Consider the following 72,089-nt stretch of genomic DNA (forward strand, 5'->3'; position numbering starts at 1 on the left):
CTTATCGTATAGAGCTCCGTCATCACCATTACTGCACATTGCTCCGTAACATGACTTTCTGAATTTTGCATACATGTCGTAAAGGACAGAGTATCTATTTTTATTAAAGTCAAGATTCAAATTGTCATACGGATACGAATCCGAATTTAAATACAATCGAAAATTGGTGAGTTTGCAGTCATCAAATTTGGTGATATGTCTATTGAGCCTATTTTTTTTATCCGTTTGTAATGCAAATATTACATATCGTGGTTTTTCTAATTGCGCACCTGCTTTAATCCTCCATGTATGTTTAGTGGTTGCTTGTAACATTGGATACTCGTATAAGTTCCAGGAACGGTAACTCGTAATTATCGTTTGACCGTTTTCAAGGATGCGCAACAATGAAAGTTTGTGCCTTTCTTTGAGCGTGACATGTGGCATCCTCCACTGTACTTTGTATAGTTGCAGCGTGTATTTTCACCATCTGTTCCAAAAATAGCGTTTTTGTCGTCTCGCGACCGAATCAGAATCAATTCATGATGCGCATTAATCACTATTCGTTTGTAATCTTCGCAGAAACCGAGCAGCATATTTAGAGGAACACAAAAGTCAAAGTAGCCTCCTGCATTGGATATGTCTATCCAACCAGCGTTTTCAAGCATTTTCGATCTTGTCGTTGTCAACGATACTCCATTTTTTATCATAGTTGTTATTCCAACGTTTTTACAACGATCAATCTCCACGCCGTTTAATTCATATCGAATTTCATCAAACATAAATGCGGCGCAATTCATTTCTAGTCCAACTGAAGTTCCTGCAACATTGTCATCGTTGAGAATGAGTTTTCCTTCGACGTAAAGGTAACTCTCACTAGGAAACGTGTACAAATCTTGTTGTTGAATGGGAATTCGTATTTCATCATTGTTTCCGAACGTTGTGTTGGCGTATGGGCTGTAACTATGGAATTCGATCTTTGTAATTCGATCATCAGAAATCGGTAAACTGGCAATGATCAATGGATCCATCATTTTCGTTTCTTAATCACAAAACCCAACGATTGCAGAAATTGCGCGTTTTTGCCGCTCAAATCTTGCAATGTGTTCAGTTTGGAGATATTGTCCTTACTAAATGATTGTAAAGAGTCATCACCGTTTAATACATGATTATCATTCCTGCAACCGTGGCAATTGCTGCAGCAAGTACAGTTTGTGCGTTTGTGATTGAAGTTCTGGTTCCATCCATTTTCTAACGATTCTTTTAGCAACTCGTTCAACGGGGCGCCCAATAATGCATTCGGCGGATTGTTGATCGGTTGAGTTTTAGCATCTGTGTACAACAGCATTATTTCTAGTAATGTTTGGCATAAGTGCTGCTTGTTCTCTTGAAAGGCTATTAAATGAATGGATATTTAACGTATATTAAACGGCCGCGTCGTCGGAGCGTTCAACGATGTGCTCTTGCGATGTGTCCGATTTGGATATATTTCCTCTACTGAATGATTGTATAATTGTCATCGTTTTTACATCATTATCCTTACTGCGGCTGTCGTAAAATGTTCAGCATGCCATTCGAGCCGTTCGAGCCGTTCAGCGGGCCGTTCGAGCCGTTCGAGCCGTTCGAGCCGTTCAACAGGCCATCGATTATGTTTATATTCATGTTATTTTTTACACCGCCTAATGTGAAGCCTCATTGTCACTTCTTCTCCACGGAAATTTATCAGATTATTGTTTTGATCGGTAATGCGTATACTAAGGTGATCAATGGCTCTCACGATAACTGGAAGATAAATGACGTTCGTAGGACTTTCCGAAATTTTATATCCTGGCGGCACGCGCAGTGAAAACTCATGAATGGTATGAACACATTGACCGTTGCTATACGCACCAGTTGTAATATTACATTCGATCCTCAGCACATTTACTTTCATAATATTTACCGGTATATCCGACTCGTGCCATTGCCCCGGCGGTAATATGCGATATGTAGAAAACCCGAGAAGCGATCCAATATTATTTGGTTTGATAAAATCGATTGTATAATCACTATATATTTCACTTTTCAAAGTGCTGTTATTTGTACGAAATAAAATGATTTTTGTCTTGTCCATTATTTTCTCTTGCATGTATTTATTTAGCGCTTCGAGTTCGTACGAACCATCCGGTATCGTGATCTCACCATCGGCATCAAAGTAAAATTTATTGTTTATAAAGTCAACGTTCGGTATTGTGTTAAGAGCTTGAAAATCAACGAGTCCGAGTTCGTAATTATCATCCTTCAAGTCTATAGGTGGAAAGTAATCAGTGCTAAGCACAGAATTTTTTCCGCTTAACGTAAACGTCAACGACATCTTTGCAACTGTGAAGACTATGTGCATCGAAACTATTTTATACATTTCCGGCTAAAAAATGCAAGCAGAGTTGTCCGCATACACTCGTATTGAATTTTTGATACTGCGCGTGATTGTATAAAATCGTTACATGGTTTCCGAAGTAGTTTATTAACTCTGTCGGTGGCCTCAGATTTCCAAAACAGTCGAAATATTTAACACAATTACCTCGCTTTACGTAAGCTACTCAGTGTGTACCAGGACCTTCCGATTTATCTAAATTCACGATACCGCATTCGTTTCAGAACGATTTAGAGGGCAAATTTGTACGCATGAAAACGCCTCGAAAATATGGAAAGTTCAACTTTCGTGCAAAGTTATATAATTGTACATTTGTCATTGCGTCCTATGGAAGCGTTACAGTTTGCCGAAGCGCTTCTTTTTTTTTTTATTCTTTAATTCCTTTTCCCCGTTTATATGGTGCAAGGTAAAGTCCATGTCCTTCCATAACACGATGGTGCCGTTTCACTTCCTCCAGTGTTTTCCGTGCTGCAGATGCATCGTTGACTGCCTTGGCGGTACCTGCTGCACCGCCAGCCACCGTGCCCAAAGCTGAAAGGCCTGCAAAAATAGATACAAGTGCTGGAAGAAATCCCCCACGTTTTGCAACTGGAAGTTTGCGCAATTTCGTCTTCTTCTTCTTGTTACTTTTCCGCGGTGCCATTACTTTCCTCTTTGACTAATTCTTTGGCTAACAATATTCCAGCAACGCGCGCAGACAAAAGTGTTTTCCAATCTGGTGCGAATTCTTTTTGTGCTAATTCGAAGATCAAATGTGCATATGCACATCGTACGACTATCGTATAGGAAGTGAAATTTTTTCCTGGGATGTTTGGGTTTATATAGGTAGAGAGAGAAGTTGTAAATGATGCAATACATTATGATTTATTAAAGTATAATTTCTAACATAATTTGTAACATAATCCTTTTTTCTCTGTTAAGATGCTGCTGATGCGGCTGTTATTATTGCCTGAATACCTAAAGCTACTAATTCGCAATCAATAATTGAATTTGGATCATAAATATCAGTTTCTTTGATATGCCGCACAACCTCTGCAGGCACTTTTACATCCCCGTATCCCCGAACTAATGCAACAAACTCTTTAAATTTTTGTTCCACCGAATACAGATTATCATATAATGCAGTATGCATTTCAACTATACAATCATTTAAAATTACCATTTTCTCAAATGTTTTTTTCATCATGCACATACATATATCATTGCTAATCAATTTAATTACTTTTTCACCATATAGCACTCCAAATTCAACACTTACATTATTAAAATTAATATTGTCGCGTGTATCTTTTGAATCGTCAAAGAAGCTGCATACGTTGTCTGCTTCGGCTACAATCAGCGACCATGTGACTATGCTCAGCTCCAGGCGGTTGTTTCGGCTGTCTGATAATACGAGTTGCGGGTAGAAATTGTCGCCAAGTATATTTATGCCGATTTCCAAATACTTTGTACAGGAATCCGTCAATGGATATTTTCGGCCCAAAATTCTGCATGATAATTGTGTTGCGATTCTAGAACAAATAAATACCGTTTAAGTATGTTATTAGAACAAATACCGACAGCGTTAAATGAAATGTGTTTCGAACACTTACTTCACGTCATTCTGATGTTTTGTCATTTTTTGCGTGCCTCTTCTTCTTGAGTAGAACTTGCGGGGCGCTTCCTTCGGCAAAAAAACTGTTTGAAACTTTGAAAATACATATTTCACTTTTCACAATACAATCTCGCGAACGATGCGCTTGCGGTGATGGTCAATTTGGTTTTGCGTGTGCCTGAAACTTTAGCAAACCCCCTACCTTCTATAGTCACGAATTGCAGTGTCAGATTTGCTGCGTCAACAAAAAGCTCATTTCCAAGACGTAGAAAAAATCATTTCCAAGACGTAGAAAAAAGTGGTCTTCCGATAAGAACAAACAGTTCAAGGTTATGGAGGGTGGGGGTAGGGTGTTATATTTCTGCCGACGGTGGTGTCAAATTTCAGTTCAAGGTCAGGACGTATCATATTTCTGCTGACGGTGGCGTCTAATTTTAGTTCAAGGTCATGGGGTGGGTCTGGGGGGGGGTTATGGGGCGGGGGAGGGGTGGTTGTGGGGTGGGGGGTTGTCGAGAACGTATCATATTTCTGCTGACGATGGTGTCAAATTTCAGTTCAAGGTCACGGGGGTGGGGAGAGGGGTGGGGAGGGGTGGTTATGGGGTGGGGGTTGTCGTGGACGTATCATATTTCTGCTGACGGTGGTGTCAAATTTCAGTTCAAGGTCATGGGGTGGGGAGAGGGGGCGGGGAGGGGGGTATCATATTTCTGCTGATGGTGTCAAATTACTGCTGAGTCAGCAAAAAAAATGCTGACGCCAGCGATTTAGAATCCGCATAAAACAACTACTCCCCAGTGTGAATGACCAGCAAGTGAATACGAGAACGAACGAGTGTATATATTGAAATACCCATACATGTCTATCTATAATTATTGAACGCCCCATCCTGTACTCCTATACTACCTGCGAGGAAGGTCAAGGTACGCTTTAGCGTTTTGATCGGCAGAACCCAGAACATAGTAACAGTGAAATAACCACCCTGAAGGTGGGACGTAACAATTTGGTGTCAGTAGTGGGATATCCGTTAACGACACGGATTCACACAATTCAAATGAATATTAAATCTAATTCACTTCCGTGTAGGGATGGGCGATGTTTGAAAAAAATATCTATGTTAAAATAATCGATTATCTCAAAAATCGATAATTGAACATCGATGCTTTTGAAAAGTTATCGAAGTATCGAATTCTTTTTGGTTAAACTTCCGAAAATTTCCATGCTCCGAATTGGCTGAAATTTTGGGAATAGGTTTCTTTTTAATAAAAATGATGATTCCAGGAAGGATTTTTGGTGCCTCCAGAAAAAATTTTGTATCATTTTGGTATCCTTCCCTACTTTACCGATGCAATTATTACGGCGGGAATACTTGAAACAGATTTGGAGGCGGTTCTGATGCCGTGAAATCTGCTATTTTCAATTGTTTTTTAAAAGGTATCGATATATCACGAATACTAGAATTACAATGCAACACGTGGTTCAATCTATTGCGCTTCAAAGCTTTGATTTCAGTGAATTAGGTTAGGGTTAGATTAGATGAATATTCCTAAAACATAGCTTAGAAAATGCATGTACAGGTAAACAAAAAATATTACAGTATCTTTCTTATATACTTGTAATTCCTTCAAAATCAAAAGTAAAAATTTTTTACTAAAAAATATATTTAAATCAGAATCGTACATTTAATATTAAATTCGAAGAATATTAATGAATTTCCCTCAAGTTATAATAGTATTTTGCAGGTTCTTGAGCTGTAAGTGTAACAGGGTTGACTTCTTGGCTAGAAAAAACGTTTTTATTAAATCTATAGGAGTAGGACATTCTAAGAATAAGCATAATCAGCATAAACTTCAAAATATCATGCGTACATTATAAAAAGTCACTGTACCTGCAATAACAAAACAGATGCAAAAGGATTGAGATGATAAAGAAAGTTATAGATGGAGTATTTGGATAAGATAATTTTTTTAATCTAAAATCAAATTAAATCTAAGAAAAACAATTAAAGTTAAATTAAGCATAAAATAATGGGGAACACACAAGAGAACACATAAGAAGGATTTACAAAACACATGCGAGAATCAATCACCTTTAATTTAGTAAAACAATTTTATCAGTTCATTATAAATTATTACATTTTATTTAAATCAATTCCCAATCCTCGTGAAAGAGGCATCCCAGAAAAAGCAAATGATTCAAATGCTCACCCGTTAGTCTATTGCGATTTTCTAATCTAATAATATTCTTCAATAGCTGAATTTCGTAACGCGTTAGCATCTCTGGAATATTATGACATTTACGAGTTATAGGATAAACATATTTCTCAAGACCGAGGAATCTCTCTAGCATATATAAAGTCGAATTCCATCGAGTTGGAACGTCTTGAATAAATTTCAGAGCTGTTGATGCAGTTTTTCCGTCGCGAACTTGTAGTCGTTTTAATTCATCCGAAGCTACGACACTTCTTTTTACTAAAGTGACAATATTTCTCACTTTTGTAATAGTTTCTCTCACGTTTGTCATCGAATTAGAAATCAACACATCGGGAATCAGATGTGACAGTATGTGAGCAAAACACGCCAAGTGCTTGACTCGACCAAACAAATCATACACAGCTTTTTTTATATTTGCTGCATTATCAGTGACAATGGCTGTCGCGTTCTCTGGATTCAATTCAAAGGAACCAAGTACGGAAAGTAGAATTTCTGATAGATATGCAGCTGTATGACTTTCATATAATGGTTCAACTGCCAAACATCTATTACTCAACGTTCCGTTGGGCATCGCATAATGAATTGTTATTCCAATGTAACTTTGATTGCTCATGTCCGTCCAATTATCGCAGGTTATTGTATATGACATAACTTCTTTGAGTTGCGCCTTGACATCTTTCTTGAGCATTTCATATTTAATACCCATTAGTTTTGTAATTGTCTTCCTACTAGGAAGATTATATAATGGAGCCGTTGTTTTCATCAATAGCTTAAAACCATCATTTTCGACTATTGATAGAGGTGCATTATCAACAGCAATCATATACAGGGTGTCCCAGAACTCATTTTCACCCAGTGAAGGGGTGGTAGCCGAGGTGATTCTGAACAACTTTTTCCTTTGCGAAAAAGTTATTTGAAGCTTCGTTTTTTAATTATTAAGGAAAAACGCTGACCAATCCGAGCGCGTACAGCGCGCGGGCTCAGGGACGGCAGCATCGGTTACGAAAGCGGGGCTTGACGTAGGTGGCAAACGAACGGCTCGGCACCCCGTTGGCACAGCACAATAAAAAAATTGAACTGGTTGAATAATTTTAGTTGTTGTTTAAAATAAATACGGAATAATAACGTTTTCACCACGTTTCTTCCTTTCCTACTTCAAATGGGACTGCCAGCTTGATTGTTGCGAGGTCTGTTTGGCTTTTCGTCTTTTTCTACGTTCGGTGACTTCAAAGGGTCGACACGAGTCTTTCTCGGTTACTCTTGGTTATCTAGAATAACAGATTTATGACCACGAACCATCATCTATTTTCGAATGTAGAAAAAGACAAAGAGCGAAACAGACCTCACAATAATCAAGCTGGCAGTCCCATTCGAAGTTGGAAAGATATACCAATAACGTCGTGAAAACGTTACGAAGTAGTGCGGAATATTACATGTTTTTCATCTGTGCAACGTGACAGTGAATAAAAATGTTTATTTACATGAACGAAAATTTTGTGAAAGGTGATAGTGAGCGTGTAGTTGAGTGGGTTCAATGATTTTGTCTGGAGATCAGCTGTTCTTCGAAAGTTTAGGATCGACACAGTGAGAATTATCTGCTTTTAGCATAGCAGGTTAATTTAGGAACAAATGGGTAAGTTTCATTTAAATTATTTTAAAATTTTTATTAATTATTCCATTTCAAACATTTTTATTTGTTGTTTAGAATGTTTAGAATTTCCTTGTTTACATAATGACAGGCAACAAGAGATTAGATTCCGAATTCATTTTAAACAACAACTAAAAATGTTCAACCACTTCAATTTTTTTATTGTGCTCGGCCAACGGGGTGCCGAGCCGTTCGTTCGCGACCTACGTCAAGCTCCGCTTTCGTAACCGACGCTGCCGTCCCTGAGCCCGCGCGCTGTACGCGCTCGGATTGGTCAGCGTTTTTCCTTAATAATTAAAAAACGAAGCTTCAAATAACTTTTTCGCAAAGGAAAAAGTTGTTCAGAATCACCCCGGCTACCACCCACTCACAGGGTGAAAATGAGTTCTGGGACACTCTGTATAATATTGTGTTTGTTATTCGATCAGCTATTGAGCCACCGTCTACAAAATCATAAAATTGAAAACATTTTAAATTTATATTTCAATTTAGTTATCTAAATTTATTAGTACGAGTTGAATTTTTACTAACCTGCAAAAGATCTCGTTCTCTCAAATGCTGTATCAATTCGTACATCATGGTGAGGCTTCACCTGTAATTTATATATTTGTAATAATTTATATAGTTTCTGATAATATAAATATTTTGAATATATATTTTGATAACGTACCTGACAGTCAGATTCAAGTTTTCGACGCTTAATGTTAACAATAGAGGACGAATTTGCATCTGACAATGAGCAAGAATCGTCGTCGACTTTATTAGTATCATCAACATCATTGTTGTCATCAATGTCATTGCTGGACTCTGAACCTGTTTGTGGTTTCTCCCGATTTGTTGATACGTCACTTTTGTAAAAGATCGGATGCTTCCGTATCAGGTGTTGCTGTAAATTTGTAGTATTGCCCCCGTGCTTATATTTCTTTTTACAGAGATTACATTGAGCCATTGACTTATCCACTTTTTAAAAAAAATTCCACACACGACTCCCTGCTTTTGATCTGTATAATAAAATTTATAAGAATAAACAATTATTTATACACTACATGATATCAATAAATAAATTTATATAACTATCAATGTTTCTGAAAAATCTAATCAAGAAGGTAATAAATATTGAATAAATCTTGTACTTTTGTAAGTCATGAGATTCTTGAGTAGATGGCATTTGCGAAATTGCAGTTCTTGTGGCAATAGACTGAGATGGACCAGGCAAATTATTGTCAAAATCGTTGCCAAATTGTTGCTCTGAATATCTGTTGATAATAAATAGTTTAATTTAAGAAGTACATATATATATACACTCAATTTTAACAAAAATAAAACAATCATTAACTGAAAATAATTACCATCTAGACTGAACTATTACAAATCTATGAATATATGAATATATATACTCCCTTGCTTTCATTGCTATCCTCAACAATATGCAATTAAATATTAAATATCATATATGCATATTATATCTTACCTGCTCTCACTCATTTTATCTTGCAATCTTCGACTTTCACAAAATTTACTGTTCACTGAGGTAGCGTCTTTTATTAGAATAGAGATTTGCACAAAGGCAAAATGGCGATGAAGGTGTTAGACGCGTGTCTTGAAGAAGAAAACAGAAGAAAACAGAATAGAATTGGGGGTGCATCATGGCGAGGGTGTTAGACCCAGGACAACCTAGCAAATAAAGCGCAGTTGAAGGGATTGCTTCCTCCTGTTGTCAGTAGATGGCGTGAGAACCGAGATAATAACATCGATGTTATGTAAAAAAGTATCGATAATCGATTAATCGGTTTACAGAAACATCGACAAAAATAATCGATTACTAGGAAAAAAACTATCGATGATTAAATAATCGGAACATATCGCCCATCCCTACTTCCGTGGCTTAACGCGCCGTAACTTGACCACACCCTTGCCATTCATAACCCTCACCATGCCTCTCGTTCACGACACGATTCCCTCTCGCAACCCACCGCCGCCTCCTACATCCTCGCCGTCCGTAAGAGACACACGGAGTCTCGGACAATCCGGGGCATCCCATTACGATTCATGGTTCATCGCCGAAAGGGAAGAGAAAAAGGAGGATCGGGGTTTAGAAAAAATCCCTGATTTCGACCCTGAGAAGGTTTCGTTTGAAGATTTTCTGACCGCGATTCATAGAGTAAAGTCACGAGTCCCGTCCGGCCAAGAGACCAGATTTCTCGAAGGTCTTATGGATAAATTAGTTCAAGACGTTAAATTCTATGTAGAGCAACGTAACAGCACAAGCGTCGTCGACCTCTTAAAATTGCTTCGAAACACATACGCTCCTAACAAGACCTATAAGGAACTCTGCCTAGAACTCGGGAACCTCCCGATGAGGGACGACGAAACGGTCCTAGAGTATACGCATCGTTTCACGAAGCTACTTTATCAGGCATCCGCCAGCGGTCGCGACGAAAAGGACGACAAATTCGACCCCGAGAAATTCGACATCCTAGCGGGGCGAGCCTTTATCCGAGGCTTGTCATCAAAATTATCGCAGGCCGTAATGACTGCCCGAAAAACCACACTCACTGACATCATGGACGAGGCACTCTTAATAGACAAAAACGATGCGAAAATGAAAAAACTGGCCCCTCCGGCTAAACCTCCGGTCAACCCTTTGCCAGCAACCCCTCCTTCACCATACGACTACAATCGCACCTGGTCGGAGTGGCGAGAACCGCCACAACAGGTACAACCGGAATATCCTAGCCACCCATGCGGCTCTTGCTACACGAACTCGGTACAGCTCGCGGTCCCTCCGGCAAACACGTGTCAATCTCGGTACGCAGCTCCACCGTGCGGGTCCGGATGCCCACACGGTTGCGCACCACGGATGCCCCCGCAGCCTTTTTGGTTCTGCGGGTGTGGCCACGCTCAAAGGGCGCCACCTCAAGGCCCACACTATCATAACCACTATCCAGCACACGGCACTCAGTATTCAGGCCAAACGAATTATTCAAATAATTATTCACGCGCTCAAAATCGGCGCCAAAGACCTCGCCGGCCGCCAGGAAATAGCTATCCTGAACGTGGGCGCGATCCTCTGCCGAGACTAGACAACAGGCTGTCGCGAAGTAACACTCCAGACAGAGAAAATTTAAACTTCAGTCGCGCCCGTTCACCCGCGGACAATCGAGCGGGCGCAGCTTTTACTCCTCGCCGCGATCCCCAACAGCCACAAGCGAGTCCCCAGGACTCTTACAGGCTTCTTCGCCGCGAATCCGGATCCGCTCAAAGGAATTGAACAAAGGCAACGGAGAATTTATTATAGACACCGGCTCGATGTTGAACTTGATTAAGTCAAACGCACTACGGACCGACGTGCCGATCATTAAATGCGAGAGCGTCAGCGTAAAAGGACTACAAGGATACAACATCGCTGCCGGCATTATAAGCATTAAAATAAACGGAAGCCAAACTCTCTTTTACGTCGTCGACAACCCGGATTTCCCTGACGGAGTAATAGACCTCTTAGGTAGCCCGTACCTCCTGCAAGAAGAGAGCGAAATTTGTTTTCATCGTAGAACCGTAGTAACAAGCAAACGGCCGATTCATCCAATCGGATTCTCGAACTCACGGGAGATAAAAGAAACGCTGACTTCTTGCCAACGCAACCAGGAAGCCCCGCGAGCACTCCTCGGTAAACAGGAATGTACAAAAGTTGCGTCATTCGATTACACAGACGATAACGACGAAGACGCGGACCGCGCTGTCGAAGAGCTGACCCAACAAAATTCTCAGAAATTGGGTGAAGAAACGCGCAACGCGACCGACATTATAGACCTACCTAGGCCGCTGACACCGCTGACAGACGAACAGCTGGAATTTCAAGGCGAAGACCTAGGAGACTATGTCGTCACGCAACAAACCGACGTTGAGAGAATCCAAAAAATTAATAAAGCATTAAAATTAGATCATTTAGAAGATAAACCGCGACGCATGATCGAAAGTATCGTAGCGCGATACGCGGATAGATATTTTATTACCGGCGATCCCCTGGGAGATACAAGGGCAATCGTTCACAACATCCCTGTGGACGACAAGACTCCGGTATTTACGCAACAGTATCCCTTTAGCGTCGACCAGGAAAAAGAAATATCGAAACAAATACAAAACTTAGAGGATTTGGGGGTAATAGTTCCCTCGAACTCCCCGTATAACTCGCCCCTCTGGCTAGTTCCGAAAAAACCGGATTCGAAAGGAAATGTGCGCTGGAGAATGGTCGTAGACTTCCGTAAATTAAATGCGAAAACAATCGACGACCGTTTCCCGATTCCCCGCATATCGGATATTTTCGACCGGTTAGGAGGTGCAAAATATTTCGCTGTTTTCGACTTGGCAAATGGATTTCACCAGATACGCATGGCTCCGAAGGACCAGGAGAAAACGGCATTCTCAACTCCGGATGGACACTACGAATACGCGCGCATGCCGTTCGGTTTGAAAAATGCGCTCGCCACTTTTCAAAGGCTTATGCAACTCATTTTGAAGGGATTAACTGGTAAAATCCTATACGTATACATCGACGATATAGTAATTTACGGACGCACGTTGGAGGAAATGGAAACACGACTCGAAACTCTGTTCCAACGCCTTCGCGATAATAACCTTGCTCTGCAACCAGATAAGGCGGAATTTCTAAAGAAGGAGGTAACCTATCTGGGCCACATCATCTCGTCCGAAGGAATAAGACCAAACCCAGAAAAAATTCGAGCAGTAGAAAGTTTTCCGACTCCAACCACGCGAAAAACACTGAAACAATTTTTAGGATTAATAAATTACTATAGGCGATTTATCCCAAATCTGTCACAACAGGCCAAACCTCTGACAGAACCTACCAGTCCCAAGAAACCCTTCACATGGACCGAAGCCTATCAGAAAAGTTTTGAGGCATTACGACAGACACTGTGTAAAGAACTAGTTTTACGCTATCCAAATTTTGACGAGCCCTTCATTATCACCACTGACGCATCAGACATCGCTGTCGGGGCTGTCTTAAGTCAGGGCAAAATAGGCGAAGATCCACCTATTCCCTACGCGTCGTTAGCCCTCACACCAACTCAACAAAATTACTCGACAACGGAGAAAGAATGCTTCGCAATCATCTTTGCGGTAAAACATTTCAGAACGTACATATATGGCAGAAAATTCACGCTAGTAACAGACCATCGTCCTCTACAATGGCTATTCTCGGTCAAGGACCCAGTATCACGCCTAGCCCGCTGGAGAATACTCCTAGAGGACTATAATTATGATATCATATACAAACCAGTAAACGCAAACGCAGATGCCTTGTCAAGAAATCCGGTACCTTTTGCACTACCAATAATATCCTCAGATCAGATCACCAACGCAGAGGAACCCATTGCAAACCGGGTAAGCGCACGTTGGGCGGCCAAATCTAGGCCAAATTACGAGGAACCACCATCGTTGATCCTGGATGAAACACAATCGGTAGGAAATATAGAACCGGAAGAGATCGAGCCCAATGCAAACTCCACCATGATGGGTGGCAACGTCACCACGGAGCAAGAGCACGAGGCACTGGCAACTAGTACCCCAAAACCAAGAAAACGCGTATCTTGGGGATCACCTCTCTCCACCCGGGAACCTATACAGCCATCCGAGGACCAAGCTGAACCAGAACAAGAACCATCCTTACACGACCTCTCGCAAACAAATACCGTCGAACAACCGACACGCATCTCCTGGGATTTGCCATCCCCATCAGAATTATTAGACATACCGCAATCGACCAATAGGACTCCCGAATTTACTCGCGAATGGAAAGACATTGACAATATTTACGCGCCATATCCACAGGTCACCGTCAGCCCAACACCGGCTAAAGTAATCCAATGCAAAGTAATCATTTCTACAGCTCCTCTCACCGAGGGCCCTGGTAATATCGCACACTTTATCCCTGCCGATAAAATTCTCACCAGCCCCAACTGTAGAACATTGAAAGCCCTAGGTATGCTCTCGGAAACAAATCTGCTCACGGAAAATCTAACCGAAGGACGCGTAATCGTTACGCAAGCAGAAGAAAGGCGAATCTTTAGCGTCGTAGGCGCTAAATACTTCTTCCAGACTATCGAACAACACCAGATGTCTTATTTACTGCATGCTCTAAAACTAGCAGCAAAAATAGAAGGAGTAGATAATCTCCGCATCCCAACGAGCGGAGAAACGATGCACAAAGTGGACTCTCAAACGTTACAACAACAATTATCCGAAGCCTTTCACGACGAACCGATCACCGTGACGATATGTACAGGTGAAATGCAAACTCCGCCAGAGGACCATCGAGAAGATATCATTCGCCACTATCACGAAAGTTTAATAGGAGCTCACAAAGGAGTAACTAAAACATATCGACGCATACGGAACCTTTTCGACTGGCCTAGAATGCATCGAGATGTGGAAGACTACATTCGATCCCAGTGGTCACTTCCCGCACTAAATTTTTCCACTCTACGGTAAAACGCGACACAAAACTGTACATATCTTCGACACTTCACACACATATTTCTTTTCTTTATATTTCCAACAGCTGCGCACCATTGTATTTTTTTCGGCACCTTTTGCCTTTGTATTTTGCACAGCTAACTTTTATTGTAGAAATTTTTCACCATTATATATACTCTGTGAATGCATGTACTCGAGAATGAGTAAGTTGAGACGAGTGTGTATGTGTATAGAGGGGGTTATATTCTTAAGATATGTACAAGCACTTATCCTACGGTCCTAGGGTTCCTTACAGTTTACGGTATCCTTAATGCTAACGGCTTATGTCTACGCGGCTTACACCTACGGCTTATGACTAACGGCGCGGTTCGGTGCGGTGCGGTCACGGTCCGGCGGTTCGGTTCGGTGCGGCGGTCAGGTCCGGCACGGTCACGGCCCGGCGGTTCGGTACGGTGGAGGTAGCGGGATGCTAGGTACTTTTGGAGTCAGATGTCACATCTGGGGCGAACGGTCGCGATGCGCGTCTCGTTCGTCCCGACAGTGGGAGGACCGTTGCTCCGGCGGACACCCGGCAAGCGTATGGTCCGGCCCGGCGGTCTGGAAGCCGTCTGGGGTATCCCCGACAGTGGTTGGCGGAACAGTGATGCTTTCGGCGGCGGTCGCAAACGCGTCTCGTCGCCGTACACGGCTGGAGGAGAGAGTGTAAGGTATTGCAAAAATAACGATCAGTCTCGCTGTGTCGCATTCAGTGGGATACGCTCGGAGAACCGATCTGGCTTGACTCGGCTCGCGCCGCGGTATATAGCTCCTCGCGAGGCCCTTTGCCTCGCGGGTTCGCGATCCGCGCGGTCGCCGCCTGGTGTCGGCGTCGGTACTAGGCGAGGGTCGGCGGTGGTACGGTTGCGGGCTCGCAGGGGCTTGCGAGTTCGCGGCCTCTCTCTCTCTCTATCTCCTTACAAAGTACTATGGTACTATTAGAACTAATAAATGGAGGGACCTCGCGTTTACATACAGTAATTCCTCCGAGATTGTGACTATGGTTTCATTCCCACATTGCGACTGGGTCTGGTCCCGCGCCTATGCGTGCGTTATTCCTACGTTTATGCTTTTCTCGCTCGAGTCAGTCAAACAGTGTAACCCGATGTCCGCCGCGGTTCTTTTGATGTGAGTTGGTACCTTAGCAATTCGTAATATTGCAATATAATTTTCTAATTTCAACGATTTTTTGTCTGAAACTTTTTTTAACATACTTTTGAGATTCTTCCGATTAAAATGAGACCAAACACGATATAATTTACATTATATTTACCCTACTTTCATTAAAAACGGGTTGCTCCAAAATATTACATAATACGATAATATCCTTCCTTACATCTAAATCGTGTTTTTCGTTCGCGCTTCAAAAATACGAAAGAATATTGTTTGATCGTTTTCGCCCCTTAACCGGGAAAGGGGTTAGAGAACGGATTCGGACGCAATTTTTTGCCGGTGCGCGACCTTGCTGAAGCGATGACTTCCAATTTGCGAAACGCGTATAGAAAAAGGTGCTTAATTGTGACTACGAAGGATCTTTGATTCGGAGAATTGTATGTGAATAAAGTTTAATCAAAAGAAAAGTTTAACAGTTCTTGTTATCCGAAGCAGGTTGTTCGATTTCCGAAGAACTGGTACGCTACGCCGTGTACGAAGAAGCATATACGCAAGTATGCGGCGGCATATTTATATTATGGTTCGAACAATATATATACGTAAATAAAATTATTTTATAAAATTTTCAAATAATGTAGATACAAGATACTAACCTTTCATTTAATTATCTCGACCCAAGAAAAATGTTTTTAATGAGAGCAGTACGTAGTGAATGTGTGCTGGTGCAGTTGCAGTATAAAATGGTAGTCTCTCGAAGATATTTGTTAATTCGTTTCTTGCAGCCTCATCACTGATATTTTCTTCATAAGGTTCATCTTGTATTTCCTCGGCTGCATCTTCTTTAATGAACTGTTCCCCACTTTCACTTTCCACCTGTTCACAAGCTGATAAACAATCTAACACGCATTCCCGCGGGCAATCATCTTCCGCAATTTGGCTGATTGTTTCCTTCAAATCTGAATTTTCGTCTTCGGTGAATGGTGGTATCGTCTCTCGTTGAAATAACTGATTCCACGAATTTCGAATATTACTTTCTGTTACATCCTGCCATGATGAATGTACAATTTCTATACAATCTTTAATTGTATACGCCTTATAAAATTCTTGAACCCCTCCTTCGTATGTTAATACCCTCCTTAACATATAATAACGGAAGGATCTTTTGGTCTTCTCAATTACTCCTTGGTCCATTGGTTGCAAGATCGAGGTAGTGTTTGGTGGTAAATAGATTATTTGGAACCCGTCCTTATTTCCAATCTCCGATAGAATTTTATGGGTTTCACAATTATCCACTAATAAAATAATTTTGCCATTCAGTCCTTTATCTTGTTGGTGTTGCATTACAGCTGGTTTGAAATAGTTTTCAAACCAGTCCATAAATAAAGTCCGATCCATCCAAGCATTCCTTTGCAATTTAAAAATCACGGGTAGCGTCTCTTGGCAATGCTTTGTAACCGCACTCTCTCTGCAAGAGTGGGTTGTCGAAGAGTTTACAATACGGAGAAAATAACTGAGAGGCACTCAAGGTTCGATCGAGGAACTATTAACCAAAATGCTTTATTTAAATTCTCGGAAGATTACCCCCGTCTACTCCCATGTACATTTGTTTGGATTGCCGTGACCGTTACGCCCGAAGCAACGCGTATTACAAAAGGTTTCCTCGAACTGCGCGGCCTTGGAGCTCGCGGTGAGTACATAAATAGAAGTTCGGCGCCTTTCTAACCGAACTATCTTCGCTTGACATATTTAAATACTCGGAACTTATAACAAGACACGGACATCTGTGGTCGAGTTCCGTTATTTTACTATGCTAAATTAACACGGAAGCACCGACTGTCTCGGTCATCCCGCACGGCTCGCTTACGCAGTTTTCTCAGTCGCGCGGACTCTCAAGAATCCGGTTGGCCGGGAAAACTGCCTCAGGTTGCATGTGAGGCATGGGAGCAGTCTCGGAAGCAATACCAGAGCACGGTGTTTCGTAATTGCTGGTTGGCTTGCGAAGAGTGCCGATTTTTCGATTAATTTTAACTGAGCTCGGAGTGCGTCTGTTCGCATTGGAGCCTCGACAAGTGTTCGTCCTGCGGATCGACAGGCACCTCGCTGCGTACCCGCGGTAGCGAAGGGGTGTCTCGCGCTTGCGCGTATCCTACCACGGCGCGATGGAAGGGCGGGCGCCTCAGGGCCCCTACATTATGTGCCGTATTGATGGGATCATCGATCGGTTACAGCTTTATGGCCCTTAGATTTTTATATTTATATATCACTAAAGGCTTAACTTTATATGTATCTAATGCATTTGCGCAAAGTCCAATTGTAATTCGATTTTTTTTCATTTTATACCCACTGATATTTCCTTCTCCCTTTTGGGCAAGCGTTTTTCTAGGAAGAGCTTTCCAAACAAGCCCGCTCTCGTCCATGTTGTACACATTTTCTAAATTAGTGTTTTATTTATTTATTTTATTTATTTAATATATATACGGGCATAGCCCTTTACAACAAAAGATACATTACGTGATTAGTGTTTTTCGCGTCAGTCGCAGTAAACGGCTTCACCGGAGTACTGTATGAATGGATAGTATAAACATATCGCCGGATTACGAACGTAAACATGAACAAGAAATAGTAGTGTAAGTATGGCCGCTCTATTGTACTTCCATGAATGGCGCTGCTATCCAGTTGCCGCGTAATCGAAGAAAAAGTTTCTGATGTTATGTCTAGTTCTGTCGACAGAGTCAGTGAATAATTCGCAGATTGAATTGAATTTGTTCGCCGTGGTGCATGCTCTATTGATAGTATTCAGGTGCCCAAATCTCTAGGTGTAATGCCATTGATGAAAAAGTTCAGAGGATCTGGTGGCCCGTGGTGGAATGTGAAAAGTAACCTGCTCGAGCAGTGGTGCACAATCGATTTCATTGGACAGAAGCTTCTGTATGAACACAATCTCGTTGATGGTACGTCTATCCTTGAGAGAAAGAACCTTGCATCTGCGCATGATATTGGTGTAATCATGGTCAAATCGCCCCATAGGAGAGGTGGTTTTATAGGAAAGAAAGCGAAGAAATCTATGCTGTATCCCCTCAAGAGCATTAATATGTTTGGATAAACGAGGTGCCCATATTATGCTAGCATAGTCAAGATGAGACATTACTAATGAATAGTAAAGCGTTAGAAGTGTGTCTGGGTTATGGAATTGAGCACATGTGCGCTTCAGGTAGCCCAGCATCTTGGAAGCTGAATTAGTAGCAGCTACTGTATGTTGGTCGAAAGTCAGTGAGCTGTCGATTAACACCCCAAGATCCCTGGCACACTCTGTGTTGTTCAGAACAGTGTTGTATAGGGTGTAATTCATAATAATGGGTTCCTTGCTTCTGTGAAATCTAATGACACTGCATTTGGCAGGATTGAGGCTCATCAAGTTTCTGCTGCACCACTCTTCTAATCGGTGAATATCTTGCTGTAGATAATAAGCATCAGTTGCTGTGTTGATAACCCGAAAGAGTTTGAGGTCATCGGCAAATAATAAAAAACTGCAGTTAGTGAAGACGTATCTAATATCATCTATGAATATTAGAAAAAGCAATGGTCCAAGATGAGAGCCTTGGGGGACACCAGAAGATACAAAAATTGTTCTGGATATGTGTCCACGAAATTTGATTGACTGGACTCGACCTGTAATATAACTGTAGAACCATTGCAAGAACGCTCCATTTACCCCAAAGGAATATAGCTTGTCAATCAATAAATTGTGGTTGACTCTGTCGAACGCCTTGGCAAAATCTGTATAGATTGCATCAACCTGCTTGTTTTTCTCCAAAGCCTATGAGATATAACTAATATAGCACGCTAAATTGGTCGTTGTTGATCTGCTACTAATGAAGCCATGCTGCTCATTGGCTAATTGGTTGTGCATAATCTTAGAGAGTTTTCTACAGACAATAGCTTCAAAGATCTTGGATGGAACATTGAGTAAAGTGATTGGCCTGTAATTTTCTATCCTAGTTCTATCTCCAGCCTTGAATATTGGTGTTATAGTGCCCCTCTTCCAGCGAACAGGATATTTACCATCCCTCAGTGACTTGCAAAAAATAATCCATAATGGCCTAGACAAGATAAACTTACATTGTTTAAAAATAATACTAGGGAGCCCGTCTTCGCCAGGACTTTTATAAACTTTAAGACTGCCAATTTCAGTAAGTACATCGCTGATACTAATGTCTAAGCAGGGTAAGCATTGCCCAGATAGTCCTTGAGGAGGAGCATATCCAGAATCTGGTTCAAGAGAAGAATAATTCTCCTCAAAAAAGTCAGCAAATAGATTGGCAATCATTTGAGGGTCACTGGATTCCTGGTTAGCAGATTTCATGTTTGCTGGGAGCGAGTGAGATAGGCGGTTTCTGTTTACAAACGACCAGAAAGCCTTTATATTACTACGGATATTCGATTCGGCCGTCGCAACATAGTTTTTGTGACAATGTCTAGCGATAGATGTACATTTACTTCTAAGTGCGCAGAAGTGTAAATAGTCGCAGTATCTGGAGTGCGCTTTATACTGAAAATGTGCTGCCTTTTTCATGCGGACTAATGATATTAATTCACTGGTGAACCATGGTGGATATCTACTTTGTCTGATAGTTTTGACTGGAACAAAAGTGTTTATTGCCTGGTATAATTGCTCATACATATAATCCACCGCGTCGTCTACAGATAAATTAGACATGTTGTCATCCCAGCTGATGGAGTTAAAGAACTGAACCATACCAGAGTAGTTAGCTCTACTATAGTCATGCCTGAACCTGGGAGAGGCCGAAACGGATCCAGAGATAGATGATATGAAGAGTTGAGCAGATAGATGGAGAGGAGGATGATATAGGTCGATCGGAAGAAGTGATTCAGTAGGAGATTGTATGAGAATATTTGGGTGATTGGTGAGGATAAGGTCAAGAATAGAGCCAGAAGAGTTTGTGAAATGGTTGATTTGGGTGAGGTCGCACTGATCCACCAGTTCGTGCACAAGGTTCGATATTTGAATGGTTCTATAGTTGGTGGAGGAAGAGATGAACTGGGAGTTGTATGATAAGGTTTGAGAAGACCAATTGATCCAAGGAGTATTGAAGTCGCCGGTGATTATTAGAGAAGCAGATGCGTATAAGGTTGACAAGTTGGAGATGCATTGAAAATGATCAGAGTATAAGGATGGAGGTGAGCCAGGTGGAAGATAAATAGTCGATACTATTAGGACGTGAGAGGATAGCGGAGAGCTGACCATGATGAAGAGATGTTCCAGGTGCTCTGTTGGGGGAGCGAGCAATGAGCAATTTAGGCTTGTGTGAACAGCTATTAGGACACCCCCGCCCCTAGCAAAAGAGCTAGTGGAGTCACTTCTATCCTATCGAAACACCGTGTAGTCGTCCAGCCCTAGTTCGCCCGTGAAAAAGTTGCTGTTTAGCCACGTCTCTGTCAGAATGATGATGTCGTAGCGCTCTGATGATGTGAGTAGAGAGGAGCTTAAATCTATAAGTTTGGTGCGTAAACCGCGAACATTTTGATAATAAATATTTATGTACTTATTTAGTTTTTTGAACTACCAGGTTTAGGTTTTATGCGTGAATCCACGATGCACGGTATACCCTTGATATACCGTATAGTCTTCGTGGTGTCTTCTTGATTGTGCAGAGTCTGTAGTTTGAGGCGCAGATCCCGTAAATATGCCTGCTCAGTTGGTGACTTATCGTCCGTTATCTTGAATGGTCCACTGTATCTGCTTTTGTTGGCTAGGATCTGTCTGGCAGCTTCAGCATCCTGTAAGGTAATACGTAGTAGCCTAGGTGTTTTACCCAGTTTCCCCAGTCTAGTCACAATGATTGTTGCGTAGTCTGCTGCATGGATGCTGGTTAATATTTGTCTGGCCGTAGAGGTGTCCTGATCACGACTCGATTGTGGTGTACCGCTGCTCGTGGCCACAGGTTCCGGGATGCCATGGATGAGAACGTTCCTTGATCTCTTTTCTCTCTCAGCTATCTCAGCAACAACGTTGAACGTCAGTTCTGGAGTGGAGATTGTGGTGTTTTGATCAGCATCAGATCGGTTTTCCAAAAGCGTGAGCCGTTCATTTAATTCATAACGCATTGCCGTCATTTCGCCCATCAATGTTGACAGTTCGTTTTTAATAATGCTGTCGTATTCCCGCCGTAGGTTCAGTATCTCGTTACGGAATAGATCCCTGATATCCTCTAGCGTAAAGGAGGAGGGGGAGCCCCCTGGCGTAGACGCACGCGAGCTAATTGGAGAGTTAATTGCAGAGGAACTACCAGATGGCAATACAAGAGGATCACTTTTACAGTTTAAAAGTCGCCCGTTATGCCAGGGGTGACCCGACCTGGCTAAACAGTTTGGGCCAGTATGAGTGATTATCCCACAGTCCAAGCATCTGGCAGGATTGGACGTTGCAGGTTTTGCACAACCCTTGCACTTATCAGACATATCGTTACAGTGTATATTCCAATTAGGTAGAACAAATAAATCGTCGATAAGAACGGTACGACACTGTATATTCCTTCCTTATTTAATGCGGTACAGCTCGAGTATATCCAAAATGCACTTATGCACTTGCACTGTCATGCACTGAGTGACACAATTGCAATTACGTATTGCGGTAATTAGCTCAAGACGAGGCGAAAAACGACTTACTGATGTAGAGCGGTTAATTTCAAATAGGAGAGTTAGAGCAAACGTGTATTCAGCAGCAAGGTCAACTGACAACTCATTTTTCCTCCTCTATTAATTTACTAAACGTTTCAACGAATTCTTTCATGGCATTCGTATCAGCACTCGATTGCTCTCCATATGTATGCACTAAACGAATGTCATGACGTGCTTTAAACTTTGCAAGCCACCCGTGGTTTACTTTAAAATTGGAACAGGATGGTAATCTGTCTTTTGATTCAGCAGCTTTTTCCAATAGTAAAGCGTCGGTTACATTATCACCAAGCGTTCTTCGTTCAATGAACCATGACATTAACTCCCGGTCGAGTGCATCGAACACTGGTTCCTTTATTGTTCGTCGCTTTTTTTGTTGCCTACTTTCGTCCTCAAAGGGAGTAATTTTGATCGCATTTCGTGCAACTCGAAAAATTGTTGATCGGTCCACACCATACTTTTTAGCAATCGCGACTACTGATTGTGACGATTCCTTCAAATCCTTTAAAACACCTAATCGTCATTAAACTGTCATTATGTAACGGGGTCGGTCGGTTCGGTGCGCACGGCGTTGCGCACCGCGGCGGTTTCCCCGTGCCAGGGTTCGCAAGGGAACAGGTCGGTAAATAACGAGGCTGTTTGGTAGGTAGAAAAATATATGTTTATTCAAGAAAAGGTACTGTGGTTGACTACAGCGCGGCGTCTATCCCCGCCGGGCTGGTTGGGCGGCGGTACTCTCCTGCCTCGGTAGCTACAAGCAGAATATCGTCTGGTGGTTAGACGCGTGGAGCCAATCCTTAAATCTAATGTACATGACTTAAGAGCTACGGTCGGAACCCGGTCCGTCACAGAAATTACGCGGCCTTAATCTAACACGGTTCGTAGCCGTTGCTACGCGGTCTTACAAACTAACGGAGCGATGTCGGAGCGCGGAGTGAAAGCGCTGAACGGAGCGCGAACGCAAACGAACGCAAACGAACGCAAACGTACGCAAACGCAAGAGAAGGTAGAGTCGGGGTAGGATTGGCCCGGTTGGGCCGACGGTGTTTATTAAATCGCGCTGCGGTGTTTCGCGCTGCGGTGGAGTTGCTGCCCGCTTGCCTCACGCGGCTCGTCTTGTCGTACGCCGAGGTAGAACCGAGCAGCGAACGAGTCGACGACCAATCCTGGCCAGCCTGGGTAGCGCCACCAAGCTGGACGGAATCGGCTGCCAAAGGCAGAATGCGGAGCCGAGTAAGCTAGCGTTCGGAATCCCCGCGGAAGCACCGGCAGAGATTATGAACACGCACTAGCTTGGCCACTCACGCGTCCACCACGGGACTGACGAGGCTAGGCGCCTACGGCCGCTGGACCTATGGGAGCTGCCAGGTCGTAGCGTAGTGCAATGCCACGGCCCGTTGGCCAGAGATCTCTTCGCCAGGTCAGCCATGGCGTCGAGAGCTCTGATGCTCCGGTCCGGACCTCCGAGGAGGTCCCCTCGGGGCCGAAGCCCCGAGGCAACTCATCGATCCGCGCATCGATCGGTCCTACTTATACTCTAATCGCGCGGGAGTGGGGATGCCGCCGCGGTGGGGGCCTGCGATGCGCGACGCCGATCCGCGGCTGTCGTCGCAATTAAAGAAACTATCCCTAATAAAACTATCACTAATAAAAGAATAGAGTTTATCAAGGTTTAAGAATAGAGTAAAACTAAAAAATTGTTAAAGCTGACGATGTTCACTGTTCGATGGTTCACGATTAAGTGTCAGATAATCCTGAACTGTCTATTTTTTTCCAAATGTTTGAAACCAGGCATCTGGTCAGTACCGAGTCCTTAGTCCCTTTAAGCACTTCCTAATATAAATTACCTTCTCCAAAATGCTAGACTTTCTCCTTACCCACTCCTCTACACAAAATCTCAATAGTTTTCCCCTCAAACTTTTCCGTGGCAATAAAAATGGTCAATGCAAGGAAACAGTACGAACCGAGGGTGCGCGCGTACAGAAACTATAAAATAATGGTACGCACCAAATGTGCAGAGGTCTAAACATACTTCTCCTCGGGTACACGATTCTAAGCAAGTCTGTTGCTACAGGTATAGAACCTTCAAAATACATACAGTTATTTTAAAAATTGAACTCGAAGCGAGGAAAAACCTGTAAGGACACGGCAGAAAGTTGTCCACTTAACCATTGAAAGGGACCAAGATTTCATACAGTTTATTACTCAGACCTTTAGGTATAAACAGCTACAGGCTTATGGGTCCGATGACATCTGGACTATTATATTATTTTGAGTAAAAGGCGAGCGGCGGCGATAGAGTCTTGCTATCCAGTTAACGAATTTCGAGTCTCCTCTACCGTCATTGCAACATTTCGATTCCGACTACAGTCGCAATCTTGGAGGAATTACTGTATACAGTAAAAGCTGAATATATGCAACAGAGATTGGGAACCAGACGTTGCATATATCCAGCCGAGATGTCGAATCTCGAATTAGATGCGACGACCGACCAGCCAAGCGTAAACGTAAAAAGGGACAGACAGTGGAGGTGGGAGAGAGAGGTCTAATGATCAAAGGAAAGAGCGGAAACGTATCGGTGTGACTGATACTAATTGAATCAAAAAACTTTTTTATTTTTGACTTTTTTTAAATGAAACTTTTACTAGCGCATTGATGAGATTTTTGTGATTAAAGTGGTACCAAACATGATATAGTTTCAATTATAATTACTTGCTAAAATTGATGTTAAAAGTTGGCGAAAGGCAAAAGAGATCGAAATTAAAACCAGTCGCAGTGTCGGCTCTGGTTTCAAAGGTTTCATTTACCCTGGCGAGGTATCGATTCTGGGCATTTAATGTTTCATTTATCCAAGCGAAGTGTCGATTCTGAGTCCGTACACATCTTTTGTATTCAGTCGTGGTGTCAATTCTATGTTGTTTATTCTATTACTATTGTTTATAAATATCATTCAACTTATATCGTGTTTGGTGTCATTTTAATCAGAAAAATCTCAGAAATGCGTTAGTAAAAGTTTCATTAAGAATAAGTTAAAAATAAAAAAGTTTTATCGTTCAATTAGTATTAGTCACACCGATATTACGGTCGGATCATATTACACGGTTTCCTCGCCGAGCGGCTCGGTTCGGCTTAGGGTTAGGGTTCGGCTTAGTGGAGGGGACAGCGATGTTGCATATATCCAGCCAAACTTTTGTTGCATATATCCAGCTTTTACTGTATATAATAGCAAGAAAAATATAAAAGTGAGATCTATTGAATTGAAATATGACACAAAGTTTATAACGGAAGATAACAGGTGAACTATTTGATTTAAGTGAATTTTGATATGATTCGATATGATTCAGTATGATTCGAGCGACGATGTTCGACAAACAATTATTACGTAATAAGAGAAAACGGTCCCAGGGGGAAACTATCAAAACCACGGTCTCGTGGGCCGTCTCTCCTTTGTATGATCGGAATTTTTACAATAAACACGATGATGAACGGGACGATCCAGTGGGAAATTTCCAGGACTCGCAGTCCCGTAGATCGCCCGTTTTGCCTCACAATCAATCAGATTCGTCGTATTGAATAGAATGAAATAGACAACTTACCAAGCTCGATGTAAAACAAGACAAGATAATAGTAACTCAAAATATTGTTGAAACGCTGTATGTTGTCTGGAAATCTGGAAGGCGAAGAAAAGATGAGAACTTTGTCACACGCACTACGCGTTCGCGATCGGTCTTTTATTAATTCGGTGTTACGGTTACGAGACGATACGAAAACTAATTTCAAAAACGACGCGACACGGAAAAAGGAAATAATTAATTATCGAACGATTTAAAATTGAAAGAGAAAAGATAGAAAATGAAAAGTATGAAATTTTACGTATTCACTAAAGTCTTTGACGCGGAAAACGGGCAGCTAATTACTACGATTTTCACAGGGCAACTATTGCTTAACGCGAACACGGGCACCCCGTCACGTACCTCACGATTTTTCGACGAAGAGTGATTTGCCTCAGTCAAGCGATCGTGTCTCAGGGTTCGACCCGCGATCGGTACCCCAAAGTGGGTACACCATTTGGCATATCAGGGTACGTGTCGGAGGGGAAATCCCGTGCGGATTGGGTTAACTGGCCGCGCTTTCTCGTTTCTCATCCCTTCTTGATCTTTCATGCTGCCTTCGTCTAACGTTGTCTATTTCCTTCTACCCCTCTATTCTGTGGAATTTGTGCGTCCCAATTCTAATACTTCTGGAATGTTCGAAATGTATTGCGACTTGGCTTTATTTGAATTCGTTAATCAAAGAGGCTTTTATAAATGTTTCCAGTATCAAGAAGGTCTAATTGTGATAGATGTTTAATGTATTGAATGACTATTAATCGAATTACTATTAATTATTCCGTTCTTTATTCACGTTTTGGCGGTTTACGTGATAAAAGGCAATCGATATTTTATTGTTATCGTTAAATCGCGGATATATGCGCATGGTTTGTTGCATTTATTTAACACTAGACCCGCGTATTTTAATTATTAACGATATACATATATTCGAAACGTTTTACGTTTAACGTTTACCAGATGTTCGTTGCCGATGTTTATTGCCCTAGTCGACCTTTGTCTCGAACGTTCTTGAACATCGGTCGACAATTTCAAACTATAGTGGTTGTCACGCAAACCCTCGCATTTCATAATCATTCAAACAGTTTCATTCCGTCCAATTCCAATCACTTTCGTTCTTAATTGCATTAATTCTTTGGTGGACGCATGCTTTACAGGTAGGAGAGGTATTTCGCTCGCAAGGTAGAACAAAGATCTTCTTTGTATAGCGCGGTTAATTTGGAAAATTTCCAAGTGCGTCGTATTGCTTAACCGCGCGGCGAAGGTCGTTTATAATACCTCTCCCTTAACGGTTTCAAATTTCTATGTTTTCGTTGCTACGCAGCTTCGACGAGGCAATCGTCCCAAGGAAAGGTTGACTTGTATTATTTGAAAGAAACTAAATATAGCCTCCTTTGTGTGCCTCGCCTGGGATTATCTTCAAGTGCTACGCACTGGCGAGGTACACAAATTTGGTATATTAACGGTCGAACTATTGAAACTAATAAGAGGAAAGAAAAAGAGAGAATTATAATGTTAATCTCAAACCTCTTTCTTGTGCTCTTCGTGTGGAATACTTTCAAGTGCAGCGCACTCGGTGAGGAGACACAAGATAGGGGGAGCGCGAATAGGATAATGGAAAATGAGAAAAGTCAAAATGTCCTTCCATTCGCCTCCCGTAGGGGAATTTCTTCCAAGTGTGGCACACCGGACGGGAAACGCAAGGTCGGGTTATGAAAAAGGTAACCCGGACGTAACAGATTTCTTCTCTCGTTTTAAAACGTTTTAAAAAAGAAATTGTTTTTAGATTTTTCGCACTCGTTCTTTGGCATTCTTTTTGATGGGGCACACTCGTGAAAGAGCGCCTGCGGCGGTATTTTCTTTGCCTTTTTTGTATTCTATGTCGTAATCATACTCTTCGAGTCTTAATCGCCATCTCATGAGTCTAGAAGAGGGATCTTTAACATCCTTTAACCATTTTAGTGCTTGGTGATCAATCTGAATTATGAATTTTCTTCTTAACAGGTATTGTCCAAGTCTCTTGGTGCCCCAGACTATTGCGAGTAGCTCTTTCTCGCTTGTACTGTAATTCTTTTCAGGAGGATTTACCATATATTGATCCTTTGATCATCTAGATAGATGGCAAGCCCCATTTCTGCAAACTTCCGTAGCGACAGTAAATTTTCTCGGAGAGTCTCAGCAAATATAACTTTGTCTATCTCTAAAGTTCTACCACTCTTTAACCCAACCTCGATTTTCCTTGTTCTATTCATTCTTAAATTTGTTGAGTTACTTTTGTTAACACATTTGATTACACCATAATCGCTTTCATGAAGGGTTTTAAACATGATCTTATAATTTGTTATATGCTCCGTCGCACCTGAGTTTGTTATAAATTCTGGCATAGATCTAACCTGATTTTCAATATTACTGCAATATTACTTCAATATTAATAGACTCATTGGATTCCTATCAGTAATTTAATTTTTTTAACTATGGCGCACCTTTCCAAAAAGCTGAAAAAAATTGAGGATGATAGTATCAATAATATACACTTATAAAAAAAATATGATCGTACGACCTCACCTCCTTCGATAAAAAATCGCGATTTTTCAGCAATTTTTGACGTTTTTGATTTTTCACGGCTTCAGTTTTCAATCTAAAAATCTAAAAAAATTCTGTAATATGTGCCTCACAAATGGAAATGTCTGATTTTTTTCAGAATTTTCGAATGTCATTAAATGGGAGAAACTGGCCAAAAACCTCGCAATTACATTTTTACCCGTAACTACCCTCCCAGATGAGATCAGGGTTGAAACTTGACACAGACTGTTTTTTTTTAATCACCTATCGAATGGTTCATAGCAAGTCGAATTTGGTTTGGGGGCACTTTTGACCATCTTATTCGGTTATACCCTTTAATATTATTATTCAGCTTATATTGTTGCCTCATATACCCACCGTTATTGACTATTTCTAATTTCAAAGTGTCTTTGTTCTCTTTATCTTTGGATTGACTCACTTTTACGTTTTTTAAATTTTCAATTTCTGACCTAACTACGTTTGCAGTTTCTTTCTTGAAATCAGACTCCTCGACCATTCAGACTGTTGTTTATGTTTGTATTTGGTCTTTGAATCTCTTTCCTTTAGATTTCTCACCTCGTATTGCTGTTCGCTGGACCTCTCACAAGGAGATGCTACGAAGTGCTAACTCGACTTTCGAATGAGCTCTAGTGCATTCGAAAGAGGAGGTCAATAGTACAAATCGTGTTAAGGGTTTTGGGTGTTTGGGCCTTACTTTTTGAGAAAATTGCATAAATATCTATGCATTTTTTCAGCTGTACTATAAATAGAATGAATAGTTAAATGTCAGCATGAACCGAAATAGCCGAGCAGGTTAAATGCCCGTGCAGCCACTATTTTGTAATCCATGCAAGCTCGGTTCAAGACAGCATTCTGATAATTTTTTTTTTTCTTTTTAGATTATTCTATTCATGAATTGATTTTTTTCATTCTTTGCAGTAATAACAAACGATTTATTACGTGGTATTATTTCTGTATGTAGTTTTATTATGTTATTTGTTATAAAATTCTGTCATGGCTGTGCAATGTTGCGGATGAAATTTTACATAAAAACAATTAAAACATAAATAATTTGTACACCATGAATAAGTTATGAATGAAAAGCGGAAATTACATATACATTTTTTTGTTATGTATATCAGGTGGAAAACATAACTGATTTACATTATAAAATATATCGCGTTCATTCTCTAACTTTGACGCGTACCAAGCGAATTGGATCATTTTCTTAAATAGTGGTGCAGATAATAAATAATGAATTAAAGATTGAATCCTTATGGCGTCATATCGCGTATTCAACTCCTTCTTTTCTCTGTCAGCCATAATGTCTTGTGAATAATTTTGAATCCGTTTAATCAAAATTTTGACCTGTCTATAAAAATATACATCGCAAGGTTGACAGATCGGAGTACACTTTGGCGGTATTATTTGTAAATTGCACGTTGGTCGGTTTTCACTATTTACAAAAATTTCATTATACATATGAATATTTTTATGCCCCCCCCCAAGAGTCAACAATCATTAAAAAAGGATTGTTTCCAACATACGGTTTTATAACTTTCTCTAAATATTTTTTATACAAATCTGAACTCAGTTTACCTGACTTTGAACAAACGACAATAACGTTTTTACACAATTTTAAGAGTTCGTTAACTTCTGCTTTGACACGGACTCCAAACGCATCTCCCGATTCTTGCAAACATACAAACACTTTAGGTAATAACTTTCCAGATTTTGTCAATGAATATTGAGCAGCGTATGAATGTGTTATTTTATTTAAATCACCTATGAAAAGTTCGACTGTTTTTTGACCCGTATGTGTGTATGTTCTTGCAACATTTATTCGATATTCGCAGCTAGTTTGATCTGTATTAATAATATAATCAGAATCATAATCATTAGAAATTGACTGGATTAAATTTTGAAATTGTATCGCAGATTTCATAATTTCTTCCGGCGATGTAATTTCTTTGTTCGATACATAACGTACAACACGACGATTCGAAATTCTGTAAACTTTAAGAAAGTTTGTTATCCACGATGCCGATGTTGTAAATTGAAAATTGCTTCCATCTTCGTTAACTGCATCCCGAAATTGCATCGCAGCATCCATAGCCCACTGCTGTAATTGTCGTCTTGTCACTAATTGTTCCCGCCTACGTGTTTCTGTGAATCGATCGTAGACATTTTTTTTTTATAATTTCCATTTTATCCGTATATGTACCACCTTTTATTATGTCTTTTCTAAAGCGTGCGGTATCGGTTTTGTGACGTAAATGACGTTTAAATCGTGTTTGTAGACCATAAAAACTCCATGTGGGATGTTTGTTTACGGTCATGACAATTTTCAATTTAATATCAAAGGGCACCCTGTCCAGAGACGAAATATTTTTACAAGATGGCACATATTCTTCCTCCAACGTTGGCGGAGTCAATTTCTGTTCCTCTTCTTCGTTCGACGAAAAATATTCCACTTCCTCTGCTATCGTCTACTCTCTCAACATTTTAACAAAATTTTCAAATAATTTTCCTGCAACTTCTTTGACAAAACGCGTAAATTTCTTTGGTGGTTCGGCATAAATTAACTCAAATTTCATCAAAATATCTAAACAGAAATGAAATATTCCTATATATTTGTTGCAAATATTAACAAATATGTTCTACGTGTATTTATAAAAATATACAATATATATAATATAACTCTTATTGTTAAAATATCTACCTTTAAAATATGCTATATTGTAGGTTAAATCTTCTTTTGAATTTCCGGTGCCCGGACCACACCACGAGGAGGAGGGGTTGGCACATGTCACCGCTGGGGCTGTTCTGCAAGGCCCCGAACGGCATCTTTGTGGCCCTACCATGTCATAGACCCGTTGAATCTGAATTGCATGATTTTCCCTCACCGTTTGTCTCAGATCTCTTGTTCTTTGATTTTCTGTCATCCTCTCCTCTCGCCACGATGTCAATTCCTTTCTCACCTCACATATCATGTCGTTAACGTTTACCGTCACAGTCTCTACTTTCTTAACAGACTCCTGGTACTGACTTAGGGCCTGAGCTGAGATCTCGCATAGTTTGTTGACAGACTTCTGTCGTCTATTTCTCTTGTTGCGCTACTCTGACCAAAGCTGAAATATTACCTATGTTAGTTTTTGTTCTACTGCTCGAGGGTTTTCATAAAATTCATTCGTTTGGGGTCAGATTCGATCTTTACGTGATCTATAATTCGGGGACCTTGTTCAGGTTTACCTGTTTTTGTTGCGTCAATTGCCTCCCTTATTTCTCTCCTACTTTCCTTGCTCTCCTTTAGCTCATCTACCCTCTCCTTTCCCTCGCCTTCCCCACTCTCCTTCCCACCGCTCGTATCCAAGTCTATCATCTTCTCATCTTTCCCCTCGCCTTCGCACCCTTGGATCAATTGCGCCAGTCTCCTGCTTTTTCCTGGGCATTGTCGTTGGCTTGTAACGGGGTCGGTCGGTTCGGTGCGCACGGCGTTGCGCACCGCGGCGGTTTTCCCCGTGCCAGGGTTCGCATGGGAACAGGTCGGTAAATAACGAGTCGGTGTTAGTAGAAAAATAAAGTATTTATTCAAAAAATAGTGGGGCGTCTAGCGGCGGCTACCCTCGCCGGCTGGTCGGGCGGTGCTCTCCTGCCTCGGGAGCTACAATCAATATGTCGTCTGGTGGTTAGACGCGTGGAGCCAATCTTAAGCCTAATATACAGGACTTATGAACTACGGTCGGAACCCGGTCCGTCACAGGAAGTACGCGGCCTTAATTCTAGCGCAGGTCGTAGCCATCGCTACGCGGTCTTACAACTAACGGCGCGATGTCGGAGCGCGGAGTGAAAGCGCTGAACGGAGCGCGAACGCAGACAAACGCAAACGTACGCAGACGCAAGAGAGGTCGAGTCGGGATGGAATTGGCCCGGTTGGGCCGACGGTATTTATTCAATCGCGCTGCGGTGGAGTTGCTGCCCGCTTGCTCTCACGCGGCTCGTCTTCTCGTACGCCGAGGTAGAACCGAACAGCGAACGAGTCGACGACCAATCCTGGCCAGCCTGGGTAACGCCGCAAAGCTGGACGGAATCGGCTGCCAAAGGCAAACTACGGTGCCGAGTAAGCTAGCGTTCGGAATCCCCGCGGAAGCACCAGCAGAGATTATGAACGCGCACTAGCTTGGTCACCCCGGGTCAACCACGGGACTGACGAGGCTAGGCGCCTACGGCCGCTGGACTTAGGGGAGCTGCCAGGTCGTAGCGTAGTGCAATGCTACGGCCCGTTGGCCAGAGATCTCTTCGCCAGGTCAGCCATGGCGTCGAGAGCTCTGATGCTCCGGTCCGGACCTCCGAGGAGGTCCCCTCGGGGCCGAAGCCCCGAGGCAACTCATCGATCCGCGCATCGATCGGTCCTACTTATAGTCTAATTACTCGGGAGTGGGGATGCCGCCGCGGTGGGGGCCCGCGATGCGCGACGCCGATCCGCGGCTGTCGTCGCAGGCTTGCCGAACAATAATCTCTCTTCGTGCCACGTAGCTAGGCAATTCCACGAATTCTCCTTCAGCATTCTTTTCCCTGCACGAGAAGTGTTTGTTTTCTATGAGATTTGCCTAGGAAATTCTCCTGGAGCCAGCCAACCGAACTACAGGTCTAGCTAGTTCCAAGAGGAACGAATACATGAGGACCCGTGCAACAAAATCTCTCCTGTATCCATCCCAGTCCTCAGGGGCATGTGAGCCGAACAACAGGCCCACATGACCCCCAAACCATCAGGAGTTTCAGAATTTACTTTTATATACAGTGGCCGAAATTATGTTAGCTTCACCTTATTTTTGTGGCATAAAATAATATCTTATGTAACATTTTTGATTTTGGCAAAGTGCGCGTGTCTGTACATTCGTCGCTAGAAACGCGCCGAACTCAGCCCATCTCAATAAAATTTATGTGTGAAATAAACATAGGTTCACTTTTCTTAAAAGTTACAACTCCAACAGAATTTAAATAATAACAAACAACTTATTGAAATAAAATTAATACAGACTGAACTCAATATTTGGTGGATCCTCCGTTATTTTTAATTACTTGAAAGATCCTTTTCTGCATTGAATTGATAAGTTTATGTAGTGTTACGTCCCACCTTAAGGGTGGTTATTTCACTATTACTTTGTTCTGGGTTCTGCCGATCAAAACGCTAAAGCGTGCCTTGACCTTCCTCGCAGGTAGTATAGGAGTACAGGATGGGGCGTTCAATAATTAAAGATAGACATGTATGGGTCTTCAATAGATATATATATTCTGTCTCTGTTGTTACATACCCTTCGCTGACTTCGGGTGTTGTTCGTCACTCGTTCGTTCTCGTATTCACTCGCTGGTCATTCACACTGAGGGTCTCGGTTTTTACTTGCTTCGCGGTTCGGACGATACACTAGACTCGCGACGCGTGGCTACGACTCGACCTTGGAGATACAAGCGGTTGGTGGTGGTCCTGCACAGCACACGGGTGCACTCCTGGACTTGGTCCAATTATGGGTCTGTTATTTCAGACCACGGGGATACACTCGTGTTGAACCGTCGGCCGAGCACTTCGTCGATGTTCTTCCTGGTTTCGAGTAGCCTTACTCGCGGATCTACTGCGGGTCACGAACGGACAGATCTTTGCTTTGCGCTATCGTGGAACTGGCGTACCTGCGTTGTGGCGATAACTTATACTCCCAAAAGGGGAGTAGGTCACGCTCTTTGCTTGCGAAAACCTGCAAGCAAAGGGTTTTCGCCATCGCATTCCGCGAGTTCCCCGATTTCGTATCGCAGGCGTCGCTAAGCGAGAAAACGCTAATGTTACGCGGATTCCAGAGCGAGACCTCCTTGAAATGACGAAAGACGAAAATGGGTTATAACTAGGGACGTAACAGTAGTGTCTCTGGTTCAATTTAGGACCACGCCTCTTTGATGCCATTTTTTAGTTTTGTAGTGTTTGAATATCGTTTACCATTGGTATATACTTTTCGTGCGACAATACCCCAAAGGTTCTCTATTAGATTTAGGTCGGGACTTCTTGAAGATCAAGATAAAACCTCAACATTTACCGTTTGAAACCATGTCTTGACGGATTTGGCACTATGAATCGCAGCATTATCGTGTTGAAATATAAAATTCGGTCCACCAATTTCGTCACCAAATTCATTCAACACAAATCCCAGCAGGTTAATTTAGAAACGAATGCGAAAGTTTCATTTAAATTGTTTTCAAATTTTTCATCATTAACGTAGCCTCCAATTCAAACGTTTATTAATTATTCCATTTCAATCATTTTTATTTGTTGTTTAGTGTTACGTCCGGATTGTCTTCAAGAATCCGACCGTGGCTAACATCTATTTTCATTTTCTTTCTGATAGTGTTCAATAGTTTAACCGTTTAATATACTGAATTTGTGTACCTCGTCGGTGCGCAGCACTTGGAGATAATCCCAGGCGAGGCATACAAAGGAGGCTATAATTAGTCCTCTTCAAATAATAAGAAGTTAACCTCCCTTGGGACGATTGCCTCGTCGAAACCGCGTAGCAATAAACACATAGAAATTCGAAATCGTTAAGTTTAAGGAGAGGTACTATCAACATCTTTCGCCGCGCGGTTAAGCAGTGCGACGCACTTGGAAACTTCCTAGCTTAATCGCGCGGAATAAGGGAACTACGATTTTTGTTTTACCTCACAACTGAAATACCTCTCCTACCTGCGTCAGCTGACCTTTCCACAAGGAATGAATGCAATTAAGAACGAAAGCGATTGGTATGAAACGGAATGAAACTGTTTGAATGATTATGGAATGCGAAGGTTTGCGTGACAACCACTGTAGTTTGAAATTTGTCGCCCGATGTTCAAGAACGTTCGTGACAAAGGTCGACCAAGGCAATAAACATCGTCAACGAACTACTGCTAAACGTTAAACGTAGAACGTTTCGAATATACGTAAATCGTTAAAAAATAATGTACGCGGAATTGATGTCAACTAAATGCAACACGCATATATTCGCGATTTGACGATGATTATAAAACACCAATTGCCGTTTTCTGCAAACCGCCAAAACACGAATAAGAACGGAATAATTCATAGTATTCAATTAATAGTCATTCAATATAGTAAATTAAACAGCTATCATAATTAAACCTTTTTCGATACCGCAAATATTAGCTAGGAGAGTCTCCTTGATTAGCGAATTCGAATAAAATCAAGTCGTAATAGATTTCGAATATTCCAGAAGCTTTAGAATTGCGACGCATGGAATTCACGTAGCGCTAGAGGGGTAGAAAGAAATAGATAATGTTAGACGAAGGCAGAAAGAAAGGTCAAGAAGGGATGAGAACTCGGGAAACGCGCCTAGACAAACCTATACGCGCGGGCCTTCCCCTTCGACACGTATCCTGATTTGCCAAATGATGTCCCTACTTTGGGGTACCGATCGCGGGTCGAACCCTGAGACACGATCGCTTGACTGAGGCAAATCACTCTTCGTCGAAAAATCGTGAGGTACGTGACGGGGAGCCTGTGTTCGCGTCGAGCAATAGTTTTCGCGTGAAAATTGTAGTGACTAGCTGCCCGGTAAAGTCCTTGAAAAAGGCAGAGTGCCGGGAGATTGCAATTCGCGTTTTCCGCGTTAAAGACTCTTACGAATACGTAAAAATTTCATACTTTTCAATTCCTATCTTTTCTCTTTCGTTTTTAAAATCGTTCGCTAATATTTTTTTTTTCCTTTTTCCGCGTCGCGTGGTTTTGAAATCGTTTTCGCACTGCTTCGTAAATAATCGTCCCGTAACACCGTAGTAAAAGGCCGATCGCGAACGCGTAGTGCAAGTGTCAGTTTTCTCATCTTTTCTTCGCCTTCCAGATTTCTAGACAACACCAGCGACCACTAAGCGATTCCAAAACCTTATCATATATTATTTTACATCGAGCTTGGTAAGTTGTCCATTTCATTTCTATTCAATACGACGAATCTGGATTTAGTGAGGCAAAACGAGCGATCTACGGAACCACGTGTTCTGGAAAATTTACCACTGGATCGTTCTGTTCAACACTGCGATCTAAGGTATCGAAACAATAATATTTCCAAGTAAAATTCCGATCGCATTCAAAGAAGCCGGCCCCACGAAACCGTGGTTTTGGTAGTATCCCCCTGGGACCGTTCTCTCTTTTTCGCGTATTAATTGTTCACCGAACATCGTCGCTCGAATTATCGAATCAAAAATTCAATAGATCTCATTTTTATATAACTTTATACTTTTCTTGATAATATATATATTTCTTTTGTTTCTTTTGTATTTCAAGCAGCTCGTACTTCCTGTCAACTAACCATTTTATTGTTATGCTTATTTTTCCGAAATTATACTTTTGTCACACCTAACCAATTTTAATTCATTTGCGTTTCAAACACACTTCCTTCCTTCACGTTCACGCCTACCATCTTCGCACAAGATCATACGAGGGGCCCGTATGGGACCAGAGCATTGACGCACTCAATTAATCTATCAATTAATCGTACTAATTCTTTTTATTGTTCTAATTGTGAGTGATCTAACATCGTCACAAGCGATTAGGACTGGTGGCAGCGCTAATACCGTTCTCAACCGTGTATTAACCACTCAGAAAGTAAAAGAAATAATAATATAAATCTAAACATAATACCCTCTATTTTCCTTTTTCGTTTCAATTTGTACGTCGCGCACCGTATCTCGCTCGCGACGTAACATTTAGAATGCTTGGAATTTCCTTTTTTACATTATGACAGGCGACAAGAGATTAGGTTCCGTATTCATTTTAAACGACTAAAAATGTTCTACCAGTTCAGTTTTTTTATTGTACTATGCCAACAGGGTGCCGAGCCGTTCGTTCGCGACCTACGTCAGGCCCGGTTTTCGTAGCCGACATTGCAGTCCCCGAGCCCGCGTGCTGTACGCGCTCAGATTGGTCGGTGTTTTTAGTTAATAACTCGAAAACGAGCCAACATTTTGGCAAAGGAAAAAGTTGTTTAGAATCACCTTAGCAATCATCCCTCTTCGGCTGTCGAGGTAGTGGCGTGACACTCTGTACGTCCCTGATGATCCCACTCGCAAAAATTTATGAAATTTGTTGTTTATTAACCATTTAAATTCGGTCAATTTTTTCCGGTTTATGGTTATTAGCTAAGCAACAGAAACGCAAAATCACCTTACACTATCCTACAAATACTACTGGTTCCACTAAAAAGTGTGAAATAAAATAATTTTTAACAATAAACAAATCCGACTTCGAAACGCATTAAAAAGTGTCAAATCTTTTCTATTTCATTTATACCAATATTCCATAGCTATTAATAATATCTACTTAATCGTTAAATAGGATACCAAGTACATTTCAGAGTTTTCGCAGGCGGCGCAAAATTAAAAATACCCGAACAAACGATGCTGCCAGTAACGATTTTATTGCGGTGTGGCAAACTTGGTAATTAATAATTCGAAACGTTATAGATACGGCAGAAAACATTCGTAATTGTAACGATTGTATCAGAAGTTGGTAGCACTTCTGATGTGCATGTATACTGCAATTCACGAGGGACCACACAACTTGCGCAGCTCGCTAGGTCTACAGTGATTTTTAATAACTTGTGTTATTCCCCTCTAGAGCTTGCTTTTTATTATACTTTGCGATCATATAAATGGCGGGCAGAAATATATGACATACGATAATTCATAACCGGTGATGATATTGTAAAGTTTCACGATACAATGAAATTCCTATTATTTTTCGAAAAAAAATGATGTGAACGCAAAGTAAGAAGCAAGCTGTAAAGGGGATTCACACATGCTATTAAGAATCTCCCTAGACCTAGTGAGCTGCGCGATTTAAGTGCGGTCACTCGTGAACTGCAGTATAGTTAATTCGCAATGGGTATGTTGATTCCCGTTGAATATTTTGTTTATTTGAAATTATCAAATGGGTCATTTATCATAGGTTGCCGACGCCCGAGTTAGGATTTTCCTAGTAGAGGAAAAGTTTTTAATTTTGTGCCGCCCCCGAAAACTTTGAAATGTATTTGGTATCCTATTCAACGATTAAGTAGATATTATTAATAGCTATGGAATATTGGTATAAATGAAATAGAAATTATTTTACACTTTTTAGTGCATTTCGAAGTCGGATTTGTTTTTTGTTAAAAATTATTTTATTTCACACTTTTTAGTGGAACCAGTAGTATTTGTAGGATAGTGTAAGGTGATTTTGGGTTTTTGTTGCTGAGCTAATAACCATAAATCGAAAAAAAATTGACCGAATTTAAATGATTAATAAACAACAAATTTCATAAATTTTTGCGAGTGGGATCATCAGGGACGTACAGAGTATCACGCCACTATCCCGACAACTGAAGAGGGATGATTGCTAAGGTGAATCTAAACAACTTTTTCCTTCGCCAAAATGTTGGTTCGTTTTCGAGTTATTAACAAAAAACACCGACCAATCCGAGAGCGTACAGCGCGCAGGCTCAGGGACTGCAATATCGGCTACGAAAAACGTAGGTCGCGAACGAACGGCTCGGCACCCCGTTGGCATGGCACAATATAAAAACTGAACTGGTAGAACATTTTTAGTCGTTTAAAATAAATACGGAACCTAATCTCTTGTCACCTGTCATAATATAAAAAAGGAAATGATTGAAATTGAATAATTAATAAACGTTTGAATTGAAAGCTACGTTAATGACGAAAAATTTGAAAACAATTTAAATGAAACTTTCGTATTTGTTCCTAAATTAACCTGGTACGCTGAGAACATAAAAAAAAAAAAAATACACACATCGAATTGAGTATCCTGCTCCTTTTCGAAGTCGGATAAAAATGAAAGCTGATGAGAATATGTCTTCATATGTATCAAGAGCAAAAGTTGCGGCGAACAATCTAAGAGAAGCAGGAGCTGAGCCCAAGGACGAAGACTTAGCACATGCATTATTGGCTGGTTTACCAGATAGTTATGAAACATTGAATATGTCTTTAGCAAGTTTGCCTGATGAGAAGTTCAATTCCACTAAAATAAGTCGAGTGCTTCTGGCAGAATATGAAAGGCGTCGTTCCAGATTGGATGAGCAAGTCGACACAGGCAAAGAGGCACTACATGTATCAAAGAAACATGATAAAAACTTAAATAATAATAACAAGGACTATGATAAGAACACAACTAAGTATAAAGGTAAACGAGTTACATGTTTTAAGTGCAATACGACAAGTCATTATGCCAGCAACTGCAATGCTAAGGTGAATAAAGCACGCACTACACATAATCCTAAGTTCAAGACAGATGGAGCATTTCTATTATCATTAAACAATGTAGATTTAGACACAGGATGGTTATTGGATTAGTGGCTGCACACACCATGTCAGTAATCGTAGAGACTGGTTTGTAACATTTGAGGAACTAAACAAAGAAATGGTCAATACTGCAGCAAATCCACAGAAACACAATGGTGCTATGCTCCAAGCCAAAGGTGTGGGTCGTATAATATTATATATGAGGGTAGGAAAAACTACAAAGAGAATAACCCTTGATAATGTGTATTACGTACCAGATGTAAGAAAGAACCTGATGTCTGTTTCGCAAATAGAAAAAAGAGAATATGAATTGTTAGTTAAAGATGGTCTAATTAAAATAAGACATCAAGAAACAAAAAGGGTCTTATGCATTGCCCATAGAAAGGATGATTTATATGTTGTGGATACAGTAATTGATGATTTTGACAGAGCTTTGGAATCACATGCAGTGAATGTGAAGCATGAAATGCTTTGGCATGAAAGGTTCTGTCATATTAACAATGATACAATTAAAAAGACTTTCCAGCTGCGAAAGGTATTGGGACACGAAGACAGTGTTGTGCAAAATACAGTGTGTGATGCATGCTGTACAGGTAAACTAACCAAAGCAGCATGCAAACCAATAACTACTAGACAATCAAAGGATATTGGAGAATTGATCCATTCAGATTTATGTGGACCAATGCCAGTCAAGTCTATTGGTGGCAGCAGATATTTTATAACATTTGTGGATGATTATTCCCGTAAAATACATGTACAATGTATCAAGTCGAAAGATGAAGTGAAGGACTGCATTCGGAATTATATTACAAGACTTGAAAGGCAGACAGGTAAAAAGGTACGAAGGTTCAGATGGGACAATGGCCTTGAATATTGTAATAATGAGGTGAAACAATATTTCAATGAATTAGGCATTAAGCATGAAAGAAGCAATGTCGAGATTCCACAGATGAATGGTGTCGCAGAACGAGTAAATCGGACATTGTTAGATCTAACTAGATCCATGTTACATTCCGCGAAGCTATCAAAGGCGTATTGGGCTGAGACAGTCAATACAGCCGCATACGTCAGGAATAGGGTCAGTAACTCGAGAATTGATAACGGAACTCCACTAGGGATGTGGATTAAACGCCCACCTAGTGTAAAACATTTAAAGGTATTTGGTTGTTTAGCCTATGCGAAGTTGCCAATGCAAGGCATGAAGAAGCTGGATGGCAGAGCATCACCATGCATACTAGTTGGTTATGCATTGAATACCTCTGGCTACAGGGTGTGGTGTCCTGAAAAGAAAGACATTATAACGACAAAACACGTTAGATTTTGTGAAACAATAAAAGGATCCGAGTGGTTTCATGAAAGAAATGGAGTGCAGTGCACACAGCAAGATACATGGTCAGATGGTGATATTGACACTCCTGTAATGAATCCTAGTGAAGTAAATAAAGCAAATATTGCAAAATATAGCAAATCTAAAGAATCAGAAGAAGAAGATGCAGAGACAGTGGGGGTACAGGAGATGTCAAGCGATGCGCCGCAAAGGGGCAGACCAAAGAAGAAGATAAGAAATCCATACGGCAGAAAGGGAAAACCGAAGTTGAATGAAGGCAAACAAGATAGCCAGACTGAAGTGGACGAATGTTCAACTGATATTGAGGCGAATCTATTACAGATAGTTGAACCAGAAAATGTGGGTGAAGCATTATCCTCGCCTGAATCGGAGTTCTGGAAGCAAACAATTAATGAGGAAATGAATAGTTTAAAAGAAAGAAAAACCTGGGTTGTTACGGATCTACCTAAAGAAAAGAAATGCATTGGTTGTAAATGGGTTTTCAAACTCAAAACCAATTCTGACGGAGAACCAACTAGGTTCAAAGCGAGGTTGGTCGCACAAGGACTTGGTCAAGAAAAGGGAGAGGATTACAATGAAACATATTCGCCAGTTGTAAATATTTCTATAATTAGAACATTATTAGCCCTCTGAACAATGTTAAAATGGAAGACCAGACATATTGACGTTAAAAATGCGTTTCTATACGGAAAGTTAGAACAGGAAATATACATGAGATTACCTCCATTGTTCAAGAATAAGGATGGAAAGGTGGCGAACCTGTTGCGCCCTATTTATGGCTTAAAACAAGCAAGTCGAAGCTGGATTGAGGAATTGGACAGCTTTCTTATAACCTGTGGGCTCCAGAGACTAAAGACTTCAAATTGTGTATATAAGTCAGGAAAGGATACCATATTAGTGGTATATGTTGATGATATTTTAATATTTTCCCGTGAAACTAGAATTATTGATAACATTGTAAAAGCAATCTCTAAGAAGTACGACATCATGGATTTAGGGGAAGTTAGTTTTGTACTAGGAGTTAAAGTAGAGCGCGATGCAAAGGGCAACATGCGTTTATCACAAAAGGCGTACATAGATTCAATTTTAAAGAAATATGGTATGGAGGAATGTCGTGGTGCTGCAACGCCGCTAGAGCCTGGGATAAAATTGTCGAATCAAGAAAGTGAGATATCAGGAATACCATATAGGCAAGCTATTGGTTCATTAATGTACTTAGCATTATGCACTAGACCAGACATATTATTTGCAGTAGTAAAGCTATCACAATATAACGTTAAGCCAGGTAGGGAACATTAGCTACAGGTAAAACACGTATTTAGATACTTGTATAAAACACAAAACTATGGAATCGAGTATACTTGTAACGAAGGCAAAAGTATAGAAGTATTCTGTGATGCTGATTGGGGTAGTAACTTAAGTGACAGACATTCCTTCTCAGGTTTAATTGTACGAATTGCAGGTAATCTGGTCCACTGGAGGTCGCAAAAACAAAAATGTATTTCAATGTTTCTAAAGGACAAGGTCCTTTATTCATTAACGCAGAACGTTTATTTCGAACACTCGTACTGTCCACAATGCTCGCGACTAGCAGTTTACAATCTTTTACGAGGTCTTACTATTCCCTTTCACGTTAATTCTAACTGTCTAAACAAACCTGCATATGACGACCATTTGATGAAATAAAAATATTAATTACCCGATTATGTTCCTCCTCTGCGAACGAAAAGTTAAGAAATATTGATTTATAATTTTTCTGTATGTGATACAACTTTATAAAAAATCTGAAAAAATTATATATTAATAATTGTAACAAGCTATTAAACCTGTAAAAATATGAACATGGTTACATGAAAAATTAAGGTAATAACATAAATAAATATCGGTTTTTAATTTTTACAACTACGTTCCCCCACTCTAAAAAATCTGAAAAAATTACAGATTAATAATCATAATAAGACACTAATACTGTAAAAATATAAACGTGGTCATTTGATAACTTCTATTAAAAAAAAATATTTTTAAACTTTCTGAATTTTTTAAAAATCCATTTTGCAATGAAAAATTCTGAAAAAATTCGAAAACACGTAGGTCATGGAGCGGAACATCCCTGATTTTTTTCAAAATTTTTCATGAAGTATAACAAAAGATATAAAGCTTAAACTATAGATTGCGTTTTGCCCTGTAACTACCCTTCAAGTAAGGGTAGCGGCTTCATGCTTGGCACAAATGATTTTCCTTGACCGGTCTATTAATTGATATGTTCATTGATTGATTTGGTCTAAAGGCACATTTCACCCCCTTATCCGGCTATACCCTTTGTTTACATTTTTCACTTTAAAAGTTCTCACTTTTATTTTTTCATTTTTTTTTCATTTTTTTCAAATTTTTTTCATTTTTTTCTATTTTTTTAAAAATATTTTTTATGTACTCACCGAGATCGGTACCACTTTTTGAGCGATTTTAGTTTGTGACCTCTACCGGGGCGACGGGTGGGAGTTAAGAGATGGAATGACCACCGTTGGAATCCCCATCTCAAGGGCTATCTATGGTAAAAAACTTAGCTCGATCGGAGGGTGCTCCATTTTCCCGAATTCAACCAACAATTGTCTGAATTTACTACAGTCGTTATCCACCGCCTCTTGTATAAATCATCATTATCTTTCAAGTAATTAATTAATAATTAATTAATGATTGACCACATCTAATATTACTCACACATCTTATTACAATTAATAATGTATATAGCTTCTATATTTGAGTGGTAACTTGATAGTGATCGTGAAAAATAAGTGTTTTGAAAAGGCAATATTATTTTGTACTATAACGTGGTGACACCTGTGCCCCCCCCCCCCCCCCCCCGTTACAATCGCTGCGCTTCTCCCACCTCACATTCTCACCTAAAGATAACCCTTAACCCTTCCCTCACCTTACCCCTTTCCCCCTGCCCGCCGGTATCGGGCCGATGGAGGCGGCGGTATGAACCCCCAAGAAGCGGACAACTCTAGAAGAAGCTACGAGGCCGGCGACAGACCTTCAACCCTTCCAGAAGAAAGGAGCAACGCGGGACTTCGGAAAAGTAGACGAAGCCGCCCAGAAGTTTGCAAACGCCCACCCGGAGCCATCTGTCGCCGAGCCCGAAGACCTCAGCCCACCAGTCACCGCAGGATGTCCGTCAGCCCCACCGACCCCGATCACCGGCAGATCGACAATCGATAATCGATCTATCCCGTTGCCGGAAGAGGCCCCCTTCCTAGTCCCATCCCCTCTCCAAAATCATCCCGCGACGGCCCCGTCGTCGCAGCAGCGACGGCGAACCGTTATTGAGCCCTAGGCTATCATAGCGAGCGAGTACGAGTAGCGATTTGGGAGATTTATAGAGAGTATTGAGTAGAGATCGAGGCGAATTGTGTTTGAGTGCGAGAGAGTGCAACGAGTTTAGTGAGCCCCCTTAATTACCATAATTGTAAAAGGAGTGAGTTCGAGGCAACGGCAATCTTCACCCGCGTACATTCACGTCCGCGTATCGTTTTGATTCTTCAAAGATTTCTGTGTTTTGCGAATCCCCTTCGTCCAACCCCTATCAGTCCCGTCTACGAATCCTCCTACGCGTAACGTATACGAGCTTTCCTGAGAACCCTTCCTCCTACCCTGAGATCTCTCCCGGCCCTAGACAATCCTCCTAGCGTACTTCCCCGCGAATTATTGCACGGACGTAAGTGCCACGAAGCCCATCCCCTGTAAGCACCCGCAATTACCCCTTTCCCTTTTTGATTTCGATTGCCACAAGACGTGGCTGGCGCCCAACGAATTTGGAATTGTAACGCGATTCGCAGCTGTATAGGCTGTGATTACAGAGTGCACCCACGTAAGAAAGGGTCACAGTACATAAATAATTATATACTGGTACTTAACGGTCGGGTGAAAAGCTTGGTTACATTCCATTAATTTGAATTCTTCAGGTTCGTGTTTAACTAAATAAAGTTTCCACATTTGTCGAATATTTAAATCAGATGATAATTATTTTCTACCCGATTTGTTTCTACTGTAGTGGCTCTCTCTTTGTGGAAATGATAGTATATGATTGTCAATTTGTTGGCGAATGACTTTGGAGATTTGATTTGATCTGTTAGTGTGTTTATCGCGCTTATCTATGTAAAGTCCAGCATTTTTCGCTGAAAATGTAGTAATTTTATACACACGAGATTTGTCCACTGCAAGCAAATTGCAAAATGCAGTTCGACAAACTTCTTGGACAGTAACACTAACACGAATCTTGTAATGGAAATAGTAACTCCTACTTTTCGATGTGTTTCCGGCATACTCAGTCATTGCAGCTTCATTTTCGATGGTTTCCATTACTTTTTCAGCAGTGAGCTTTTTGGAGTTTTCTTATCACATGCTGGTTCGACAGAGAAATACGTGATTGAAAATCTTGAAATGTACAATTTCTTAAATTGGCGAACTATTCTTGATTTTAAGAGAAAATAGAAAATAAGAAAAAAATTAAAAAATATTCTAATTATATTGTCACGTCCTGTGACGCATTCTATATGCACGTAAATAAACATAAGTTTCCTTAATTTTGTGATTGATTTCACAATTAAAATCAGTACAATATATGTATTGTCACGTCCTGCGACGCATTCTTGAAACTTCTATTTCATCACCCAAATTCTTTAAACTTCTATTGCACCATCCAAATTCATCGTTCCGCAAATTCTGAGTGAGCAACTCAGCCGGGTCGTCGTACGGCGAGAACGCTGACGATCCAAACGAGGTGGTTCACCCGAATTGCCAAATCAAATGTCGACCTCATTTATCAATATAAAATAACGCGACCGGGCCCGCCCGCACGCAGTCAATTTTACCAATAGTTCTCGTAAGAAGTTCTCATAGGCGCAGTTCTTATCAGTACATCTAAACGGTTCATCGACTTATCAACATAGTACGAAACAGAAAGTATCGCGATCAGACTAAATCACTCAGACCATCTGTAAATCATTAAATCCGCGAAGATAATCCGCGAACTACCGCTCAGAGTTCGATACTCTAGAATCTACACGACTCTGCTACGAAGCTCAGTACTTCGACAGAGCAAGATTCCGGTAATATCAATAAATTAACTAAGTCTAGCGTTTATGACTCTGCTACGAAGCTCAGGGCTTCGACAGAGCAAGATTCTGTAAGACTCGATTGTAAACGTGCGCGAATCAAGAACTGTACCAGTAACGAATAAACATTCATTGTGATCGAAAGTGCGTGATCTTCACTCGAACATCTACCCTACCGCTCCAACACTTGGATGACACACCACCACAGGTTCCGTCCATAGATAGGTTCTACTCATCCAGCGAAAGGTAAGTGAGAACCTCTATCTACCTGACAACGTAGATCAAATTACATAAAGTACGCCGAGGACTCAGTGAGAGAGAGAACTCCGCGACTTTACAATATTAATAAAATAATGGGTTTGGACGCTTGTTTATGTTGAAAAATATAATTTTATTAATATTTAATAAAATACGACTCCATGTCATAAGAATGTCATACTTTTGTATTGTGTATTATGTATTGCAAAACTCTTACCGTACTTCCTTTACTTCTATGAGGCCTGAAATATAAGCATTTTGAGCTGCCCTGTTGTCGAATGCATAAAAATCATTAAATATCTTCTCCTTCTCTGAGTCAGTAAACTTGTTGAAACATTGCTTTTTACAGCTGCAAGGTTTGCCTATATTCCTTGCTGGTTTTTGTTTTTGGCGTGAGGTGATGTAACTTTCTCCATGAATGTTGGCTTTGTTTCTTTTATTTCTTACCCAGTTTTCTGGAGCTCGAATTCTTTTCCTGACTCTTTGTACCTCCTTCATTATTTATGTACTGTGACCCTTTCTTACGTGGGTGCACTCTGTAATCACAGCCTATACAGCTGCGAATCGCGTTACAATTCCAAATTCGTTGGGCGCCAGCCACGTCTTGTGGCAATCGAAATCAAAAAGGGAAAGGGGTAATTGCGGGTGCTTACAGGGGATGGGCTTCGTGGCACTTACGTCCGTGCAATAATTCGCGGGGGAGTACGCTAGGAGGATTGTCTAGGGCCGGGAGAGATCTCAGGGTAGGAGGAAGGGTTCTCAGGAAAGCTCGTATACGTTACGCGTAGGAGGATTCGTAGACGGGACTGATAGGGGTTGGACGAAGGGGATTCGCAAAACACAGAAATCTTTGAAGAATCAAAACGATACGCGGACGTGAATGTACGCGGGCGAAGATTGCCGTTGCCTCGAACTCACTCCTTTTACAATTATGGTAATTAAGGGGGCTCACTAAACTCGTTGCACTCTCTCGCACTCAAACACAATTCGCCTCGATCTCTACTCAATACTCTCTATAAATCTCCCAAATCGCTACTCGTACTCGCTCGCTATAATAGCCTAGGGCTCAATAACGGTTCGCCGTCGCTGCTGCGACGACGGGGCCGTCGCGGGATGGTTTTGGAGAGGGGATGGGACTAGGAAGGGGGCCTCTTCCGGCAACGGGATAGATCGATTATTTGATACTGTAAGTTGCGCTGACTGAAATACATGGTTCGCCACTCTCTCCCTACGAGGCTCTCCCTACAAGGAGCTTTCTCGCATGTGAAAATCATCCACGGTCCCTATAACAAGGAGGACTCCTAGCCGAGTTCTTAGACTTTTATATAGATCAGTGTTATAAAGCCGTAATTACTGATTGTAAGAAAATGAATTTCAGTAAACGTGAAATTCTTGAACAGCTTTCAAAATCATCAGACATAGATTTAATCCTCACGTACATATTATCTAAACTTGGTAAAAATGTTAATATTGTAATATTAAAAATGTGAAAATCTGGATCGCCTCAAGCTTGCATTATCTACACTTAAAGTAAAGCGCAATATCAGATTTAATGCGGCATGTAGAAAAACTGACAGATTTCTTTCAAAGAATAAAGACTGGCTTGATTCAGAATTCGTTGTACCTGACTTTATCCCTAAAAAAATAAAAATAAGTACTGGTAGAAGACCTCTTGATTATACAGTAAAATCTAATCGATCGAAAAGACGAGGAACTTCTGCGATTAGTTCTAGTAATGCTCATGATCCCCAAACACTTATTTTAGCAGCACGTCATGCAGCTACTGTGTCTAAAAACAATGACCTTAGGACAGTACTCGATGATCTTACGAAGAGTCCTTCTCGAGTTACTAAAATAAGAAAATTAATGCATACTAAAGAGACTCCAATCGTTATAAAAACTCCGTTAGAGGCTTTAGTTTTTTTATTAGACCAGTCTTTAACAAAAGAAGCATATAACGCTATTCGCCGAGAGTGTCAAATGTCTGGAGCTAATATTTGGCCTGCTGATAATAAGATAAGAGAAACTAAGAGCCTTTTAAGACCATCAAAGGATACAATCGTTATCAATGAACACATAGCACAGGTTTCTCTTCAGTCATTATTAAATCATAGAGGTAAGCGAATAGTTGAAATGCAAGAAGAAATCTTATTTCGAATCATGGATACGTGTAAATTAACGGAAGTAGAATTAGTTTTAACATGTTCCTGGGGGTTTGATGGTAGCAGTGGGCACTCAAGGTATAAACAGCGTTTTAAAAACAGTTCAAATGGCAATGACTTCAGCGATGAAAATATTTTTGCTACAACACTTATACCCTTGCAATTAACAACGGAAAAATTTGGTATAATTTGGTATAATTATTCCTCACAATCTCCAAGATTTTGTCGTCCAGTTAAATTACATTTTATTAAAGAATCAGCGGAAGTTATTCTATCTCAGAAAGCTGAAATTCAAAAGCAAATCGATGGACTACAAATTTTTGAGGTGGTATTAAGTGCGGGCCAGAAGGTGGTAATTCATTTTTCTCTGCATTTAACTTTGATTGATCGGAAAGTACTTAATATTTTAACAAATACCAAGTCCTCACAAAGTTGTCCTATTTGTAAATCAACTCCAAATAATTTCAATGATTTTCAGAACATCTCTGGGCAAACAAACAAGTTTCTTACTGATCCTAATTCGCTTCAGTATGGAGTTAGCCCATTACATGCCTGGATTAGGTTTTTCGAATGCTGTTTGCATATAGCGTATCGAATTAATATAAAAAAATGGCAGGTGAGAACTCCTGAAGAAAAAAAACTGTTGGCAGAACAAAAAGTTCAAGTACAAAAATCTCTGCATAATAAATTAGGTCTGATAGTTGATAAGCCAGAAACTGATGGCAGTGGTAATACTAACGACGGCAATACAGCACGCAGAGCATTTAAAAATGCAGATATATTCGCTGATTGCTTACAAATTGATCACCGCTTGATACATAATTTCAAGATTATTTTAATTACTCTTTCATGCCAACTACCAATTGATGTAAAAAGATTCGAAGAATTCTGTACAAATACCACACGGTTATATATCTCACTTTATTCATGGTTTCCCATGCCATCGACAATTCATAAAATGTTATGTATTCGTTACCAAGTGCCTTTTCGACGTCCCTTAAACGTCATCGGTCGCATATACCTGCGCTAGTGACTCGCTGGTCACCCTTTGTACAAACGACCAGCGGCCCTGATTGGCTGGTGCCGGCTTCAAGAAACAATATATAAGTCCGGTACCTGTACGACAAGCTCATAAATAAAGAACATTCTTAACCTATTAGTAGAACACTCTCGCTTGATTTTAAAACCTCCCTATTTTGGGAACAACTCTCAAGCCGTGCTGCCTTCAAACAAAAATTGAAGAGCACGACAAAACAGACAGGATATCGAAAAAGACTTCATAGCTTTTAAGGACCGTTCGTGACTTGGTTGAAAACAACGAATTAGCTATGGTCTATCATAAATTAGTCTTTTAGGAATTTTTGAAGTGAACTATTCCATTCTCTGGACTTCCGGCCTTCTCTCGGCTCGATCACCCACGTTGAGGGGTTTACAATTTAATCTTTGTCTGTTTATATAAGCGTACGCACAGATGATGTTTGAATTTCGCTCTTAATTTATGACCATCGATACAAAGGTCCTCGAAGAACATTCAAGACATATCGATACAATAGAATATCGATAAATATTCCCATGGCAGTGTCGCCACACGACTCTAAACATATTCACGTGATAACGTTTCACGTTACACTAGCAACTAAAACTAACTAGCCTAACTTAAACTAGTTACTCCCAGAGAGCGCTTCGGGAGTGCGCATAGGTGAACGCCACATCACTCCCCTCCGAGTGAGTTGAAAATTTAAACAGCGAACGTAACCCTTTTACGCGAATATGTTCTTGGACTACTATTTTCATATCTCTCTGTGCCTTCACAAAACGCAGGTTTTAACCTATTAACCGATATATTCACCTCTTTACCGTGATAATTTACTTTGAAAATACGATCCGTAATTCTCTGTATGATTTTAAATGGGCCCTCATAAGGCGCCTCTAACGGCTTTCGAACAGCGTCGATGCGCACAAACACATGCGTGCAAGTATACAAAGTTTTGTGAACAAATGTTTTTTGGACACTATGGTGCGCTATAGGTCTCGGCTTTACCTGCCTAATGTGTTGCCTAAATTTTTCTAAAAATATTTGTGGATCTATTGTTTCGTCTTGATTAATAAAAAATTCTCCAGATAATTTTAAAGGGATACCGTATATCATCTCGGCTGCAGATGCTTTAATATCTTCTTTGTAGCTAGCCCGGAGTCCCAGTAAAACTGTTGGGAGTATTCCAACCCAATCCTTCGTTTCGTGGCACATTATCGCTGCTTTGAGTGACCTGTGCCACCTCTCAATCATACCATTCGATTGAGGATGGTACGCGGTAGTCCTGGTCTTGTGACACCCGATCAGCTTGACTAAGGCCTGAAAAAGCTGGGACTCGAATTGAGTACTCTGATCGGATGTTATAGTTGCTGGGGCTCCGAACCTTGCTATCCAGGTTGAATATAACGCTGTAGCTACCTTTTCTGCCGAACAATCCGAAATCGGCACTGCTTCAGGACACCTAGAAAACCTGTCTATAATTGTGAGACAATACCTGTAACTATCGATAACCGGTAACGGTCCGACTAAATTAATATGAATATGTTCAAATCGACCGCTCGAAATTTCTATTTTTTCTGGCGTCAACCTGTTGTGACGATGAATCTTACTTTTTTGGCAAGGCACGCAAGTGCGAGACCACTCAGCCACATCTCGATTCATCAAGGGCCAGACAAAGCTTTTTGCAATTAATTTTTTCGTCGTTCGATCGCTCGGATGCGATAAATTATGAACACTATCAAAAATCTTTTTCCTTAAAATTCTTGGCACATAGGGCCTAATATTATTTTTAATCACGTCTCCATACAAATATTTGTCCGAACTCTCTAAAAATATCTTCCGAAAGTTCCATTTGCCGGAATTTGTGGATATTATATTTTTTAATTCGTCATCTTGTGACTGCGCCTGCATCAACTCTTCTGTCGAGACGATGACAGGTAATTCTACTACTTGTAATCTAGAAAATGCGTCGGCTACAATATTTTTGCTACCGTCCACGTAAACTATGTTTGTAGTAAATTGACTTATAAAATCTAATTGCCGCGGGCTGGCCTTATCAGCTTTTTGTTGAAATGCATATACAAGCGGCTTGTGATCCGTCTGTATATGCACTTTCCGGCCTTCAACAAAATGTTTAAAAAATTTTACGCTTTTATAAATGGCTAGGAGCTCTCTGTCATAGACACTATATTTTGTCTGGGCCTTCTCTAATTTCCTCGAGAAAAAGCCAAGTGGTTCCCACTTACCATTATTAAACTGCTCCAAAACCGCCCCTATTGCGATGTCAGATGCATCCGTTCGCAGCGCCAACGCTGCATTCTCTTTAGGATGATGCAAAAGGGCTGCGGCGGCTATCTGCGTTTTTGCTTCGATGAATGCCTTTTCAAATTCATCATCCCAACAGACTGGTCTTTTGTCTTTTTTTCTGACTCCCTTAAGATGCCTATTCAGGGGGCCCAACCATTCGGCTGCACGAGGAAGGAATCTACGATAAAATCCTATTATACCGATAAATCTACGGAGTTCCGTTAATGTCTCCGGCTTTTGATAGTCCTTAATCGCTTTGATCCGCTCGTCCAGCGGCGCGATTCCCTTATCACTAACCTTACAACCTAAGTACTCGACGCTGCTTACCGCGAACTTACACTTAGCTATATTTACAGTTAACCCGCTACTTCTAAGTTTGTTGAACAACGCGCGCAGATGCTTCTCATGAGCTTCCATGTCCGGGGATGCTACGATTATGTCGTCTATATAACATTTGCAAAAATCTAATCCACGTAATACAGTATCCATCAGCTTTTGAAAGGTTTGGGCGGCGTTGCACAACCCAAACGGCATGACCATGCTCGAGGTGCAACTTGTCGCGGCTTGTAGAGGAACGTTAACCACATTTTGCGATTTTCCACGCTTGCCCCCGGGGAACATAGCTCCGGGAGGTCAAGTGTGTGAAGCCGGCGCCAGATGGTCGCACGATGAGTCCATTACGAAAACGGCTTTGCCGGGTGGACGAAGGATGAGTTTGCTTCCTGGAGGGGAAGGTGAATGCAAGGAATTGTCGCCTAGGATAAGAAATCCAGGTGATAGAATGGGAACGCCATTGTGTCCAGCGCACAATGGCTCACACTCGTTGGGATGGACTAGTATGTCTTTACGCGTTTCCCAACGTTTGGTGAGCTTGGATACGTGCTTGCATGGTTTTGAATGTGAAACAACACTGATACGACCGATACAGCTGGGTGTGAGCGAATGTGTTAGGAGCTGCACTGGCGAAAGGATCAGGCAGGTAGAGGGCAAGGTTGCACAGGTAAAACCTGGGGAAAAAACACCTTTAAATATAGTCTCTCTATGTAAAAAGATAATTATGATAAATAATGAAAATAATGAAAATACGGACAATAGTCAAAGTAGAGTCTTAATTAATAATACAGACGACACAGTAAACAGACCTGAAGAATATCCTTCTTCCTTACCTCCTATTCTCATGTAGAGGATAATCTTTTATTGAGACGCGATAATCTTTTTCATTTTACGCCTCTTCTTTTATTTTATAAAGTGAATCCCATGACGAATTGGATCTTAGTCACGTTAAATCATCGTTAAAGTCATTAAGAAGCTCTCCTATAAACTTAGAAAAAGCAAACGAGTGAAATGTTTGAGATGATAATTGGCTGAAATGCAAGCTCGAATAGCCCCAGGGTTTCGAATGATTCCCCGCGCTTTATATGTCTCTCTGTTTACAAACGGTGTATAAATAAAAGATCACTTCAGATGGGTCGTCGCTGTTTGACGCGCGATGCTGTTCCTTTTTTTTTGTCTGTCTGTGCGTTTGGCTTCGCTAAACAAGTTAAATGGTTAAAAGGCGTCGAAAAGGCAAATACACACGTGACAAGACAAATCTAACGAGTAAAGGAACGCTCCGCTCAAAGATAAAAATGGTTGTTTTCAATCAATGCAGCGTTTTGGTACCCCTGATCATAATTTGAAATTGTGTAACAAAAGAGAGGAAAGCGAATGGTGAAGGAACTTCAAAGCCTCCGTGGCGTGGCTAGAACTTGTGATAAAAGTATGTTTGCAGCAATTATGCATGCTCCCGTTAAAACAGCATTTCAATGTCTCGCATGGCTTTAAGTCCTAGGAGGTTTCAACATTTAGAATACATCCGGATAGATTCAATATTTCTGGAATATATCGTTACCTTGTGTGTTGGTAAAGTTGTAGTTCCATCGAAGTCGAGTAGTTGTCCTTAAATTATCAGGAATATTTTTCATAGGGCACACCGTAGTTTTATTAATTATCTCAAGCACTATTGCACAAAGACGGATTGGGACGATTGGATACGTTTTGCATTTTTCCGTACAATACTTCTGTACATGAGGGCACTGGGTTTACCCCTCATGATTTGGTTTTTGGTGTTAAAGGTAACATACCTTCTGAATTTGCCAAGGGGCAAATGCCTCGAACCTTTGCACAACATTTCAACGAGCTTTTCACTAAAATCACCACCACACAGACTATGGCTGCACGAAATCTGGAAAAAGCAAAACAGAAGAGTAAGGATTACTACGATCAAAGGTTAAACCCATGTAAATTTAATGTAGGCGACATGGTATACTTACTCAAAGAGCCTAGAACTTCCAAATTTGATTACGACTGGCTGAGTCCCTATAAAATAAGTCGAATGTTTGGTGACTTAACTGCGGAGTTGGAATTAAAAGAAAATAAGTGTAAAATAGTACATACCAATAAACTAAAATTGGCATGTATGCGGCTGGACGATCCTACTGAAGACTGAATTAGATTTATGCGAATCGTTGACGCCTTATAAGCTTGTGTTTATATTCTGCTAATATTAAGGCTTACGAGTAATCCAGAGACAATTGATAATAGATGGAAGAATTACTACTTGTATGTTTACATATACGGATTATGATGTGTGCGAAATCATGAACTATTGAATAGGCTATTGAAGTTGTACGACGCGTGACTTTGGAATGAATTAGTTGACACAGACTTTCTTTCACGTTATTAGAGAGATATGTTATGAATGAAAAAGCTGTTTTATGTAAACACCTTTTTGTATAAGGGGGAAGGTGTAACGTGAAATGTTATCACGTGAATATGAGTGGTGTGGCGACACTGCCATGGGAATATTTATCGATAGTCTATTGTAGCGATATGTCTTGAATGTTCTTCGAGGACCTTTGTATCGATGGTCATAAATTAAGAGCGAAATTCGAACATCGTCTGTGCGTACGTTTATATAAATAGACAAAGAGTAAATTGTAAACCCCTCGACATGGGTGATCGAGCTGAGAGAAGCCCGGAAATCCAGAGAATGGAATAGTTTCACTTCGAAAGTTCTTAAAAGACTAATTTATGATAGACCGTAGCCAATTCGTTGTTTTCGACCAAGTCACGAACGGTCCTTAAAAGCTATGAAGTCTTTTTTGATATCCTGTCTATTCATGCACTCTGAGAGGGTCGTAAATTTCCTCAAGAGTTGCTTTGGCAAGTATTGTAAGTGTCTACTAAGTTGAGACTCGAGGTGTGAAACGCTCCGCCTAATCCTCACCTCGAACCCTCGTCTAGTAGTAGTAGTAGTAGTTTCTACTAGTAGTTGTAACCTAGAGAGCGAATAGCGAGAATGCGTGTGGGTCAACTTTATAAGTGTGCGTGTCTAAGTCTGGCCCATCTAGCTCCGACCAATCAGACCCAATTCCTTAGGAGTCTCAACTTAGCAGACGCGTACAGTACAAGGTCTTGTTGTTTACTAATTTCTCTGGGTCCCACGCTTTCTCGTAGCACATGTGCGCTGCAACGTTCTAGCGTCTTGGCGGAGCGCCTCCACTTCCACGCGCCTGAGGGTGAACCACAGCCAGGAGAAGGGGCCCACACGAGATGGGGTGGACTCCTCCACCATTGGACGAGGGATGATCTTGAGGGAGGATCCAGGATCCACCAAGAATGATTTTGTCGTTTGAATCAGACAAGTTGTTCTCGAGTCGCAATTTGACATAATAGTAATCAAGACATTTTAATAAAGAGTCGAACTTCAAACTATAACCAACAGTAAATAACAGTTTATTATTTTCATTTCCGCGCCTCGCGAGCGGAGCGCCTCCGCGCTCCACGGAGTGTCATACCTGCGCCTTAAAATCCCCAAATATCCCTATCATCCGCGAACGGACACGCAACACTAGCAACTAAAACTAACTAGCTTAACTTAAACTAGTTACTCCTAGAGAGCGCTTCGGGAGCGCGCATAAGTGAACGCCACAAGCGTGTAGCGGAATTATTCGGGAAGAAGGATAAATAACTAGCACGTGTTGCGAGAATACTTTTTTACTTTCTTGCTTCCTCTTTTCCTTTCATACAATGAGTATATATATCATAGATTCGTATGCGCTAGCTTACCCTAGACATGGTACTGCCAACCTGAAGACAACATGAATCTAGTAACTAACGGAGGGCGCCGCTACAAGCGACACAGCGGTGGCGCCACCTACAGGGCCTAGAGATAAGCACGCGAAGGTTTAAGAAACGACGCAATAGACTTCCGTTACGAGTACTGACGAGAACTTCGCGTCTCGAATAGTCGCAAATACGTTGTTGTACAAATAAATACTCGTTGTCACAAACACCTTAGTCATTTCGTCTCCCGGTGTCACACCCCACAGTGTTGTTGGGTTGAAATAAATGGGATAAAGTGCATAATAAAAAAAAGTGTAATTAAGTTTGTAAATCGCATTGTGTATGGGAATGTATAATATATCTGTAAAAATAATAAATAATACATTTGATGGCGTTCCTGAGAATCAACACGTGTTCTCCACCTAATTCGACTTCAGCAGCAACCGTAAGTGAAAATATAATGTACATAAATCGCAATTCAGCATTGTGCTTTTATTACCAATATAAAAACATAAAATAGTGTATTAAACTTACAATACAATTTATAATGGAAAATGAAGGAACATTTTTAGGAAACGGACCGTTTAGTGATTGCGACGGCGGTATACACACGTCGTTGAATTCGTTTTGGCGAGTACATTACTAATTTGAGTATCATTATTTGTGGAAATTCATTTTTTTCGTGACTGTAAACTTTCAATAAAAAAATGAGGTTAAGTGCACTTCGATAGATCTATGGGCAGAAATGGTACTTTATTACACTACAAATATTTATTCCGAATCATCTAAATTATGCATGTTTATATTTTCTCTGGAATCAAATGAAATCTTTGCAATTTCTGTTAAGATTTCGTCGAACAAGTCTGCATTTTCGCTTTTGACATTTTTGGTGAAAATATAATGGGTTAAATATCTCATAAAGTTGTCCTTCTTGCTAGAAATAGAAAATATTAATAGCATTATAATTTATAAAAAAGGCAATACATTAAAAAAATGCGAGTGAAGTTATAAATAATAACTGATAACATTCTGGTAGAAAATGTTTGGTATGTGCCGAGTGCTTCCTACAGTATTAATGCATGCATCTGTTAGAGGATCTTTAAAATTTATGCTATGGTTTATTTTCAAATGTTTATATCCCCCTTTCTCTAAAATATTGTAAAGCTTTACAGCTATCGGATGTAATTGTCTTTCGGGACCTAATCCATTCCTTTATAATTGCTACTAGTGTGAATCTCTACTTTCAGCAGGAACTAAAAATACTTTGCTGCTCCCTCTCTCAGTACCTCTAAACATCAGATGATCCCTGAACATAATGCCTTTTATGATATTTCCGTTTGCCGAATTCGGACTTGTCAATTTCTATAATTTTTCCTTCGCCATCAATTAGTTCACAAAAGTGATAACCAATCAATCATCACTTGTACAAAATATAACCATTGTTCCTATTCAGTTCCAATTCCCTTATAATATAACATTGGTCGTAGTTATACACAGGCATTAAAGTTAATTTTAATACTGTCTTGTAACTCACTTTAGTTTTTTAAAAAAACGTTCCTTCTTTCCTGATATTTTAACATTGCAAACTTTCTTCTTTTAGTTAGGATTAGCAGATGCTGGAATAGTCAATGTGCAACAACAATTTGCATCTACTATTTTCATTGAGTGTCCACATTGTGGACAATTCATTTCTGTTTCAATTAGCATCATATTTTGTAGAAATTTGAATAATGAATTTTGATCCTGGCAAAATTCATGAACATTAATCAAGTTCCATTTTTTCGGAATTATACATATGTTCAGTCATTTTGATTATGGAACTCGCTACAATCCACAAAGTAAAAAAGATTTAAAAAAATCAGCCTTAGTAGTTTGAAACCAAAGGAAAACACATTCTTTATTTATTAATTATTTGAATTTCACTTTTCAAATTCCTGCAGAATAAAGTGTTAATAAAGTAAGAAATGAATTGTCCACAAAGTGGCAATGCTACAAAAATGAAAACCGAATCTCTCATACTTGTTGAAAGTAGGGATACTAATATTGCTACCATGAAAGTGCTAAAAATTTTAATTCAAATGTTAGTGCCAGCCAGCCATTAATATAACCTATCTTGACCTCATCTAATTTAATTTAACCTGCTGAATAGTCCGTTTCCTAGGAATATGCTAATTCGAGCTAAGAAAAACGGAAAATGCTGCATAAGTGAAATTTATTCCATTTCTTAACAACATAGAAATGATTTTAATCATTAAAGCGCAATGAAAAATATTTATTATATTTTAGCAGAAATAATAAGTATTTACTATCTATGGTAATATGTAGACAATATTACTTTTTATATAACAAAGAACTCGTTTTGTTCAGTTCTCTATTAACACATTATCCATCAGCCATAAATAAAATAGATAAGCACTATCACCTTACAACTTAACAGTAATTAAAGATAAAGCATTGTAATCCTTCTTTTTTATTTCTTCTTAATAGAAGTACATCTAACTTTCATTATTTTAACTGAGTTATACGTATGCAAATTTGTAATAAACAGAAAGTTAACAATTCATTTTCCATCAAGAGCCCATGGTGTTGAAGAAACTATTAATAGGCTTCCTGTAGATAAAGTGTTAATGGAACAATGCATGTAGATCATATTATAACATCTTGTTCTTGCTTTAATTATCATATGGTAATAATAATACATGTAGGTCATTTATTACAGATAAAATAAATTATATGCTAATATGCTACGTTGTTTACATCATAATCTTTATGACATTAACATATTTGCAAACATAAGTGGGAAATAAATGTTGCATGTATTAATGAAATTATAACAGTGTAAGTGATGTTAACAGTAATTTAATATTACCAACTTAAGAAACTATATTTTGTTATTAATTAACATTATTCAATATCTGTTAAGAACAAAGTGTTCTGCGTTAAAAACTAACATATATTATTATTAGTCAGGGATTTTAGTAACGATTCGCTTTTGCAAAGAAAAACTCGTTTTCGGTTTTCGCACGTACACATTTTATTCTACATATACAGCTGCGGAGACAACAACCACGATTAACACTCTTCACTCGTGGGGCGTACTTAAAGACCCAAAACATATATGATGTCACGCTCTTTTGTCTATATGTTTACATATTTACATTTGTACAGAGATGGCTGGATCGGTACGTCTGTGAAGCTGGCCCCTCATTATCAAAAATTTGAAAAATTGATAAGAGTTCTGAATGCCCCCTAAGAGTCCTAGAGTTCTCTATCAGTTTTAAAAATAGTTCCGTCGATTAAAGTATCGAAAATAGCATTTGAGAACCTTGAAGAGCTATAATTTTTTTGCTATCAACTTTAGCACTTTGGTTGTAAAGGATACTGCTTGTGAAAATTATATCCGGTAAAAAAAATTTTGAGATCTATCTCTGTTAATTTAGGAAAATCTAAAACATCGGAAGCTGACATGGATTTAAACAAAGTTTTTCGTCTGCTCCAGCGGTGGTTCTCAGCTTGTTGTGCTAATGAATTTTCTGTGTTTTTTTGAAAAGGCATTCTCTGTACTATGTCATCACAAAGACCTATATCTGAATTTAAACGTTTCCCAAAGGTGCTATGTAGGAAATATGCTATTTTACAAAATAGGCTAACTTTAGATAGTATTTTGTTATCCATTTGGTGATGTAATAATTTATATTTTTGGCCTATTATGCCGTGAACAGCTTCCACGACCCAGCGAATTTTGGTGACGTACCGAGATGCATTTGATTCTGCAGTAGTTAATTGTTTGCGCTTACCTTTCAGAGCAGGCATAAGCACTGTCAAACCGCATTCTTCCAAATGCGATTTTACATCTCGGAATCCACGGTCAACTACACAAACATCCCCAGATTGTAATATGGTTTGCAAACCATTTGCATCTCGCATCACGATTCGCATAATCTCAGCATCGTTCTGAGTGGCATAAAAAGGACCTAGCACGTCGACGATGTAGCCGTTTGTTGTGCAAACCGTGAAAGGTTTACACAACGGGGACTTCTTTTGACCGGAATAGGATTTTCGTTGGTATTCGTTATTGGAACTCTTTTGGTGACGGATATACGTCCCATCGAAGATCAGCGCTAGCTTGTTAGTTAAGTTAAATAATCTTTTAGCGACGATGGATGTTTCGTTATCTATGAGACTTTCTCGTGATACTGCCGCGAATCCGAAACGCAGTGGTAAAATATCCTTTTTAAATGAATTTACTATAGCCGTACAAAAATCAGACACTTGCTGCTCCCGTTCTAATCCGAGAATCGCAGTGATAACGCTGTTACAATTCCCGGTGCGCAATTTAAATAAAAATACTACAAGTGCTTGTGTTACGTCCCGTTGTTTCGACTTCCTTATGGAAGTCATCATTTCGCGAAGTTGGATCAACTGTTCCCACGTTAAACCCGTAAATGCTTTTAACCGTTCGTCAGAAACAGTGAAATTGCCTATTTTATCTTTAATGCTGCTATCATTAGTCACGGAAAGGTATTCGAAACAAGTGCGCAATTCATTAACATCGATTAAACTATTGTTTGAATATACTCTTAAACTGCACATATCTTGCTGAAATAAACACTTGTCTAATAAATGGCTACGACAGCACAGATTTCCTTTAGGAACATATATCCTTCTGAAAAGAAATACCTGTTTCCTGGTTTCAGCTGGTACATTGATGATGTTTCTGATTGACCCACAGACGAAACAATATTTATGGGTTGAAATAACCCTTGCAAATGATGCAAGGCTCAAATCCGTGACAAATGATGGATCCTGTGTTAAAGAATCGGGTGGAATACTAGATTGCATTGAAGATGTACTAGTCTCCTCGCGTAGGGATACTTCAGTTGAGACAGTTGATCAATATACCAGTTGATACAGGTTCAGGTGATAAAAACGGTTCGAACACATCAACAGCTGAAGAAGAAACTCCAGAAGTAGAAGGTTGAGGAGAACAACTACAACAGAGCTTTCTGCTTGGACTGAGGAACAGGAGTATAATGAAGAGGTTGTAATAGAGGACGAATGTATGGGTGAAAACGGAGTTTCAGAAGAAGTTCCGACTACAGAAGGTACATCAACTACAGATTTCTCGGTGGAAAAAAATTCTTGAAAATCATGAGATTTTTTGCGAATGTATAATCCACACCTGTCGCACAACTTGTCACCAACAGATACCACTTTATTCAAAACTTTAGCGTACTTCAGCGCATCAAGCTCCGTTTTGATTTTACGTATCTGACCGCGGGCTTTACGAACAATGATGTTGCAACGAATACATCTACCAAGCAAGGTCTTCCTGTCAAGAAATTGTGTATTCCTGGATGACATATTGTAAGTATGAAACCAGAACTTACAGCACGCTAAGAAACGAAACACTGTTAACACAACAATGAACAGACACTCGACCGCACTGTTTGGTGTTTCAACCAAGAATGACCACTTTCTGCTCATACTTTTTCCAAGGAAAATATTTTCTAATATAGTGGGGATGAAAAAAGGTGGAAGGCATTGGTGGGTGAAGTGTTTCCCTTCAATCGGTAACTTCTGGACTCATTAACCATGGAGCTGTACCGATCCCGAGCATGAGTAATAAAATAATAAACCTGTACTGACTCCCGAATAGTACAGGTACTAAAAAGGTCGTTGGGAATACTGGTATTTTGATAGCTTTTAGCATAATAGACAATTTCTAAAATTCTTTGTACGGTGCTTCTGCACTGGAGAACTGGCCGCAAGGGCTTCAACGGCCGGATGGTTTCGAAGTGACCGTGGCGAACAATAAACTGAGGAACCGTTTTCGACTCTAACAAAATATATTGACGGTAAAGAAACCGAAAATGAAACATACTAATAGCAAGGCAATAAAGGCAGACAATCAACCCAAAATTATTTCTAGCAAAATAAACTGTTTGATGGTTTCATAAACTTATTGGTACCACGGTTCAATTCAGAATATTTCTGAGCTGCGGAAGTATTGACTACAAATTGGTGGTTTACGGCATAGGGAAAAACTCGTGGCTTCTTTCAAATCTGATCGTTTGTTTCTATTGATAATAATATAATATTGATAATAGTAAAAAATATTAGTGAAACATTTGTAAACAAGTTTGTTAACGATTGTCATGTAGGTAGAAGCTTGAAAAAATGTATTCCCCAAAAAAAAAAAAAAAAAAATTGAGCCTGAGCGGACTCGAACCTACGAAAAAAGCTTGGAGCGGTTTAGCAGTCAGACGCTTTACCGCTGGGCCACCGCCACCGTTGGAAATACCTTTCATCTTTTGAGATATAACGCACGTAACGTACTTTTATCAATTAGGTTTATTTAGTTTCTTTAATTCCTATTCTATTCCACTGCATGTAAAAACATTGAACAGTGTATATACCATGTATTTGATAAATAACAGACGAAAATTCGTCGAATAAGTAACTCTAACACGCAAAAAACAGTGAAAAAATCGGTTTTTAATTTTTTTAACTGTGGCGCACCTCTGTCAAAAATCTGAAAAAAATTGAGGATGATAGTATCAATAATATACACTTATAAAAAAAATATGATCGTAGGACCTCATCTCCTTCAATACAAAATCGCCATTTTTCAGGATTTTTTGACGTTTTTGATTTTTCACGGCTTCAGTTTTCAATTTAAAAATCTGAAAAAATTCTGTAATATGTGCCTCACATACAGAAATGTCTCTGATTTTTTTCAGAATTTTCGAATGTCATTAAATAGGAGAAATTGGCCAAAAACCTCGCAATTACATTTTTACCCGTAACTACCCTCCCAAATGAGATACAGGGTTGAAACTTGGCACAGACTGGTTTTTCTTGATCACCTATCGAATGGTTCATAGCAAGTCGAATTTGCTTTGGGGGCACTTTTGACCATCTTATCCGGCTATACCCTTTATTATACTTTTAATTAATCCAAATATGCTTATGCTACAATATGTTACGTTGGAGTGAGGAACTATAATTGAGAATGAAAAATAAATGATGGGAAATCCCAGAAAAATAAAGTTTCTTAGGTTACATCTTTTTTTATATAAAAATACTAAACGGTTAGGTTATGATTAGATTAGTAAATAAATAGCGAATTAATATTTAAACAAAAAGGGAAGCCTTTTTTGTTAATAAAATAATACAATAGAACATGAACTCTATACACTTATAAGATAATTGAAAGCAATTATTGATCAAACATTATATATTGTTAACGCGTTTCGTCGCCGTGAGGAAGGAGGCGATTGGAAGACTCGGTGATTTTTAAAGAGGTGCCGGACGACAGGACGATGCGGTTGTTAAGAAATAGCCGGAGTCGATTTCGTAGAATTAAATGTGTTTAAGCTCGTCTTTCGACGATTGTACAAATTTGACAAAGGCTTAATGCTAAGTGTAATAAAATAAGGAACTTGAAGAACAACTTTATTCTTTATCCGCGTACTCCCGAAGCAGAAAAGTTCGGAATTCTGGCGAAGCGCGACGTTTCGGCGACCGAAGACTGGCTAAGAATAAGGACCCCGTGGTTAAAATTCGCCGGCTTAAGTATTGAGGAGCCCCCTTTGTTCCAGGGGCCGCCCGTCACCTCTCCGCCGAACTCGTCACGCTCCGTCGGCCAGGCGAGTCGACGAAACGGTAGCGAGGCGACATGTAAACACCTGGCACAAAGGGGAAGACTGTTGCGTTATTATGAAACGGTTTAGATTCTCAATAGAGCCTATTATTAGATAACCGTATTGATTTCTGGAATCCATAAACGATTAGAAGTCCGTAAAGATGTGTTGAGAGTCTTAACCATTTTAAACTAAGTATACATCTTTCAAATTTGAAACGTTCGGTTTTCGCTCGAACAATATACAATTTGGTTGAGACGATTCCGGATCGCTTGTACTATCATGCTGTACATACACCCTGGTTTGATCTGCAAAAATAAATATAACAATTTCTTTTTGATTTTATACTATTTCAATGTAAAATCTGATACTTACACTTCCTGATGAATCCACTATTAGGAAAGTAAAAATTAATAGGAGACTGTGAAGAGACCCACCACCACCCCCGTCAAAGACGGTCCTCTTCACTCTCCATATTTGTACTTCTGTGCATTTATTGCGGACCTAAATAAATAAATACAACATGATAATGATTATAAATGAATTCACGTACAGGTAATAAAAATAGAGGCATTGTACTTACCTTTTTATACACGTGTGTTCCCGTTTTCTCCCAGATTATAAATTGTTTTCCCTTCCGATAAAATAAACAAGTAGCTGAAAGTAAAAATTAATAGGAGAGTGTGAAGAGATCCACCACCACCCCCGTCAAGGATATTATTATACACCTCATCATGTGTGGTGTGTGCACCGCCGAGTGTAGTCTCAATAGACTGTAGAACAGCTCATGATATGAGCTGTGGGTACTCGACGGCGCAGTCGCAATAGACTATAGAACAGCTCATCATATGAGCTGTGTGCACCCGCAGGTGCATTGCGACCTTAGATAGCAATCGTTTATTATACACTTCATCATATGAACTGTGTGCACTCGTTGGTGCAATTCTGATTTTTATGTACATCGTCACATGTACTTTCTTGTGTACTGCTACATGTATTGTTGCTCTGTTTTATGTATGCAGGCTCTCTAATAGGTTGCTGCCGATTAAATCTGCTGTCTATAATTCCTGGCAATATGGAGTCTTCATAAAACCTTTTCAGTTTTTGCTCCATTTCTGTTGCCCAGAATCTGTCGTCTCTTTGTACTTTTGTAATTTTTATTCCTTTCTTTGTCCATAGAGCACATTGTCTATTCGTTATGTGTAGCTGTCCTTGCACTTGATAATAGTAATGATGAATTTTATTCATTTCATCACCCCGGAAAATACGCCGTATTGCAGGAAGTTGCTCTATTGCTTCAGCAGGCGATAAATCCTTCGCCGATTCAGGGCATTTCACTTCGACGATAGTATCATCGTCCACGAGGCCGTCAGGAGTTGCACCTAAATAAGGCACAACGGCATCGATGAATAAACCACACGGTAGAATATGGATTCCCAGTTCCGTTTCCAATTGTCTCAAGGCATTTGCCTCGTTCTCTCTTCCGTATTCAAGGGAACGCAAATATTGAATTTGCGGATACATTATACTCTTTATCGTATTTCCTCTTGGTGTATTCTTTCTCAATCGGCATACCTTGCCGAAATGTGATGCAGTTAATAATTTTTTACGGTAGGCTATCCATTTTTCGCTATTGGCCTGATTGCGAGTTTCTGCTTCAATTTTATGTCTCATCGTTTGCCACTGAAAGAGTGTAAGCATGTGCCTCTCACACTCAATATCATTGTATATAAAAAACCATTAAATCCGCCCATTAGAAGTTTTCACGTATCTTTTTTGGTTTTCGAGTTTGCAGTTTCAGGTCGAAACTTTGAAGGGTGGTTTCACCCCTTAAAGTCGCGTCTCAGCAGATATAAAAAAATACGTGTCCCTTATTTTTACCTGCTTAATAAATGTGCGAAGTTTCATCAAAATCGAAGGGGAACACTTCGCGGCCTTTCCTTGTCAGAAGAGAATACTGCTTCTTCCATATCTGGTTTTTCTGCCGTGGGGCCGTAATCTTTGTCGCACGATTGTTTTTCGTATCGAGAAGAACATGCCATGGCATTTTGCTTATATTTCGTTGCCATTTGCGATGCATGCTTACGTCGTTGTTCCATATTTTGTACGATGGCTGTCGGTTCCTTGTTCATAGCAGTACTCAACCGGCTGAACGACTCTCTTGAATTGAAATGAAGAACAGCAGCAGAGACTCTACCCTGATACGAGCCCTTGCGTCCAAAGTTTATTCTTTCGCCACCGATGAATTTCGCAATTATGTTATTGAAACTCTCCACTGCATTATTATTTAATCCATATAACAAGCTTTCAGCTTGAGGAAAGAGCAGTTGCATCGCTTCTTCAATGCTTTGATAAATACCGCATTCTTTCAATTGTAGAACATAGTTCACTCTGTTCGGGTCAGAGTATTTGTTGCAGAAGTATGCTACTCGTTGACACTCCTGATGTTCACCGAAAACATGACTCGCTACATTTTTCATATCTGTTTTTAAATTTTTTATTTGATCAGCGAGTGTTACTTTCTCTTTGAATCGGTATTCTGCAGCTTTTTTCACACCAGTGCGCAGGCGAAGGGCATTCTCTTTTACAATAGCTCGTAGTTCCTTAAAGCGGCCTTTTGTGGCGATCTCATTTATTTTTCTACTGAAGTTGCGTAGCAGGTGATTGGTACATTCAAGTTTTCGTACATGCACCATATACTCTTTGTATGGATCATTGTCCAATATCTTTTTGTACACACTGCTATCTCCATCGGCAACTAATATTGAATATATCAGGCCGTGCATTTCTATGCTGCATTTAAATCCGTCTACAATAGCAGCACTTTTCATACCAGTTGAATTCTGGTTACGACCCTAATTTTTGAAGCAACGATGCTGCCGTGCCTCTTCCTTCTTCTTGGCAGCGGTTTGGCAAATTATACAAAATTTATTTTTTACATTGATGTAAAGCACCTTTTTGGTGTGGTATCCCACGATGGCTCCTACACCAGACAGAGAGTTGTAATCACCTCCACGGTATGATCTCTTCATCCAGCTGCCATCTGCGACAACTGGAATGCATGGTATATTACAGCCTGGAAGCATATTGCCTCTTGCTAGGGCTAGCTCTTTTTCTAATTTCCCTGCGTCTTCTATTGCTCGTTGCGCAGCCAATTCGAACGCATCGATTATTTCATCTTGGCATTTTTCGTAAATTCTCTTGCTCATACAGGACACGTTCATGCCAGAAAGTATTTCTTCTACTTGATTGTATCCGCCGCCTGTCATCATTGTACCGGAAACAGCGCTGCGGTTGATGTCCATTGTGTCTATTGGAATATGGGGTAAATGATTATAGTCTTTTATCAATATTTTAGATTTATTTTATACTGGCTTAGCAGGATGTTCGCTCTGTGAAATTCAAACTGGAAGTGAAGCAACGCACAGACCCCCGAAAGGAAATCTGCCGTCCACTTGAAGAAAGAAATTTCGTCTATACCGTGTTTATTACCCTGGCCTCTAACAGTAAACAGTCACAGGCCCTTAGACCTGATGGTGCCAGTCAGGCTATCGCAGCTACACAAAAGACAGTGCTTCTCAACGATTCATTTCTGCATAAGGATTATTGTTGAATAATCCAACAGTGTCACTGTTCTGAAGGCACGATACGCACTCAATGTGATTACACATTTGGCATTTTACTTTATACTTTTTTTCAAGTCCGGTTTGTTGACATCCAATTATTTGGAAGTGTTCGACGCCACAGCCGATACTTTAATGTTTTCCAAGCTGTATTATTTGCTTGAAAACATGTTGAAAATCGACGAAATCTATCTCGTTAGAAACTGGTCTTTCTTCTAACTGCAGTGATTCTGCTGCTTCTATCAATGCGTAATCTTCTAAATCAGATTCAATTTCTTCCACGTTTTCTTCATACGCTTCAATTTCTTCCACGATTTCTTCATACGCTTCAATTTCTTCCACGTTTTCTTCATACGCTTCAATTTCTTCCACGTTTTCTTCATACGCTTCCACGGTCGAAATATCATTCGCAGCAGGCGAGTGTGGAAGCATCTCATAACAGGTGGAAGGTTCTTCAATCATAGAAAAATCGTCAGCAGCAGGCGAGTGTGGCAGCAGCTCATAAGAAGTGCACGGTTCTTCAATCGCAGAATAATCAGTCGCAACAGGCGAGTATCGGAGCATTTCGGAAGATCTGGTACCCGCATCGTCTACGGTACAAGTGCTCTGACCTACCGCGAGGTACGCTGCCTTCTTCAAACGTCGCCTAAGTAGAAATAACACACACACACATGCAGGTACCAAATAAAAACAATTGCTTATTACGGAAGGTAGGACTATTCAAAAGTTACGGCGACCGAGTAAGTATGATGTTGAACGAATGAGGCGAGTGTGCATGAAAGAGAGAGAGAGAAAGAAAGAAACCGAAGCGTTCAAATGTTCGAGTACCTTGATCGCAGCTGATAGCTTGATCGCGCCGGGTAATCCGACACATTAGAGTCATACAGGATTGCCTCGAAATAAGCAAGTGGCTGGAGACAGAACCGTTGCTTATTTCGAAGTAGGTACAGTAAAAGCTGGATATATGCAACAAACACTGGGGCCCAGACGTTGCATATATCCAGTCGAGGTGTCGAATCTCTGGTTACACGCGACGAGCAGCCAAGCGTGAACGTAGAAAAGGACAGACAATGGCGGAAAGAGAGAGGTCCGATGATCAAAGGAAAGAGCCGAAACGTATCGGTGTGACTAATACTAATTGAATCAAAAAACTTTTTTATTTTTGACTCTTTTTCAATGAAACTTGTACTAGCGCATTGGTGAGATTTTTGTGATTAAAGCGGTACCAAACACGATATAGTTTGAATTATAATTACTTGCTAAAATTGATGTTAAAAGTTGGCGAAAAGCAAAGGACGATTCAAAATGAAAACCGGTTGCGGTGTCGGCTCGGATTTCAAACGTTGCATATATCCAGTCTTGATATCGATTCTGTGTCCGTACAAATCGTTTGTACCGTGCCGCGTTACCTATTCTACGTTCGTACAAATCGTTTGTACCGTGCCGCGATACCTATTCTACGTTCGTACACAACATGCAACGTGTTGCACGTTGCATGTTGCGTGTTTGATGTATCTTTGGTGTACGGCCTGCCTTATACATATGTAGCCGAGATGTCATTTCTATATTGTTTATTTTATTATTATTGTTTATAAATATAATTCAAACTATATCGTGTTTGGTGTCATTGTAATCTGAAAAATCTCACAAATGCGTTAGTAAAAGTTTCATTAAGAAAAAGTTAAAAATAAAAAAGTTTTATCGTTCAATTAGTATTAGTCACACCGATATTTCGGTCGGATCATATTACACGGTTTCCTCGCCGAGCGGCTCGGTTCGGCTTAGGGGGATCCCTCCAAGTGGAGGGGATAGCGATGTTGCATATATCCAGCCAAACTTTTGTTGCATATATCCAGCTTTTACTGTATACAAGTGCGCAGAGGACTCGGTGAGAGAGAGAACTCCGCGACTTCACAGTGGTTCCGGTACGAATCGAACGCCAACAGACGCTACTAACCTGTAATATAGGGTAGATTCAAAAAAAAAAAAAAAAAAAAATCTAGCTTAAGAATATAAATCTTTATCTGCAACTTTAAAAATCCAAATCATTTACTTTGGAATCAATTTTATATACAACACAAGCAATTTATTGAAATACTGCTACGAAGCATACATAAAAATCACTTAAATATAAAACGATCTCATTTACCCTCTAAATAATTACAAATAATGAAACTTTCAAATGAATAATAAAAATTCTAAGCCAACGGATAACAAAAATACTACGGACGGAAATAGATTAACAAGAAGCAGGACACAAGAAAATCCTGAACTTAAAAGTATTGTAAAAGATCGTAATTACGCATCAGCCTTTTTACAAAGCCGTAAAACACCTCGTTCACCAACAAAACAAAGAACATTTGACTTCACACCAGAAGTCACAGCCGAGGCGTCAAACGCAAATACAAATCTAGGTGCAATACCCAGAACAAAGAACGTTAAAAATTTAACAATAAACACTGACCAAACGGAAAACGGTAGTGCCAATTGGCAAAACAAGAATATAGGATTTACAATTAATCCAAGTAACGCAGCCGATAATAACAAACAAACAGGAACTTTCACATCCCCACTAATCCGAATAAGTCCCCAGGATAACAGAAGTAATACCGAAACATTAAACGAAACAATAAACAACAGTTATAAAAACAACATATCCCTACTTGAAATTGAAGGAATCACAGAACAACCAAGCCTAATCCCGAGGACGGAGAGAATAGCGAAGGAAATTTAACACTCACCTGCGGAAGTCCGAGAAAGAAAATGACAGACCAACGAAATCAAATCCAACCTCTTCGATTACCTTTAAAATATGTAGCGAACCTAGTACCAGAATTCGATGGAAAAAATATTTCAGTTACCGAATACGTTGAAAAAGTAAAACATGCTAAAAACATTATAACACCCGTAGACGAACCAAGCCTAATCCCGATCCTAAAAATTAATTTAAAAGGAGAGGTATACAAAGCACTAATAAACTCACCGATAAATAACGTAAATGACTTTATTCAAGCAATAAAGTCATTATTCCCATCCACCGAAAATATACACAGTTTATATGGAAAATTAACAGAATTAACACAAAAACCAGGCGAAACAGTACTCAGCTACTGGAATAGATTACAGGAACTAGTAATACAAATTAAAGACTTAAAAAAAATGGAAACAGGCATAAACCAACAAATCATACAGGACTTTGACAACGACGCAGTAAAAAGCTTCAAAAATGGGCTAAAGCAGGAAATTAGAATAGAATTAAAGCAGAAAGACGATTTAAACGTCCTTATACAAGAGGCCATCGACATCGAATCAAGGTTAAAGAATCAAAACATGCTGAAAGGCGACTCAGTTAGCATCCTATGTAGCCTCGAGAAATATGACGCAAACCCAGTAACGTATACGTGTCAAATATGCAGAGAACCAAACCACGAAGCATTATTTTGCAATAACACGGCATGTGTATACTGCAAAAACAAAGACCACGTATCATACAATTGTAAATTCGCTAGAAACAAGATAGAGCTTATTTGTAAATATTGCAACCAATTAGGTCACTCGGCAGGAAGCTACCATGAGTTGAGAAACCCTCAACGTAGATCAAATGACTCGTATGGAGATAATCACAATTTTAATCATAATAATAATAACTTCCAGGGAAAATATAAATACAACGAAAATTTCAACGGCAATAATCACTTCAGAAATAATAATAGCAATAGAGATAACCCGAGACACATGAACGAACCGCGAAAATTTTGCGACTATTGTAGAACCCCGAATCATACAATAAAAGAATGTAGAAAACTGAAAGCCATCGAACTACGAGCACAAAAAAGAGATATCTGTTCCTACTGCGAAGAGCCAAGACACCAAATAGACGCATGCAGGAAACTAAAAAGCCTGGAAAACAGCGCCGGAAAAATCTGCAACCTGTGCAAAAGTACGAATCACACAACAGAAGAATGCTATAGAGGGCAAAACTACCAACAGCACAGACCGGGAAACGAATAGACTCTTCTTAGAGAGAGCGCATAGGGAGGAGCAATGATGAGCCGCTCGAAACATATAAAATTAACGACAGTACAAAGCCAAATGAATTAGAACAGGAAAAAACGCTAGGACCCAACTTGCCTGATAATCAAATCATAAAAGAAGAAAGAATAACAACAAGAATGGCAATGTATTCACTGAGATTGGAAAACCTATTACAGTACATTACAATAGAAAATCCTTACACAAGAAAGGAATGCAACCTCCTTATTGACAGCGGTGCACAACTGAATATTATAAAAAAAGACCAAATTCCTATAAACGCAATATTAGAAGACAGAAAAATATTACTTTCAGGCATTACGGACAAACCAATACAAACACTAGGAGCAGTAAGAATACCTATAAATTGCCAATATTTTGATTTTCACGTAGCACCAGAAGACTTTTCGATACCATACGATGGAATATTAGGAATAAAGGTACTCCTCGAACAAAGATTAAGATTAGACGAGGGATACGTAGAAATAAATAATGGAAGATTCGAACTAAAATCAGGAGAGGCAAATATAACAAGTCAAACATTAGCTTCACATCAGTTACCAAAACTAACAGACGAGCAAAAATGCTTCCTCAACAAAATACTTCAAGACACGACTCACGCGAACGAGACACTGACCCCCGTACATACGGACTCAGGAACCCTGCACCAAACAGAAATTAGCAGAAATCTAAGCAACAAGGACAGTATAGACCAAAATCTTTCACAATCAGAAATCTTAGCAGGAGATTCAGAATATAGCCTTAACAACGACAGTT

General features: G+C 40.1%; 1 protein-coding gene across 1 annotated transcript; it reads right to left on the reverse strand.

Moving 5' to 3' along the window:
• Positions 1-29,033: 29,033 nt before the first annotated feature.
• Positions 29,034-31,733, reverse strand: LOC117611452 (uncharacterized). The gene is given in 6 exon segments (XM_076689557.1): positions 29,034-29,481; positions 29,483-29,854; positions 29,856-30,545; positions 30,547-30,956; positions 31,074-31,467; positions 31,569-31,733. Coding segments are annotated over 6 exon segments (2,169 nt in total). The 3' UTR covers positions 29,034-29,343.
• Positions 31,734-72,089: the final 40,356 nt, after the last annotated feature.

This window comes from Osmia lignaria, chromosome 8 (genome assembly GCF_051020975.1).
Source record: "Osmia lignaria lignaria isolate PbOS001 chromosome 8, iyOsmLign1, whole genome shotgun sequence".
Lineage (NCBI taxonomy): Eukaryota > Metazoa > Arthropoda > Insecta > Hymenoptera > Megachilidae > Osmia > Osmia lignaria.